Source organism: Artibeus jamaicensis, unplaced genomic scaffold, assembly GCF_021234435.1.
Source record: "Artibeus jamaicensis isolate MK-2021 breed Jamaican fruit bat unplaced genomic scaffold, CSHL_Jam_final contig_470, whole genome shotgun sequence".
NCBI lineage: Eukaryota > Metazoa > Chordata > Mammalia > Chiroptera > Phyllostomidae > Artibeus > Artibeus jamaicensis.
Genome location: NW_026521849.1, coordinates 311,200 through 383,288, shown reverse-complemented (window position 1 = coordinate 383,288; position 72,089 = coordinate 311,200). Strand labels below are relative to the sequence as shown.

The following is a 72,089-nucleotide window of genomic DNA, read 5'->3' as shown; positions in this document are numbered from 1 at the left end:
TACCTGCCAGGGCTGTATTCTTTACTTCTGACTGGATCTTTTTTGTGCTGTTGAGGTCCACACTAAATTCCTTGAGCATCCTTATAACCAGTATTTTGAGCTCTGCATCTGATAGGTTGCTTATCTCCATTTTGTTTAGTTCTTTTTCAGAGTTTTGATCTGTTCTTTCATTTGTGCCATGTTTATCTGCTCATTTTGGCAGCCTCCCTGTGTTTGCTTCTATGTGTTAGATATGGCTGTTATGACTCCCTGTCTTGGTAGCACGGCCTAATGTAGCAGGTATCCAGTAGAGTCCAGTGGCACAGCTTTTTTATCTCCCAATCTGGGTACTCAATGTGCACCCTTTGTTTGGCTGAGTATATAGTCCTCTTGTAGTTGACATGTTTGCTGTTGGCGGATCAATGGGAGAGATTTACCCAGGCCAGTGAGCTGCAAAGATTGGCTCTGACCACTTACTACCAACCTCCACTATCCATGGAGGATCAGCTGTACAGGGGCAGGGTGGTGGTGCTCCATTGTGATCTGTAGCTGTCCACTGGATGTGCAGTATCTGGTATTTCCCAGGTGCTGCAGGCCAAGGTCAGCCTCCACCTGTAGTTTGTCTAAGGCCACCCTGCCAGAGCTATAAAGCAACCTGAGATGGCTGCTACTTGCACTGGACTTGGAGATTCCCAGGTGAAGCCAAACTGTGAATCTAGGCTGGTTGCTGCTAGTACAGGTCTTACAGCTACTTAGCAAAAAGTAGAGGGGCTGGGGGCTCACTAAGGCTGGCTGTTGCTTATTTGAGAGGATTTAAGAAGTTGTGAAGCTTAAGCCAAGACCAGCCATTCATATGGAAAAGCAGCTTAGGTAGGACTATAAGTTGGGTGGGACAGAGTCTCTGAGGATCTCCAGGGCTGGGCAGTTTTAGCCAAGTTGATAGATTCTCAGATATGACACCAGCTTGTTGGTTCTGTGGCTCTGTAGGGTGAAAGCTCAGACAAAAGAAAATGGCCTCTGCCTGCCCCTCTCCCTCCCAGCTCTCACCTTGATGCCAGATGCTTCAGTTTCTCTCTGTGTGCCACTGGTGCCTTTCAAGCTGCTACCCCAGTGCTGGAGCTCAGAGGGAGTGAGTCTAAGTCTATGTGTGGGTTCTTTAAGAGGAACTGCTTAGGACTGCAGAAGTTTCTTCCACTGACTTACTGCTGGTTTTTGCAGCCTGAAGTTATGGGTATTTATCTTCCTGGCACCGGTACCCTGGGTTGGGACCTGGTGTGGGGCTGTGACTCCTTGCTCCTGAGATATCCATCCTGAATTTTTATCCACCACATGCGGATGTGGGACCAGCATGTTCCATGTCTCTGCCCCTCCTACCAGTCTGGATGGATATGGTTTCTTTAATTTGGTAGTTGTCAGACTTCCATTCAACTCAATTTCTGATGGTTGTTCTATATTTTAGTTATAATTTTGATGTGGTTGTGTACGGAGGTGAGCCATGTTTACCTAAGCCACCATCTTTACCAGAATTCCCAAAAGTCATACCTTTTAGAATAGTTTTTTTCCCAATGGCAAATATATTCACATTTTTAAGACATAACAGAGGTAATATGAACCTTTTTGTAAACTCAGGCAAAACAAAGATATTTTATATTAATAACATTCAAAGACATTATTTATTTTTATTTTTTTTTGTGTGTGTTTTTTATTTTATTTTATTATTTTATTTTATTTTATGTACATTTTTTAATCTATTTCTCCCATCCCACCCCCCCCGTCTCCCCCCTCCCTCCAATTTCCCCTCCTTCAGTCCTCATCCCTGTGTCTTTCATACTTGTTCCTCAAAATCCCTCCCCTTTTTTCCCCTTAAATTCCCTTCCCTCTCCCCTCTGGTCGCTGCCCACTTGTTCTCTATTTCAGTGTCTTTGTTTTTATTCTGTTTGCTTGTTTGTTTTATTCTTTAGCTTCCTGTCAAAGGTGAGATCATATGGTATTTGTCTTTCAATGCCTGACCTATTTCACTCAGCATAATGCTTTCCAGTCCCATCCATGTTGTTGCAAAAGGTAGTAGCTCCTTCTTTCTCTCTGCTGCATAGAATTCCATTGTGTATATGTACCAAAATTTTTTTTTAATTTTTTTATTTTTTAATTGATTATGCTGTTACAGTTGTTCTATTCCCCCCTTCATTCCCCTCCACCCTACCCCCCCATCCCCACCATTACCCTCCTTTAGTTTATGACCATATGTCTCAACTCCTTTAGATTCTATATTTCCCATGCTATTCTTGCCCCCCCCCCATCTATTTTCTATCTACTGTCTATGCTACTTATTTTCTGTACCTTCTCCCCCCATCTCCTCCTCCCACTCCCCTGTTGCTAACCCTCCTTGAGATCTTCATTTCTATGTTTCCACTCCTGATCTAGCTGTCCTTTTAGTTTGCTTTCATTTTGGGTGTGGTTGTTAATAACTGTGAGTTTGCTGTCCTTTCACTGTTCATGTTTCTTTAACTTCTTTTTCTTAGATAAGTCCCTTTAACATTTCATATAATAAGGGCTTGGTGATGATGAACTCCTTGAATTTGATCTTATCTGAGAAGCACTTTATCTGTCCTTCCATTCTAAATGAAAGTTTTTCTGGATAGAGCAATCTTGGTTGTAGGTCTTTGGATTTCATGACTTGGAATATCTCTTTCCAGCCCCTTCTTGCCTGTAAGGTCTCTTTTGAGAAATCTGCTGACAGTCTGATGGGGACTCCTGTGTAGGTGACTGTCCCCTTAGCTCTTGCTGCTTCTAGGATTCTCTCCTTCATTTTAATTTTGGCTAATGTAATTATGATGTGCCTTGGTGTGTTCCTTCTTGGGTCCAACTTCTTTGGTACTCTCTGAGCTTCCTGGATTTCCTGGAAGTCTATTTCCTTTGCCAGATTGGGGAAATTCTCCTTTATTATTTGTGCAAATAAGTTTTCCACTGGTGGCTGTGCCTTTCCCCTTTCTGGTACCCCTATAATTCGGATATTGGAGCGTTTAAAGATGTCCTGGAGGTTCCTAAGACTCTCCTCATTTCTTTGAATTCTTGCTTCCTGACTCTTTTCTGTTTGGCCATTATTTGCTTTCTTCTGGTCCACTCCATTGATTTGTGTCCCAGTTTCCTTTTCATCGCTATTGGTTTCCTGTGCAATTCCATTCATTTCAATTAGTTTCGCCTTCATATGTTTCTCTAATTTGTGGCTATAATCAACCAGATCTGTGAGGATCCTGATCACCAGTGTTTTAAACTGTGCGTCTGAGAGTTTTGCTATTTCTTCATCGCTTAGGTCTATGGGCTCAGGGATTTTGAGAATTTGCGACATTTTTGGTCTGTTCTGGCCCTTCAAGTGTGAGAAGTGGCGCCTTGGACTCCCAGGTCGCTGGGTTGTGACGCTGTATGTGGGGGCATGGTCAGAGCGGGAAATGGCGGCGCCCTCTACTGCCGCTCGCCGCAGGGACGCCGGGCCCCGGTCCAACCGCCCACTCCCTCGCCTGTCCGCTCTCGCACAAATAGGCGACCACAGTCAACATGCAGCACCGCTTCCCCGCTGTCTCCTCCACTGTCGCTCGCCTGGTCACTCACTCGGTCGCTCACTAGGTCCAACTCTGCACCTGGATTCCGCATCTGGATTCCGCGCCTGAGCCCGTCTGACCAAGTCCTCCTGTGCAACCCCACTCCACCAGCCACTGGTTTTGTCCCTTACCGGTCAGGCTGAAGAATTTGTTGTTAACGGACTTCCGAAAAGTTCAATTTTCCGTGTTCTGGCTGTGATTTCTGTTGCTAATATTTAGTTGTCCCTAAACTTGGTTGTGTGAGAAGGCACGGCACATCCACCTATACCTCCATCTTGGCAGAAGTCTCTGTACCACAATTTTTTGATCCATTCATTTACTGATGGGCACCTAGGTTGCTTCCAGCTCTTGGCTATTGTAAATTGTGCTGCTATGAACATTGTGGTGCATAGGTTCTTTGAAATTGATGTTTTAGGATTCTTGGGATATAATCCTAGCAGTGGAATTGCTGGGTCAAAAGGCAGGTCGATTTTTATTTTTCTGAGAAAATTCCATACTGTTTTCCATAATGGTTGTACCAGTCTGCAATCCCACCAACAGTGAACTAAGGCCCCCTTTTCCCCACAACCTCTCCAACATTTGTTGTTTGTTGCTTTGTTTATGATAGCCATCCTGACTGGTGTAAAGTGGTATCTCATTGTGGTTTTAATTTGCATCTCTCTGATAGCTAACGATATTGAGCATCTCTTCATGTGTCTCTGGATATTCTGTACGTCCTCTTTAGAGAAGTGTCTGTTCAAGTCCTTTTCCCATTTTTTAATTGGGTTGGGTGTCTTCTTAGAGTGGAGTCATGTAAGTTCTTTGTATATTTTGGAGATTAAACCTTTGTCTGAGGTATCACTGGCAAATATGTTTTCCCATACAGTTGGTTGTCTTTTTAATTTAATACTGTTTTCTTTAGCCCTGCAGGAGCTTTTTATTTTGATGAGATCCCATTTGTTTATTCTTTCCTTTATATTCCTTGCTCTAGGGGACATATCCGTAAAAATGTTGCTGCGTGGAATATCTGAGATTTTCTTGCCAATGTTCTCCTCTAGGACTTTAATGGTGTCATGGCTTATATTTAAGTCTTTTATCCACCTTGAATTTATTTTGGTGTATGGTGTAAGTTGGTGCTCAAGTTTCATTTTTTTGCACGTAGCTGTCCAGTTCTCCCAACACCATTTGCTGAAGAGGCTATCTTTACTCCATTTTATGTTACTACCCCCTTTGTCAAATATTAATTGACTGTAAAGAGTTGGGTTTATTTCTGGGCTCTGTGTTCTGTTCCATTGGTCTATGTGCCTGTTTTTATGCCAGTACCAGGCTGTTTTGATTACAGTGGCCTTGTAATACAGTTTGATATCAGGTATTGTGATCCCTCCTACTTTGTTCTTCTTTCTCAAAAGAGCAGCTGCTATTCGGGCTCGTTTATGATTCCATATAAATTTTTGAAGTGTTTGTTCTATGTCTGTGAAATACACCATTGGTACTTTAATAGGTATTGCATTGAATCTGTATATTGCTTCGGGTAGTATGGACATTTTGATGATGTTAATTCTTCCAATCCATGAACAAGGTATATGTTTCCATTTGTTTGTGTCTTCCCTGATTTCTTTCTTCAGGGCTGTGTAGTTTTCTGCATACAGGTCTTTTACCTCCTTGGTTAGGTTTATTCCCAGATATTTTATTTTATTTTATTTATTTTTTTTAATTAAATAAATTTATTTTTTTTGAATTGTTTATGCTGTTACAGTTGTTCTATTCCCCCCTTCATTCCCCTCCACCCTGCCCCCCAACCCCCCCATTACCCCCCCTTTAGCTTATGTCCATGTGTCTCAAGTCCTTTAGGTTCTGTATTTCCCATACTATTCTTGCCCCCCCATCTATTTTCTATCTACTGTCTATGCTACTTGTTTTCTGTACCTTCTCTCCCCCGTCTTCTCCTCCCACTCCCCTGTTGCTAACCCTCCTTGAGATCTTCATTTCTATGTTTCCACTCCTGATCTAGCTGTCCTTTTAGTTTGCTTTCGTTTTAGGTGTGGTTGTTAATAACTGTGAGCTTGTTGTCCTTTCACTGTTCATGTTTCTTTAACTTCTTTTTCTTAGATAAGTCCCTTTAACATTTCATATAATAAGGGCTTGGTGATGATGAACTCCTTGAATTTGGTCTTATCTGAGAAGCACCTTATCTGTCCTTCCGTTCTAAATGAAAGTTTTGCTGGGTAGAGCAATCTTGGTTGTAGGTCTTTAGTTTTCATGACTTGGAATATTTCTTTCCAGCCCCTTCTTGCCTGTAAGGTCTCTTTTGAGAAATCTGCTGACAGCCTGATGGGGACTCCTTTGTAGGTGATTGTCCCCTTAGCTCTTGCTGCTTCCAGGATTCTCTCCTTCGTTTTAATTTTGGCTAATGTAATTATGATATGCCTTGGTGTGTTTCTTCTTGAGTCCAACTTTTTTGGTACTCTCTGGGCTTCTTGGATTTCTTGGAAGTCTGTTTCCTTTGCCAGATTGGGGAAATTTTCTTTTATTATTTGTTCAAATAGTTTTTCCACTGTTGGTTGTGTCTTTCTTCCTGCTGGTACCCCTATAATTCGGATATTGGAGCGTTTATAGATGTCCTGGAAGTTCCTAAGCTTCTCCTCATTTTTCTGAATTCTTATTTCTTCATTCCTTTCTGATTGATCATTTTTTTCTTCCTTCTGGTTCACTCCATTGAGTTGAGTCCCAGTTTTTTTTTCATCTCTATGGGTTTCCTGTGGAATTCCATTCATTTCCCTTAATTTAGCCTTCATATGTTTCTCTAATTTGTGGCTATAGTCCACCAGATCTGTGAGGAAGCTGACGACCAGTGTTTTAAACTGTGTGTCTGAGAGATTTGCTATTTCTTCGTCACTTAGATTTATCTCCGGGACTTTGAGGTCCCCCTGCGACATTTTTGGTCTGTTCTGGCCCTTTTAGTGAGAGAAGCGGCGCCTTGGAGTCCCAGGTCGCTGGGTTGTGACGCTGTATGTGGGGGCGTGGTCAGAGCGGGGAAAATGGCGCCACCGCCACCGCAGCCGGTCCCACTGCTCACTCCCTCACCCGCGGTAACCGGGCACCCACAGTCAACTCGCTGCCACCGCCTCCCCACTGACTCCTCCGTAGTCGCTCACCCGGTGGGCTGCTCACTAGGTCCAATCCTGGGTTTGGAACCCGTGCGACTGGATTCGCGCGTCTGGATTCCGCGCCCGCGCCCGGGTCGATCGAGTTCTCCTTTGTAACTCCTTATTTTTCTTTTTGCTATATCGAATGAGATTTTTTTCCCTTGATTTCTGCTTCTGCTGATTCATCGTTTGTATACAAAAATGCCTTTGATTTCTGGATATTGACTTTGTATCCTGCTGTTTTGCCAAATTCATTAATTAGTTTGAGCAGTTTTTGGGTAGAGTCTATAGGATTTTCCATGTACACTATCATGTCATCTGCAAACAGTGACAGTTTTGTTTCCTCCTTTCCTATTTGGATGCCTTTTATTTCCTTTTCCTGCCTGATCGCTGTGGCCAAAACTTCCAATACTATATTGAATAGAAGTGGTGAAAGTGGACATCCTTGTCTTGTTCCTGATCTTAGTGGAAAAGCTTTTAGTTTTTTCCCATTGAGTATGATATTGCTGGAGGTCTCTCATAAATGGCCTTTATTATATTGAGGAATGCTCCCTCTATTCCCACTTTGCTGAGTGTTTTTATCATAAATGGGTGTTGTACCTTATCGAAAGCTTTTTCCACATCTATTGATATGATCATGTGGTTTTTGTCTTTGCTTTTGTTTATGGGATGAATTACATTTACTGTTTTGCGAATGTTGAACCATCCTAGCATCCCTGGGATGAATCCCACTTGGTCATGGTGTATAATCTTTTGGATATATTGTTGGATGCGATTTGCCAATGTTTTGTTGAGGATTTTAGCGTCTATGTTCATCAGCGATATTGGCCTGAAGTTTTCTTTGTTTGTTGTATCTCTATCTGGTTTTGGAATTAGGATGATGCTGGCTTCATAAAAGGAGTTTGGGAGTTTTCCTTCCTTTTGGATTTTTTGGAATAGTCTGTGAAGAATGGGGGTTAGCTCTTCCTTAAATGCTTTGTAGAATTCTCCTGTGAACCCATCTGGTCCGGGGCTTTTGTGTGATGGGAGTTTTTTGATTACTGCTTCAATTTCTTTTGCTGTTATTGGTCTATTCAGGTGTTCTACTTCTTTTTCATTGAGTTTTGGGAGATTATATTTTTCTAGAAATGTGTCCATTTCCCCTAGGTTCTCAATCAAAGACATTATTTAAATTACCCATTTGGATTCTTGGTGAATATTACATTCCTTTAGTTTGCTCTTCAATCATCTAGTGTTCTTGACAACTTTTAAAGAGGCTGGAGAAGAGGGGAGCTATCAGGCATTGGCTACTTCAGCTGCTTGAATTTTTAAAATGCTACTGTTTCCCCTTCACATTGTGGTGGCACATCTCCCCTGTTGTTCCCACAGCTTGCACAGGATTTGGGGTAATATTAATTCCCCTATTATTCCTGGGACCACAGTATTTCTCAAGGCCCCAGGAGGAGGATTTAGAGTGTTTAAAATACTCATTTGTTTTTATTTTCCTTCAATTACCTTAGCCATGTTTATATTTCTAATTACCCAGAAGAAAGAGTTGTTGAGACTCAATGAAAGCTTCAAAGGCCATGAATTAGCTGTGGAAACAAAGAAAGTCTTAGCTCCCATTGAAGGAATTACATATGTAGTATTCCAAAGAGCAGTTTAAACAGGAGAAAGGGAAATCCAGTGACAGAAGATAAGATATGGTATGACAAGAATAAAGTTGTTAAAATTGGTCTAATAAATGCTTTAGATAGAGGACCAGGAGTTATAGTATGAGCAGAAAAATGTGCAGAGAGAAAAATACAAAGAAAATCGCATTTGGCTCATGGACATGTTTATGCTGTGCCCTGAGGGTAGTCTTACCAATGACCAGGGCAGTAGCCAGGTGCCCTGGGGATGGATTTATTCCACTTATGGGACTCAACTCTATACTGGCGAAACAAACAGAAGGGAAGAGATTCCTTTGAACATACGGGGTGATCGTGTTCTGACTTACTGAACCCCATCGCCCAAGTGTCACCTGGGGATGGTCTTGTGGGCAGGCAATCCAATGTCCAGAGGCCAGGCTCAGTTCCATTTCAGCCTTCAGGAGGCACTCTTTGACAGAGAATTTACTTGACAGCTCACAGGAAGTTTCCTCCTACACTGATGATAATAAGAGATAGGAAAGATGAATTGGAAAGAGAGTAAAGAAGAGAAAGAAACTTTGTGCCCCATGTTGGGTGCCAAGCTGTCACTGGATGGGGACCAGACCTGAAGCAGGTCTTCCTTGGGCCTGCTGGTAGTGTGTAGGTTCCTGACTTCATGTAGGAAAGATTTCACAACACAAGTCCAGGTGATTTTGAGAGTACACTTATTAAAGCTGGGGACAGTGAAAAAAAGAAAAGGGCTTATGACAGAAGCAACAGGAGAGAGTCTTAGTGGGGCTGCTTTGGCTTTCTGAGAAATACAGTGACAGAAGTGAGCTAACTGGAAAGTCAGAGAAAAATTAGGCCTTAGAGACAGGTTCAGGGGTGTGGGGGTGACTTTCCTGCAAGTCCCCTCAGCCACCATTGATGAGAGTAAATATGACTGAGATATGATGTGATCTGCTTGGGGAGGACAGGTGGCCATTTTCCCAGAGGAAAAAGGCTGTGAGCAGTGGCCAGTTTCTCAGGGGAAAAAGACGTTGAGCTCCCTTTTCCAGGGGCTTTTTATTGAGTTGTATTACACAGGAATACAAGGCTTCAAGGATCAAACAGTAGATAACATTTCAAAGAAACCTGAGGGCTTCAGAGTCTGTCAGGAACAGAGTTTTATACGGTTTCCTGTTTGAACTCTTAATATATGAATGAAAGCACTCTTAGCAGAGCAGATTTCATAGGTTTATCAGGAAGTCTTTGTGGTGCCAGAATTTTCCCCAGGATTGCTCTAGCAAGGCAAGGAGCTGCACCTCTCCCCATCAGCTATTCAGGCTTAAGGGGATTAGAGTCAGGAAGTGCTTCTCCCAGAGAATATGGGGACTCAGGCTTTGTCAAAGCTGGGGGGCAAGAGTCCATTCCTCCCTCTTTGTTGCAGTCCCCCAAGTCCTTCCATGAAGGCCTCCCAACTGATTGAGTCTGGCTTAGGTTGCTCCCTACTGTGAAGGGTCTTACCTGTCATTGACTTCTGACCAAGCTTCGGGGGCAGGGAGAGGAAACTGAGGCAGTGTTTGCTACCAGAGACAAGCTTTGTCTCCTGTGGCTCGAATTCCAAAGGTCCTCCCTGACCCTTAGCCACAAGGAGTCGAGGTACAATTCCTAGAACCAGGCAGAGCAGTCTACAACACAGGGGGTGTGTCTGGGGTAAGATGCCACTGCCCGCTACATGGTGGATCCTGGCCTGCAGGATCCGTGTATGTTGTGGCTACTACAGAACAAATACACACAGAGTACAGAAGTCCTGTGGAGAAAAAGGAATAGCATGGCCACTCTCTGAGAGAAAGAGGGTGAGAAGGCCAGAGAGCCCCAGTCCCTGCCTGAACAGGTTTTTATTGCCTTTCTGGGAACATTACATGGAGGGTGGTCCTTATTTACTATGCACAGGTTCATTGCAGGGGATTACCTTTTACAGATAACAAAGAAAAGAATCTTGCAAATTAGTTGAAACAGAAGGATGTGGCAGACCAAGAGGAAAAGTGGTTGAACTGGTCACACTCCATACTTGGGAGGTTTAGCTCAGATTTTAGGAAGCTGCAGTAAGCCCTTTCTGCCTCAACTCAGGATGAGGGAGTTTTAGCAAAAGCAAGTCTCATAGCAGTCTAGGTACAATGCAGGCCTGATTCCCCACAGGAAAACTTCTCCACGGGCATGGTCCTGCATGCCACTTGCTCCCCACTGGTTTTCCATATGAGTGCTGAGCTGTATTTCCATGCCATTCAAAGTAGTTCCCTGCATGCAGGGAGTACCCCTGTCTGCAAGTCTCATGGGGTGCCTTAGTACCTAGAAGAAAGAGGGCAGAGATGCAAGGTGTGACCATGCTCTAGCAACAGCACACCATGCATCCTTTGTCTTGGGGCTTTTTATCTTCTTTGGCAGGCTGGAATCCTAGGGGAGGTCTCATGGGAGGGTCTTACAGAATACTCATTAGCTGTTCAGGTGTGTCCTTCAATATGTTAATTCATCAAAATGTACATATACAGGGGTGAAGGGTTATTTTCTGCTTAGTTTTGTTTCCAAAGAATGTCATTGAAGCCATGACATGTATGGCTTAGTTGGTTGGGTGTCATCCTGCAAAGTGAAGGGTTTCCAGTTAAATTTCCAGTCAGAACACATGCCTGAGTTGTGGGTTTGGTCCCTGGTCTGGGCGCATGGGAGAAGCAACCAATCAAGTTTTCTCTCTCACATTGATGTTTCTCTCCCTCTCTTTCTCCTTCCCATCCCTTCCCTTCTCTCTAACGGTAAATAAATAAAAATTATAAAAATAAAGACAGTAGCTTTCTTTGAAAAAGAGAATTTCATTGAAGAAGGACAAGGACTGAGGTCATTCTGTCCTAGATGGTCTGGCATATGTAAAGGATTTGCTCCTAAGTGTCCTTGGTTAGGAAAGACAAAACTTTGTGATTCATTAACTGACTGTAAATTACTAATAATTTGTCTGTTTCCCTTATCCACTTGTCAAATAATTTTTATAGCTTCTTACATCCCTGCCTCATTACCACATGATTTATCTTTTAAAACCCCTTTCTGTGTCTAACTTCATAATGCCCGACATAGCATTTTGTTAAGCTCCATAATTCCTTTTAAACTACTGGGCATAATTAATTTATAATTATAATGTTAATATTTCACATTGGTCCAAGGATCTAGCCTTTGAAGTCTGGACTTTCTGACCCCTCCCCCTCATTTTGCCCTCTGACAGCTTTCATAAACTACCCAAGTTTTCCTGAGCCTTCACAGTTCCCCAAGCCCTTGCTAATTCCTATATTCAGGACATGCTCATTTACATTCTTGACTCACATTGGGCTTTAAAAAAAAAGCCAGATAGATGTAGGACACATCTGGGAAGCAAAGTCTTTAATAGTGGATATATACCTCATTATACCTCTCCCTAAACTAAGTCAATATTCTAAAACCTGAGGTATTTATAGTCTCAGAACTATTACTCATGAATTTCTTGACAAGGGCCTTTTTAGCTCCCCATCTTGCCCCCACAATACCTGTTCTACCTAATTGAAAAGGTTACCAAATGGTCCAAAAATTGTGAGCCATAAATACAATTGTAAAATATACATTGTTTTTGTTCCCAATGCCAATATTATCCTTGTGTCTATAATCTCTGACTCTATGAATTTACCATAATTGACTTATGCTCTGCTTTCATCCTAACTCCCAATACCCATTCTTCTTTACATGGTAAAAATACAGTATGCTGGGACAATTATGTTCCAGGGATTTCTGAAGCCCTACTTATTTTGCTCTTACACTAACTCTAAATCTAAAGAATTTGGTCTTCCCTTGTAATTAACCCTTATTCATTAAGTGGATGAACTTCTTTGTTCTACTAGGTTTAGTAACTCAGACAGAAACCCAACACTTATTAGAAGCTCTGACTTACAAGAAACATAAGGTTTCAGGAAAAAAACAAAACTTTGCTGGTGCCATATTTTAGGACATGATTTCTCCCCTGAGGGAAAAACCTTCTCAGAATTATTAACACCATTCTTAATTACCCTCTGCCTGAAACAAAAACACAAGTCTGGGACTTTAGAGGATTAACTGGATATTGCAGGAAGTGGATCCCTAATTTTCTGCTGTATCTTTTTTGTATGTCATAACTTTGAAACTATGCTTGACTACAATGGGACTCACTTTCCATGATGGTATTTGAATCCTTAAAAACCTCCCTGTTCTGTCCCACCTAGGGACTCCCAAACCACTTCTTGCTCTCTTGGCTATATTTTCATGAAAGAAGACACAGTTGAGATGCCCCATTTCAGAAGCATAATGGAAACCAAAGGCCCATTGGGTATTTTAGCCTCACTCTGGACCCAGTAGCTGAAGCCTTTGCTTCTTGTTTTTGAGCAGTTGTGGCAACAGCAAAATTGGTTCAAGCTACAGTGAATCTGTTGTTGTCATACCCAGAAATTTGTGTGCCCCATGCCACCCAAACCCTGTTCTGTTCCTAACTGAAACACTAAATATTTTTGACCTTTTATCTTACCTCTCTGACTTCCTTTTGCTTTTGCCTCCTAACATTACAATCTCCTATGATCAAAATCTTAAGCTTGCTGCTCTTCTTTCTTTCCTAACTGAAAAATAGACACATGACTGCATTGCAGCCACCTACACTTTAATCCTTTCTCATCCTGACCTTTCGGAGGTTCCCCTTAAAGACCCAGACCTCACCCTCTTTGTTGCTAGATCTTATCTCCATAGCTCAGAAGGAGCATTCTAGGCAGCACAGGATATGACATTTCAGATTTTCAAAACCCTGTGGAATATGAATCTTTGTAACAGCAAATCATCTTAGACTGCAGAACTTAATTCTTACAAGGCCTACACTTTCGTGGATAAGAGAATTAATATCTACTTAAATAGCAGATACACCTTTGAGTTAGTACATGACCCATATGTTAGAAAAATCTAGAGCTTTTATAACTATAACTGGAGATTAATTAAAGATGAGTAACAGATGGCTGACTTCCTAGAGGGTTTATTATTACCAAAAGAAGAGGCCATTTAAAAAGGAAGCTCAGGCCCTGGCCAGGTAAGTCAGTTGGTTAGAGCATTGTCTCAGTACACCAAGGTTGTAGATTGAATCTCCAGTCATGGCACATACAAGAATCAACCAATGAATGCATAAATAAGCAGAACAATGAATCTCTATCTCTATCTCTCTCCAATAAATAAACTAAAAAAGAAGCTTGTATGGATATTGAGATCCCAAGGCCAAGGGATTTCATTAGAAACCCATTAACTAAAAATGAGCTAGCCACTTATAAATCTGCTACAGTTCCACTATAATCAGACAGAATGTTAAATCTACTCTTTCTATGATCTGATCCTTTAATAGAGGAAATTAAAATCAGTTTAAAGCCTCTAAGAGTAAAATGCCAATTGGGATTAAGCTAGATGTTTTACTCCATTACATTGTGGGACTGAGCCCTTAACCTGTGGGATATGTAAGGGGGTTCAGAAGGAGCCAACCATGTGCCTCAGGCATCAACCAAAGGGCATCAGCACCAATTTGACACCACCAGAAATTTCAAGTTTGGAATGTAGTTAAGAAGAAAAGGTTATTCATTACAAACAACTCCATAATGACAGAGCACAGTTGTGAAAACAGCACTGTTCTTGGGAGGGCCTGAGGCCACGCATCTCTCTAGCTAGACAGCTCTACTGTGCTCCATGGTCTGCTCTGCTCTTATGAGACATCTTCAGTGTTTCAGCTCCATCTCCAGCCACAGAAACACAGTGTTCAGCCTTTGGTGGAAAGGGAAAGTATGTTCCCAGAGTGTGAGGAGAACTGACTTATATACACAGTAGCCCTGTTCCTGATTAATTTGTCCTCAAGCAAATGAGGAGTCCAAATCCTTGCAGTTTGATTGATCACAAAAGCACTGTGTTATTGCTTAGAATGGAGCCTCTTCAGACCACTGAAGAAGCTGATGGGGCTATGGCTACACATCTCCTATTGGATAGGAAAAGTTTCAGTCCTATTGGTTGAAATAGAATTCCAGAAAGTTGTTATAAAGGATTGGCTCAGACGGAAGAAACACAGTGCAGGAAGGCAGTTCAGTGCAGGAGGAAGGCAGCTTAGTGCAGGCTTCTTCCTGAAGTGCAGTTTGCATGAGAGCCCCCTGTAGAGAAATGACTGCTAGGCTTGATTTTTAAAATTTGAGCCCAGTTAGCCACTGGGAGCCCTTCTTTGAAGGTATCTTCTCTCTCAGGGTCCACAGTGATATGCAGATTATTTTGAGCTAAAGGCAACAGAGAGCTTCTGGGCTCAAGAGAAATTTGAATTATCAGCTTTCCCCATAAAAACAAATTACAGAGATAACCTTTTTTGACCTATCTATATGGTAAGGAAAATACTAACTACTGAACATGTACTGAACAAGACCCTGCAAGGGTCTTCTGAAGCCCCAAGATGCCTTAACTCATGCCTATCTCAGGATGTTATATATGCACATTTTTCCTTTCTGTCTTTAAATCTGTCATTTATGTGGGGTCAATGATTCATGTATGCAGGGTCTAATGCACACCGAGTTAAAATTTATTTTCTCTTGTCAGCCTGTTTCTAGTTGATTTGATTATTTGGCGAGACAAAAGAACCATAAAAGGTAAAGGAAAATTTTCTTCCTTCCCCATAGAGCCGATACTACCTCCAGGTAGATAGTGTCTGTTGAGAACTGGAGAATTGCTTGATGATGTTGGAAAAACATACAGTATTGGAGGTACACACTATCAACTATTTTGGCTTTGTCCAACATCCCTAACTTGTATGACAATAAAATAAATCATGTTAATGCTAAAAAAATTATGAGCAAAATACATATTCTTTTTAAGCTTACATGGAACCAAGGTAGACCACCTCCTAGACCATGAAATATAGCTTAACAATTTTAAAGAATAGAAATCATGCAATATACACCCTCAGACTACAACAGAATTAAACTAGAAGTCAATAACAGAAAGATAGCTGGAAAATTCTCAAATACCTCAAATATTTGTAGATTAAGCAATACACTTTAGATATGTAGATTAAAAAGAAAATCTCAGCTTTCAGTCAAGATGGTGAAGTAGCTAAGCAAGTACTTGCATCCTCCCACAGCCACATCAAAATTACAACCAAACTACCATCATTCAGAACTTCCAGAATCTAGCTGACCAGTCCTATAACTAAGAATATGCAGAAGGCACATCAAGACCAGCAGGAGGGAGACTTCCAGACAAGATAGAGGCATAGGCAGACACACTGTGCCTCCTCACACAACCAAAAGAAAGAAAACAACAAATTTTCAAACAAAAAACAACCAGAACTGACAAAAATCAAACTGTATAGAAGTCCGACAATCAAAGAATTAAAGAAGAAACATTTGTCCAGACTGCTTGAAGGGGTGAAGACAGGCAGCCAAGTAGAGAGGACTCACAACAAGCCAGAGGCTGGAGGACCAGGGCAGAAGAGGCAGAGGCTGGTGGAGTGGGTAGTCCCACATTTAAGTAAAGATAAACAGAATGGGAGGAACAACTGGGGAGTGAGACAGACTGCATGACCCAAGCTTCCAGGGTGGGAAAATAAGGCCTCAAAACCTCTGACTGAAAAAAAAATGTGAGGATTGAGGCAGTAGGAGAAACTCCCAGCCTCACAGAAGAGTTCATTGGAGTGACCCACAAGGTCCTAGAACAAATATTCTTGGACAAAACCACCCACCCAGAAATAAGCACCAGAAGGGGTCAATTTGCTTAGGGGTAGTGGGAGAAGTGACTGAAAGCCAACAAAGAGCTGAAGAAGTGGCATTGTTCCCTCTCAAACCCCTCCCCCACATACAGCAGTGCAACACAGCAACAGGGCTTGCCCCACCCTGGTGAATATCTAAGGCTCCACCCCTTACTACACAACAGGGGCACTGAGACCAAAAAAAAAAAAACAAAAAAGGCCCAAATGAAAGAACAGATCAAAGCTCCAGAAAAAATACAACTAAGCAATGACAAGATAACCAACTTATCAAATGCACAGTTCAAAACACTGGCGATCAGGATGCTCACAGAAATGGTTGAATATGGTTGCAAAATAAAGGAAAAAGTGAAGGCTATAAAAAGTGAAATAAAGGAAAATGTACAGGGAACCAACAGTGATGGAAAGGAAACCAGGACTCAAATCAGTGGTTTGGACAAGAAGGAAGAAATAAACATTCAACCAGAACAGAATGAAGAAACAAGAATTCAAAAAAGTGAGGAGAGGCTTAGGAACCTACAGGACTTTAAACATTCCAACATCTGAATCATAAGGGCTCCAGGAGGAGAAGAGGAAGAGCAAGAAATTGAAAACTTATTTGAACAAATAATGAAGGAGACTTTCCCCAACTTGACAAAGGAAATAGATTTGCAGGAAGTCCAGGAAGCTCAGAGAGTCCCAAAGAAGTTGGACTCAAGAAAGCACACACCAAGGCACATCATAATTACATCAGCCAAGATTAAAAATAAGGAGAGAATCTTAAAAACAGCAAGAGAAAAGGAGACTAATGTGGACCCTGGCCCACAGGGTCTGTGTGCTGTGGATGTGATGAGCAAATTCACATGTACTACAGAAGTCCAGTGGAGAAAATGAGATAGCATGGCAACTCCCTGAATGAGAGAGGGCACCCCAATCCCTGTGTGGACAGGCTTTTATTGCTTTTCTGGGCACATTACATCGAGGATGGTCCTCAATTACTGTGCACAGGTTTGCTTTAGGTGGTTACCTTTTACAGATAACAAAGGAGAGGCAGTTGCTAATTACTACAGAGAAAAAGGATATTTGCAAATGCAAGGGGAAAGATGGTTGAACTGGTTACACTCTATACTTGGGAGGTTTAGCATAAATTTTAGGAGGTTACTTTATAGATATGCAGTAAACATTTTCTGCCTCAATTCAGGGTGAGGGAGTTTTAGCAAAAAGCAAGCCTCAAAACAGCCTAGGTACAATGCAGTCCTGATTCCCCCATGGGAAAAACCGACCCACAGGCCTGAGTCCTGTGTATTGGACTTTGCTCCCCACTGGTTTTCCAAGTCAGGGGCTGGGCTACATTCGCCATGCCACATGGATAGGTTCCCTATAGGAGACACTTACCGATAAGGGAGATCCCATGAGACTATGAGCTGATTTCTCAAAAGAAAACTTATAGGCAAGAAGGAGCTGGAAAGAAATATTCAAAGTCATCAAAGGCAAAAACCTACATCCAAGATTATTCTATCCAGCAAAGCTAACATTTAGAATGGAATGGCAGGTAAAGTGCTTCCCAGATAAGGTCAAGTTAAAGGAGTTGATCATCACCAAGCCCTTATTATATGAAATGTTAAAGGGACTTATCTGAGAAAAAGAAGATAAAAAATATGAACAGTAAAATGACAACAAACTCACAACTATCAACAACTAAACCAAAGAAAAACAACAACAACAAAACAAACTGCACACAACTAATTCAGGAACAGAATCACAAAAATGGAGACCATGGAGGTCATATAGAGGGTTATCAGCAGGGGAGTAGGGCAGGGCGGTGGATTTGGAGGGAAAATTGGGGAAAAGGTACAGGGAATAAGTAGCATAAGTGGTAGGTAGAAAATAGATAGAGGGAGGTTAAGAATAGTATAGGAAATGTAGAAGGCAAAGAACTTATATGAACAACCCGTGGACATGAACTAAAGTGGGAGGGGAATGTGAATGGGGGGGTGTACAGGGTGGAGAAGATTAAAGGGGGGGAAATGGGTCAGCTGTAATAGCATAATCAAAAAATATATTTTTTAATGGAAAAAAAGGCTGGTAGGAGGGGCAGACATGCAGAATGGGATGGTCCCACACCTATAGGTAGCAGTTAAAAACCAGGAGGGACATGTCAGCTACAAAGGTTACCCCTGAAGAGAACCAGGCCCCCCAGCCCATGGTTCCAGTGCTGACAACATTCCTATAACTTTTGGCTGTGAAACCCAGTGGGAATTGTGGCTGAATGAGAGAAGGGCTCCTAAGAATTCCTCTTAAAGGGCCCACACATAGTCTTACTCAGATTCACTCACTCAGAGCTCCAGCACTGGGGCAGCAGCTTGAAAGACACCAGAGACATACAGGAGGCATCAGAGCAAGGAATGGAGGATGAGCTTTATCCAAGACAGAAGTTCTGACAGAGGCCATTGTTTCTTTGCTGAGCCTTCCCTCCACAGAGCCAAAGGCAGGTATCCCACCTGAGTCTCCATCACCCCAGCTAACACTGTTCACCCACCTCAGTGATTCCAATGTTTCAACTCTATTCAACTTTTAGGCCCACACAAGCCTTTTCCAGTGGCTTTTCCAAACAGCCTATCCTGGATCATGCTGGAGACTTTCCTAAAATCTCTAATACAAACAGCATTTGGCTTTGAAGTATCCCATACCTCTTTCTAAGTGGTCCCAAGCTCAGCACAAGCAGCAGCTGGCAGTAGTTTTCAGCTTTCCCTCCTCCAGAAACCTCCAAGCTCAATACAAGTAGCAGCCATCTGCAGATTGCTCTGCAGCCCATGGTGGGTGGCCCTGAGCAGAGCGTAGGCTGACTTTGACCCACACTTTCCAGGAGGCACCAGAGCCAGTGCACCAGTGGACAGCTTCAGACCATGTCAAAGCACCACCCAACCACCTCAATGAGTGATATATGCAAGGAACACACTCAGCAAGCACCAGAGCCATGCTGAAGTGAGTCCTGCTGTGTAGGGTTGGGTTGACCCCCACAGAGCTAATCCTCCATGGTGGCAGAAGCCAGTCCTCAAAGTCAATCAGCCTAGGAATAAATCCCTCTCACTGATGTGCCAAGAGTAATCAAGGCTCAACTACAATAAAAGGGTATACACAGCCCATATAGGGGGCACATCTGGACTGCTGAGTTCAGGTAGCCAGGGGAGATGCACCACTACCTGACATCTACCATACAAGATCACTCTACCAAAACTGGGAAATATTGCAGCTCTACTTTATACATAGAAACAAATACAGGAAGGCATCCAAAATGAGAAAACAAAGAAACATATCTCAAATGGAAGAACAGAACAATTATTCAGAAGAACTAAACAAAATGAAGACAAGAAGTTCACCAGATAAACAGTTCAAAACACTGGTTAAAAGATGCTCAATGAACATAGGGAAAGAGTACATAAATTCATGAGAACTTTAATACATAAAAATAGAGATTAAAAATATAATAAAGAAGCAGTCAGAAATGAAGCATACAATAACTGAAATAAGCAATATATACAGTAAACCAACAGTGGGATAAATTAAGCACAGAATCAAACCAGAAATTTGTGAGATAAAAAAGTGGAAAACACCCAATCAAAACAGCAAGAAGAAAAAGGAATTAAAAAAAAATGAGGGTACTTTAAGGATTTTCTGGGACAACTTCAGGCGTACTAACATTTGTGTCATGGGGTTGTTGGAAGGAAAAGTGAGAGACAAGGAATCGAAAGCATATTTGAAAAGATAACAAGGGAAAACTTTCCTGGTGAAAGAAATAGACATAAAAGTCCTGAAAGCACAGAGGATCCCAAACAATATGAATCCAACTGCACCAATTAAAATGGCAAAGATTAAAGGCAAAGAGAGAATCTTAAAAGCAGCAAGAGCACTGGCTGGTGTGGCTCAGTGGATTGAGTATCAGCCTATGAACTAAAGGGTTGTGGGTTCAATTCCCAGTCAGGGCACATGCCTGGGTTGCTGGCCAGGTCCCCAGTGGGAGGCACATGAGAGGCAGCCACACATAGATGTTCCTCTCCCTCTCTTTCTCCCTCCCCCCCTCTAAAAATAAATAAATAAAAACTTAAAAAAGAAAGCAGCAAGAGAAATATAGTTACCTACAAGGTAGCTACCATAAGACTATGAGCTGGTTTCTCAACAGAAATTGTGCAGGCCAGAAGGGAGTGGCATGAAATATCTAAAGTGACAAAAAGCAAAAACCTACTACCAATATTACTCTACCACAAAGAAAAAGTGAAAGGAGTTCATCACTACCTAAACCGTATCATAAGAGATATTAAAGGCTCTTTAAGAAGAAGAAAGTTTTAAAAAATGAATAATAAAGTGGCAATAAATCCATATGTATCAATATTTCTTTAAATGCAAGTTAATTAAATACTCCGGTCAAAAGACACACAGTAGCTGAGTGGATAACAAAACAGGACCCTGACATAACTTGTCTCACAGGAGACTCACTTCAGATTGAAAGACACCCACAGACTAAAAGTAAAGGAATAAGAATAGATATTTCATAAAAATGTAAACAACAACAAAACTGAGGTAGCAATACCAAACAAAATATGCTTTAAAATAAAGCCTATACACACTGGCTGGTGTAGCTCAGTGGACTAAGTGTTGGCCCTCGAACCAAAGGGTCACTGGTTCAGTTCTCAGTCAGAACACATGTCTGGGTTGTGGGCCAGGTCGGGGGCATGCAAGAGGCAACCACACACTGACGTTTCTCCCTCTCTTCCCTTCTGTCTAAAAATAAATGAATAAAATCTTTTAAAAATAAAAAATATAAAGCCTATAACAAGAAAGAATGAAGGACCCAGCAATTCTACTTCTGAATATTTATCCAAAGAAATCTAAAAAACTAAATCAAAAGGAAGTATGCATTTATGTGTTCATTGCAGCATTATTTACAATAGTTAAGATACGGAAGCAACCTAAGTGTCCATCAGTAGATGAATGGATGAAGAACAAATGGTGTATATATACAATAGAATATGACTCATCCACACACACACAAAAAAGAATAAAATCTTGCCACCTGCAACAACATGGATGAACCTAGAGAGTATTGTGCTGAGTGAAATAAGTTAGAAAAAGAAAGACAAATGCCATATGATTTCCCTTGTATGTTGAATCTAAAAAATAAAATAAATGAACAAGCAGAAGGAAACAGACGTATAGATACAGAAAAGATTTGAACAGTTGCCCAATGGGAGAGGTTTTAAGAGAACTGGTAACAAAAGGTAAAAGGATTAAGGAGTACACATTGGTAGTGAAGTGTAGTCATGGGGATGTAAAGTACAGTATAGAAAATATAGTAAATAATATTGTAATAATTATGTAAGGTGTCATATGGGTACTAGATTTATCAGGGTGATCACTTCATAAGTTGTATAAATGTCTAATCACTGGGTTGTACACTTGAAACTGATATAATATTGTACATCAACTGTAATTGAAAGATAAGAAATTATTTTTTAAAAAAGAAAGGGGAAAATAAGTATTAGGAAGGTAACAAAGTCTCTGTCATGTCCAGAAAGTCAAGTTATGTCAAGGATGTTGTTTATTGATCAAAGAATTGAAGAATGGGGTGAGAGCCTTCTGCATCCATCCCAACAACCAGCCCTGGGACCAGATAACACAAGCGTTAGACAATATTACTCTATGCTCATGGAGAGTACTTGGTGCACACTGTCGGGTCTTTTTACCACTCACTTTTGTGTGTTCTAGCTTCTTCCTTTTCAGTGTAAAGCCAAGAATCCCTGTCCTCCATGTGGGAAATTGGGGCTTGATTTTTTCTGATGAAATGACAAGTATTTTCAACTAGATTATAAGCGCCATGAAGCTAAAGATTATTTCTTATTTACCACTATCTTATATTGATGCCTGGCATATTCAAATTTAATAGATATTTATTAAATTAACAGGTGACCTTTCTCCTTCCCTAATCTCCCACTTTACTGAGGTATAATTATCAAATTAAAATTGTGTATAAAAAGAAATTCTCAAGAGAAACTAAAAAACAATTTGAACTAAATGAAAATAAAAATACAACTCATCAAAATTTATCAGATACAGTGAAAGCAATGTTTGAAGGAAAATTTATAGCATTGAATATATATTATAGAAAAACATTTAAAAGTCAGTAATAGCCCTCACTGGTATAGCTCAGTGGATTGAGCGTGGGCCTGTGAACCACAGGATCATGGTTCGATTCCCAGTCAGGGCACATGCTTAGGTTGCAGGCCAGTTCCCAGCAGAAGACTTAGGAGAGGCAACCATACATTGCTATTTCTCCCCTTCTCTCCTTCCCTTCCTCTCTAAAGATAAATAAATAAAAAAATTAAAAAAGTTAGTAATATAGCCTCTATCTTAGGAAATTAGAAAAAAAAGAGAATGAATTAAACCCAAAGTTAGCAGAAAATAATAAGAATTAGAGCAGAAATCGATGAAATTGAAAACAGAAAATTTTTAGCCAAAATCAACAAAACTGTAAGCTGGTCCTTTGAAGAGATTAATAAAATTGATAAAATTCTAGCCAAGCAAACTATATTAGTCTGCTACAGTTGCCATAACAAAATAACAGACTGAGTGATCTGAACAATAGGAATTTTTTTTCTCACAGTTATGGAGGCTATAAGTCTAAAATCAAGGTGCTGTCAGAGTTGGTTTCTGATGAGGCTTCTCTTGCTGGCTTTTAAATGGCTGCTTTCTTACTGTATCCTCACATGGTCTTTCTTCTGCAAGCCTGTGGAGAGTTCTCTCTGGTATGTCTTCTTTTTTAAAAAAGATTTTATTTATTTATTTTTAGAAAGAGGGGAAGGGAGGGAGAAAGTGTGGGAAAGAAATATTAATGTGTGGTTACATCTCACGTGTCCCCTACTAGGGACCTGGCCTGTAACCCAGGCATGTGCTCCAACTGGGAACTGAACCAGCAACTCTTTGGTTCACAGGCCAGCACTCAATCCAGTGAGGCACACCAGCTGGGACTCTTCTTCTTTTATTAAGGACACAGATCCTATCATGTCAGGGCCCCACCCATATGACTTCCTTTAACCTTAGTTACATCCCTAAAGGCCGCATTTCCAAATACAGTAGCATTTGAGGTTAGAGATCCAACATATGAATTTTGGAGGCTGGGAGACACTATTCAATTCATCATACTAACAAATTTAAAAAGAAGGAAGACACATATTACTAATATTGGAAGTGAAAGATAGATCATTTACTACTAATCCTATGGACATTAAAGGATAATAAATAAATATGATGAACAACTATGTGCTAACAAATTTTATAGCCTAGATAAAGAACCAATTCCATAAAAACATAATCTTTCAAAACACAAAGGACCTTGTAGATTAGATAATCTTTTTAGAGCTACTGTATTCTGCCATGTATAAAGTGCACCTACATTTTCAGCCCAAACTTTCAGGAAAAAAGAAATCTTGCATTTAAATTTTTTAATTAATTAATATTTAGGTACTCATTTTTTATTATAAAGAGATTTTAGCATTTATTTTTGGACATACAGATATTGTTATTGCTTTCTAGGGTTACACTTTTAACACAAAGGCATAAATAAAAGAACTAACATTTATATAGATACAGACTTAGTACTACCCATGTATAATGCACATCTTTATTTTTCCCTCAAAACTCTGGGCAAATTTGTGCACACTCAAAAAAGTGTGCATTATACATGGCAAAATATAGTAAATCTATTAAAGAAATTGAATCAATAATTAATAACATTTTAAAACCTAATAAAAAAGTCCAGGTGGATTTACTTGAACTATAACAAATACTTAAGGAAGACATTTTACTAATTCTCTAAAATTTCTTCCAGAACATAGAGGTAAACAAAAATGCCTACTAACTCATTTTATGAGGTTAGCATTACCTTAACATCAAAACTAGGCAGTCATTACAAGAAAAGATAACTACAGACCTATCAAACATAGATACAAAAATCTTTAACAAAACATCAAATTAACTCAATGATATGTAAAAATGATAGGGGAATCAAGAGCTAAAGACTTGAGCTTCAGTTATAGTTGATAGGGTTAAGTGATTAATGCATGAGGAAATCTATTGCTTTAAGAGCTGGAATACGTGACTTACGTGACTCCAAAAGGTTGACAAGCAAATGAACTTTTGTGCCACAGGGTGTTTGCAAGTGATGGCAATAGTGTCTGAGCCTTTGTGTTCAAGGGAGGGAATATCTATGACACAGATAAAGAATTGTTGATCAGTAACAAAGAAATACTAAGAGAAATCACTGCTGGAACAACTCTTATCTAATCAGATAAAACCTTTTTCTAAAACCTTTACTTACCTTTTTCTTCTTATAAGAAGGTTGGCTTGAGATGAGATGTTAAAATGGAGTACATAACTTGCTGTCTTTTCAGATTGCCAGCATCTGTATAAAGCACCAATAAAGATTCAGTTCTTGTCTCTACTTATTATTTCTCATAGTGACAGGCAGCACAAATGCTGACTTTTCCACTTCATTTTCTGGCAACTCTGGTGGGATACATTAGGAAACCCTGTTGGCTGCCTGGATTGGGGGCCCCAGGATGTAGATTTGGAGACTCCCTAGCAGCTTCCAAGTGACTTCATTTGAGGACTCTCCTCTGATTCTCAGCATTCCCCATCATCTTCACTTTTGATTGAATTTTTGTACCTACTGGTTCAGGATTGCAGTCTTTGTCATGATTCAAAACAGTTGTCATAAATTAAGGTGCCTTCTGGTTTGTATGATAACACAGAGCTCTGTCTGGTAGAGCAGATGCAAGAGCCTGTGAACAGAAAATAGCCCTTGTTAGTGAATTCTGGCTGGCTGCTTGATCTATGCTTATGATCCTGTGACTAAAAAGAAAAGGGGCTTTTTTATTTTTATTTTTTGGCAATACCGCTTGGCTTATGTATAATTTGGACTCAGGAGAGTACTGTCCACTGACCAGGTCTTTAAATTACTCTACTACACTGAAGTTAGAGTTGTTTTGTCAAAGGTCATGGAAATGGGGTGAAATATCTTATGTATAGGCTTTTATGACTTTATATAATAAAGATGCATATGCAGGATTAAAAGGAAATAGATTGATGGCCCAGAGAAGAGGGAACTTACCCGTGGTAATTAGCAGAAGCTCAGAAGAGAGGGACCAGAAATATTAGGATATCATGGCTGTTGCAAGCATGGTCACTAATCACCAAATAATTAGTGACATTCCACAATCCATTGCATACTTGTCAAAGAAACTAGATCACACTGTCCAGATGTGGCCACCCTGCTTGAAAGCTATGGCAGCCACCTGTGAGATTTTATAGGAAGCTGAAAAACTTTCCCTGGGACAGCCTATCACCATTTATGCACCCCAGGTGTTGAGCCTGCTGGATAAAAAGGAAATTTGTGGACCATTGCTGGAAGAACAGGCAAGTACCAAGCAATTTTTCTCAACAATCCCAACATCTCCCTCAAAACTATAATTTAAATCCTGCTTCCCTTCTTCTGGAGCCTGCCTCAACCACACTAATGTATGACTGTGCTGAAATAGTTGATAAAGTTTATTCTAGCAGAATTGATTTGCAGGACCATCCTTTAGAAGAGACAGACTGGACTCGATATGCAGATGGAAACAGTTACATGGACAAAAGAAACAGAAAGGCTGGATATGCAGTTGTGACTCCTGAAGAAATAGAGGTGAAGGCCTTACCACTGGGAACCTCTGCTCAGAAAGCTGAACTGATTGCATTGACAAGGACACTGGAATTGTCACACAAAAAGAAAGTGAACGTGTATACTGATTCAAGGTACAATTCCCTAATTTTGCGTGCTCCTCGTTGTATCCGGAAGAGCACTATTAACCTCCAATAAAAAGATTAGCAAGCAACAGAAATTTTAAAATTATTAGAAGTGGTCCAAGTACCATTTCAGGTTGCAGTTATCCACTACCCTGGGCATCAGACAGAGGACACCGAAGTGGCCAGAAGAAACAGTTGGGCCAATTGAGCAGCAAAGGAGGCTGCTAAAAGAACATTTATAATTACTTTGGTAACGGTTCTAGACTTGTCACAATTCAACCCTGAATATTCAACTGCAGACTTACGAGAAAGCTAAGAACTGGGGTTTTGATGAAGAAGGCCCAGATAGTAAATGGAGAAAGAATAAGAAAGGAGTTATACTGCTTCCTGAACACTTAGTAGAGCTAGTCATGAAGCATTTGCATGAGGCCACTTACTATGAACCACCTCTGTTAAACTATAGCTCACAGGTCCTAGAATTTCTAAAGCCACACAGAAAACAATAGCTAGATGTGTTGTGCCCTGGAAGAACAACCCCAAGACAGATCCCCATCAGAAGAAAAAAGGGATACAATATCCAGAACACTGCCTATTTGAAGACTGGCAAATAGACTTTATCCAGATCTTTAGGGTCTGAAGATGACAATATTTGTACTCTTTATTGATAACTTTCCAGGATGGGTAGAAGCCGATCCTACTAGAAACTGAGAAATCCTCTGAGGTAGTGAAAGTCCTATTGAAGGAAATGATTCCTCACTTTGGCATACCCAGCCACAACCAGACTGGAAAATGGATGTGTTTTTGTTTCAGAATTACACAGAAAGTTAGTAAACTTTTAGGAAACAAGTGGAGACTCCATATCATGTGGAAACTTCAAGCTTCTGGGAAAATAGGTGAATCACACCTTGAAGAAAAATACAGACTGTGTCAAGAAACTCCTTTCCCACACACCCAAGTTGGTCTTTTATAGCCTCACGGGAGTACGGGGCTTGGTCTTAGGCGGTCACAGAAGTCTGGGGACAGCCCCTTAAACAGGAAAGCTCCCAGTGCAGGTCGGCCAGGGCCACGCGGAGGCAGCAAGGTCCGATCTCCTTCCCGCAGGCCGCCTTCCTCCTCCCACTCCCGTCTACCTCCCTACTGCACCCCGCTGCCTAGCCGGATGCAGAACGGAAAGCACACGGCCCAGAAGGCGTAGCCGGCTGGCCCTGGGCCAATGACAACCTAGGAGAGTGGCGGTTCCTCAGCACTAGGAGGAGGCCGGAACTTCCTGGTTTCAGTCCAGCGAATCACTTCCGTAGCAGGTCCCCTCCGGTTTGTGGGCGCTTCCCATGCCACTTTTCGGATGGAGTGGGGGACAGGAAGGTCCGGACACTCCTCCGCGCCTTCCAACGATCCATGATCGCCTCCGTCACTGGGCGTCCGTCAGGGTTCGGATGGGCCATAAAGCTCTCCGTGGCCCTAGAGGGGGCGCTTCGGGACCCGGCAGCCTTATACACCCGAGAGACTGAGGCTAGGAGCGCGACCCGCAGCCCAGGTCACATCTCACCCAAGGCTGAGCCCGTGACACCTGCCTCAGACACCGGCCTTTATGGCGGCGGCAGGGCTGAGAGACCCAGCGCAGGTGAGTGGACGCTCCTCCGGCCCTCAGGCGCTCAAACCCCGTCCACCGGCGGGAGACTGGCGCCTGGATATTAAAAAGTGGGAATGGCCTGTGGTCATTTCTCATTGCTCTGTTTTTGAGTCTGGAGCCATGGAGGTGAGTCACTACCAGTCTAGGGTCCAGAACCCGGGCCAAGAATTGCGAGCAGGTTCCATTTCTGAAATGTAGTGGGATGAGGTGGGAAAGGGTTTACTAGGAACAAGGACCTAGGAAATGCTTGGCACTGAGACTGAGAGCGCAGCTGGGCCCAAGTCAGCTCTGGAATGGAGGGTTGAGCTGGGCTTCTATTCTGAGGGCGTTGGGAACCACGGAAAGCTCAGAGTAGAGGAGGAAGGTGAGCTGACTCAGGTCTTATGCCTAGGAATGCAGAGTGGAAAACTGTGGTGAGGCTACTGCAATGTCCAGTTCAGTAGTGCACGTGGTCAGAGGTAGAAGTGATTGTATTTTGGGTCTTTTAAGTCAGCCCAACAAAATTTTTTGATGTGGAGGGCGAGAGTCAGAAGGGTTAAGGACTCCAGGGTTTTGGGTTTTAGCTGCTGGTAGGATGAATTAGCCGTTAACTGAGATGGGATAGTTGGTCCTAGAAGGAATTTTCAGTGTTAGGTTTTAGGCATGTTGAGTTCCGATGTTCTCAGTGGAGGTGAAGAATGGGCAGCTAGACACACAGTTATGGTAGTCTGGGGAAGTGTGGTTAAAATAATGAGAGACTGAATATACAAAGGGACAATGACCAGACCATATATAAAAATAGAACTTTGACTCATAGCCTGCAGCAACTTGCCTAGGAAATCAACCCCATTATCTACAATAAACAGCCCAGGAAGCCAGCCTGCTGTAGTCAAGACTTGCAAGAAGTCATATAGCAGTATCCCTAGTGATAATCCAAGAAGCTAGATAGTAACCTCCTCTATAACATCTGGCCCCAAGTGGCCAGAGCTCGATTAATAACTGACAGCTTCTATAATTTTTCTTCCCTCTTCCAACTCTGGTCCTACCAGAGAAAGTCACATATGCACACTAACCAATCACATAGGATGCCCTGCTTGTAGTTACCCTGCCCACAGCTCCCCCATACCCATAGGACCCACCTGAAATGCTTTGTCCCTTTTGTCCAATCTAAAGCTTCCTCGCTTCTGTGTTCTCAAGACTGTCAAAATATAAATGACAGTGGTTGTCTCCCTTGCTATAGCAAGCTCGGAATAAATAGTTTTTGCTTTTCTCATTTGCTTGGTCTTCGTTTATTTCCACAGTTAGAAACATCCAAAATGTGGTACCTGGTGTATGGATAAGGGTGTGGCTGTGTGTCTGATCTTGGAGTGTGACATTTCAGGTCCTGGTGGCAATGACAGAGGAAGGTGGGGCTTAAGAACCTAAAGACAGATAAGGAAGAGTAGTGGTGGTGGTGGCTGGGCTATGAAGGAAAGGTTCTGACAGGTGGCCAAATTTCTCTGGAGGTATAGAGATGAGAGGTGCTGAGGCTTAGTTATAATGGCTAATATTACACTGAGGCCTGGGCTGGTGCTTATTCCCACCTCTGCCTTCTCATCAGGCCCTTTGATGACCCTTGGAGAGGCCTGGGAATTTTCAGTCAGTCTGGGAAATGAGCTCAGGGGAAATGAGGTCAGCTGGGAGAGCCACTAGATCTAAAGTAGGTGGAGGTAGGAGGACCAGAGGGGTTGTCTTTGAAATGAGTGTGACTGATGAAGGCATAGACTGTGGAACAGAGAAGAGGAAGAGGGCTATGAGGAACACATATCTGAGTGTTGTTCTGGGTGTCTTAGATTGGAGCCAAGAACTGGGACAGGATGGGATCGTAGTTCTTTTTGCCAAGAACTCTGGATGCTTTGTGCAGAGTGACCTGTGAAAGTTCATGGAGATGGCTGTGATGTGGGCTGTGATGGGGAGAGGGTGCCTTCATAATGGGCTGCATTGGTGAGGTGCAGGGTTTGAAGAAGTTTTGGTAAAAAAAGTGGTATGTGTTAGGGAGTAAATGTGAGCTGGTACTTGGGATAAAGGGAGAACACTAAGCCCATGTTTGTTTGTATCTGGAAGGGATGACATTGGTGACACTAGGGGAGGGGGCCCACAAAAGAGAGTGTTGGGCCCTGCACTTAGTTACTCTCTGCCTATCTGCCTGTCAGTTAGGTGAGGCCTGAGAAAAAGGCACACATCAATGGAACCAGGGCCTGGGATCTCCTCTGAGTTCGAGAGTTGAAAAGGAGGGCTAGTAGGGGACAGACCAGAAGTCCTGAGGAGAGAAGCTGATCATGGAATGAACTGTTTTTATTATGGCAGGACTCTGTGACCTTTGAGGATGTGACCATCTACTTTTCCCAGGAGGAGTGGGGACTTCTTGATGAGGCTCAGAGGCTCCTGTACTGCAATGTGATGCTGGAGAACTTTGCACTTATAGCCTCTCTGGGTAAGGCCTTCTGCACCTGTGTGTCCTGAGCTCATCTCTTCCTGTCCCTTTTTTCCAAGAGGCAGTGTTTTCCTTCTCATGGCTGAACCACGGTGCTGCTCCCTTCCTCAGTTCCCTGGCATATGTGTTATGGGTTCCAGGGGTGAGCTGTGTGTAGAGTCCCATGCTATTCTTGAAGAGCCCCAACACCTGTTTCCCTGAACCTTTGTGTGGAAGGGGCCAGGAATGAGGAGTCTTACAGTCAGCCCAGTGAATCCTGTGTGACTTGGCCACTCTCTGCTTGGGTGACTTCCCACGTCTATGACAGTTCTGTCCTGCTCCTTTCCTTTAGCTAACACTTCCTAAGGCCTGACCACCAGGAACTCTAGACACCGATGTGATTACTACTTTCTGTGGCCATTGGATATTCTTGCAATACCTTCCTTGTAGATTGTTTTTGTAATATTTTGTTTTCTTTCTTGTTGTCTCTGGTAGAGTATTTCACTGGGCAAGTGCTAGCCACTTACCTGTCCTGTCTTTTCCTTAGGACTTACATCTTTCAGGTCCCACATAGTTGCCCAGCTGAAGATGGGGGCAGAGCCCTGGGTGCCTGACAGAGTGGACATGTCTTCAGCCATGGCAAGAGGGGCATATAATGGGTCTGGCTCTGGTAAGTGGAAGATGGGGGAATGCGTGATGTCACTATTGTCTTCAAGCATACCTTCAACTTTTCTCATGCTCATCATTGTTTTGGTGCAAAAGCCAAAGGCCATATCTCTCTTCAGTCTTTCTTTCCCATTCTTGACACATTGCTGACTTGTGATTTCTACTTTGACTTGGGGCCCCTGACTGTATCCCACCTTCTGGCCTCCATGTCTCACTCTTTCCACAGCTCCCTCTGTGGCCCTCTCCAATATGGGCCTGCACTTATTATCCCATGAGATGTGTACATTCCTTTTAACAGTCCTCAAATACTAGGTACCCAGTTGCAATCAGATTTTCCTGAGTCAAGACATACCCTTCTGCAAAGGGCTTATGTGTTCCCAGCAGCCAGGGTTTTGCTGAAAAGTCTTTATAGAGAAGTGAATTGGAGACAATGCCTTTCTGCCCAATGCTATACCCCATCCTTGTGTCTTTAGTCCTAGTAGGGCTTCCCTTGTTTTATAACATTGCCAAGCACCATACTGCAGAGAAGACCATTCCTTACTCTGACTCAGGCCTCTCATCTTGCCAGCAATCCCAAGGACTCATTCCTGGGTTAAACATGCACTTGTAACAGGGCTGTTTCATTCTATCAAAGTTAACATGATTTTTACCAGCTTTTCTCTACTTTCAGATGTTCACCATGGAACAGAGGGTGAGGAGTCACCTTGTGAGCATAGTGTAGTAGGAGTGTCACAGGACAGGAATCCTAAGGCAACTCTATACACCCAGAAGGACTACCTCTCTGATGTGTGTGACCTACACTTGAAAGACATTTTGCACCTGGCTGAACACCAGGCAACACATCCCAGGCAGAAACCATATGTGTGCGATGCAAATGGGAGAAAGTTAGAGTTCATTGCAAACCTTCACCAGCAAAAGATGCAGCAGGACATAGACAAGTCTATCAGAAAGCAGGAGGGTAGGGCCTTGCTTGTGAAGACCTGCAGAGATGACACATCTGAGAAACCTTTCATATTCAGGGAGCATGGGAAGGACTTTGTAGCCAGATTTGGCTTTCTTCAGCATCAGATCACTCACAGTGTGGAGGAGCCACACCAGGGCACCAAATGTGCAGAGGAGTTTCACACTGTTCAAAGCCATAACAGGTGCAGTGAATTTGGGAATGCTTTCAGTGACAAACCCACACTTGCTCAGCAACAGAGAACCCATACTGCAGAAAGACCTTATGAGTGCAGCAAATGTGGGATATTCTTTAGTCACACCACTGGCCTCTTTCAGCACCAGAGAGATCACAGTAGAGGAAAGCCTTATGAGTGCTGTGAATGTGGGAAATTCTTTAGCCAACATTCCAGTCTCATTAAACATCAGAGAGTTCACACTGGTGAAAGCCCTCATGTATGCAGTGAATGTGGGAAATTCTTTAGCAGAAGCTCTAATCTCATTCAACATAAGAGGGTTCACACTGGAGAAAAGCCTTATGAGTGCAAGGAATGTGGGAAATTCTTTAGCCAACGCTCCAACCTAATTCATCATAAGAGGGTTCATACTGGTAAAAGTGCTCATGAATGTAGTGAATGTGGGAAATCTTTCAACTGCAACTCCAGTCTAATTAAACATTGGAGAGTTCACACTGGAGAAAGACCCTATAAATGCAATGAATGTGGGAAATTCTTTAGCCACGTTGCCAATCTCATTCAACATCAAATAGTTCACACTGGTGAACGGCCTTATGTGTGCAGTGAGTGTGGGAAAACCTTCAGTCGAAGCTCTGATCTCATGAAACATCAGAGGGTTCACACTGGTGAGCGGCCTTACCAGTGCCCTGAATGTGGGAAGTCATTTAGCCAGAGCTCCAGCCTTAATAGCCATCGGAGACTTCATACTGGTGAACGGCCTTATCAGTGCCCAGAATGTGGGAAATTCTTTAACCAAAGCTCTAGCCTCGGTAACCATCGGAGACTTCACACCGGTGAGCGGCCTTATGAATGCCTGGAATGTGGGAAAACCTTCAGACAGAGATCTAATCTGAGGCAGCACCAGAAAGTTCACAAACCAGATAGGCCATATAAGTGCAGTGAATGTGAGAAAGCCTTTAGCCAAAGGCGTACCCTCATTCGGCATCAGAAAATTCACACTAGAGAAAGAAGTACAGAGAATGTGCTTTCTCCTTCAGCACAATGCACACTAGAGAAAAGCTCTGGGAGTAGTCTCTATGAGGGAGCTGTCAGCCCAAAGCTGGACCTTGTTCATTCAAATATTCAGTCTAGGGAGATTCCCTATGAATGCTAGATATGTTGGAAGCTTTCTGGAGCTACGTTGTATGTTCTGACTGTGGACTTTGCCAGCGTTTTTGGCAGAAGCCATCTGAGCCTTACCCACTAGCAGGTCTTCAGGGTATGTGCCAACTACTCCCTGTGCTCAGACTTCTCTTTATAAGAGAATTGTGAGTAAGCCTATGGTCATAAGAGTGCCTCAGTTCTTCCCATTGTGACTTGTGTATCTATGCCCCTGACCCGTTTTGGCCATGGAGACCTGAGCTGGGTTCTGCTGGCAGCTTGCTGAGAAGGTTTAATTTCTTCAAGGATATTGTTGAGTTCATGATGCTCATGATGAATTTATCTAGCCTCCACATTGCCCATCCCAACAAGTACCTAATTTATATTTCTCTGGTTTGGGTGATATTAAGGGTCTTATTGACAAAGTCACCTTCAATCTGTGTTCTGATGCACTGATTAATGTGTGGAATGGGTTGAGAAAAGAATTAAGTTCTACCAAATTAAAGGGATCCCTAAATTTATTGTCTTAGAACAGCAGAGAGCAGCTCTCAGTCCAGATATGGCCTCATTTTTATTGGTATTCAAGACTGCCTAGGCAAAATTGTAGGGATTTTGGGAGCCTAACATCTGAATGACATGAATTCTTGTGGACCCAGAGATCACCTCAAAGAAGGGGCATTTGTGACAGACTTTGGTGCATCTGAGAGTAGCATGAATTAGGCCCCACTGTTTCCAGGGGATGTCTCATATTCCCTAGCACTGTTGAACAGACACTATTTACTTTGGCATCTGTCAAGGAGCCATATACCTTGAAGTCTAACATACGGTATTTGATTATAAGTGATTGTAAGACTTACTGGGTCCACTGGGACCATAATTTGTACAGGAACACTGGAAGTTATAATGGAGTAAGTGAGGCTGCAGCAAACTAGAGGGAATGTATTAAAAGATTTTATTTGTTTTTAGAAAGAAGGGAAGGGAGGAAGAATTTAAGGCAGAGAAACATCAATGTGTCATTGCTCCTCATGCACCCCCTACTGGAGACATGATCCACAACCCAGACATCTGGCCTGACTGGAAATTGAACCTGTGACCCTTTGGTTTGTAGGCTGGCACTCAATCCACTGAGCCACATCAGCCAGGGCTGGAATGTACCTGTTTTAAAAGAGCATCTACAAATGTTTTCTTGACTATGACTGCAGGATTCAGACTTTGCAGAAGTTTTCAAGACCACCAGACTTCTGTCACGACTAGGGTTACTGGCAGAGCAAATAATCGAAAAAGTTTTGTAGATTACTGTAGGCTCACTGCATTATCTCAAAGCCACTGTTGCATTGGCAGAAAAATAGGACCTGAGAGGAGGTAGATTCTGTATTCCAGGGGTGTTACATTTGTGACATAGCCAGCCACTTTTGCTGCCAAAGCAATGAGAAAGTAGAATTAATGTGGGGTTACCAAATCTTCCAATTTGCTAAATGAATGGAGATCGGATTCTTATGTGCAACAATTTCTTTTAATACTTTATTGAGATAAAGTGGTCAGGCAATAAATAATTATATGTATTTAGTATGTACAATTTCATATGTTTTTAAGTGTGTGTATACTCAGGGAATCAACACTATAGTCATGATAATAAACCTATCCATTACCCACAAATCTACCTTGTGCCCCTTTATTATTTCTCTTTGTCTTTCCCAGGAAACCATTAGCCTCATCCCAAGGAATCTATTAACCTTTTCTCACATAGATTTGTTTGTGTTCTATAGATTTTATACAATTAAAAAGGAATTATAAAGTACTTATACTCTACTTTTGGTCTATATTCTTTCATACAAGATAATTATCTTGGGAATACCATGCTGTGTGTATGAAAAGTTTATTCCTCTTACTGTTGAATAGTGCTAAGTTGAATGAATCCACCACAGTTCGGTTTATTTTGTAAATTAAAATTCTGGTAAAATACACATAATATCGAGTTTACTATGTTAACCCTCTAAGTGTGCAGTTCAGTGGTATTAAGTATACAAGTATATTGTTCAATCATCTCCACCATTCATCTCTTTTTCATCTTGTAAAACTAAAACTGTATATCATTAGATAGTAACTCCTAATTCCCCCTTTCTAAGCCTCTGAAAACCACCATCCTTTCAATTTCTGTTAATTTGCTCTAGGAACCTCAGTTATGAAATCATACAGGAATTGTCTTATTGAGGCTGGGGTATTTCACTTAGCATAATAACCTCAAGGTTCATTCATGTTGTAGTGTTCATCAAAAATTTTTTTCTGAGGCTGAAAAATATGCCATTTGTGTGTATGTGTATGCCATATTTTGCTTATTCATCTGTCAATGGATATTTGTTTTATTTCCACTTTTTAACTATTGTGAATAATATTGCTAAAAGAGATACAAATATCTCTTTAAGACTCAGCTTTTTATTCTTTGGGGTATATGCATTAAAGTGGAATTACAGGATCATTTGGTAGTTATACTTTTAATTTTTGAGGAACCTCCATACTATTTTTCACAATGGCTGTACCATTTTACATTCCTACAAACAGTATCCAAGAGTCCAATTTTTCATATCTTCACCAACACTTGTTTTTTTTCTGTTGTTTTTTTTAATATAGTTTTTATCCTAATGAGTGTGAAGTGATACGTCATTAATTTGCAGTTCCCTAATGATTCATGATAGTATTGTTTTATGTACTTACTGGTCATTTGTATATCTTCTGTAGATAAATGTCTATTCAAGTGATTTTTCCATTTTTTTATTGTTTAGTTACAGTTGTCCCTGTGTTGCTCTCCCTTGCCCTGTCCAACCCCTGCTCCCAAAGATAATCTCTATCCCATTATCCTTGTCCATGGGTCCTTTGTACATGTTCCTTGACTTGACCTTTCCCGTTCTTTCCCTCATTATACTCTTCCCCAACCCTCTGGTAACTGTCAGTTTGTTCTTTATTTCTATCTCTCTGGTTCTATTTCACTCATGTGTTTGTTTTATTGATTAGGTTTCTCTTACAGGTGAGATCATATGGTATTTGTTTTTCACTGACTGGCTTATGTTACTTAGTCTAATACTCTCTAGTTCCATCCACACTGTCACAAAGGGTAGCAGTTCTTTCTGCTGAGTAATATTCCATTATGTAAATGAACCAGTTTTTTGATCCACTCATTGGCTGATGGGCATTTAGGCTGTTTCCACCACTTGGCTTTGTAAATTGTGCTGCTATGGACATTGGGATGCATAGGCTCTTTTACATTAGTGTTTCAGGATCCTTAGGGTATAATCCCAGCAATGGAATTGCTGAGTCAAAAGCAACTCCATTTTTAGTTTTTTTGAGGAAATTCCATACTGTTTTCCAGAGTGGCTGCACGAGTCTATATTCCTACCAACAATGTACTAGGGTTGTATTTTCTGACAACCTCTCTAGCACTTATTGTTTGTTGATTTGATTATGATGGACATTCTCGCTAGTGTGAAGTTGTATCTCATTGTGGTTTTAATTTTCATCTCCTGATGGCTAGTGATTCTGAGCATCCTTTCGTGTGTCTCTGAGCCCTCTGTGTATATATCCTTGGAGAAGTGTCTGTTCAGGTCGTTGGCCCATTTTTTAATTGAGTTGTCTTCCTGGTGTGGAGTTGTGTGAGTTCTTTATATACTTTAGAGAGCAAAACCTTCTGTGAGATATAATTGGCAAATATATTTTCCCATACAGTTGGTTCCCTTTTCATTTTGCTAATGTTTTCTTTAGCTGTGCAGAAGCTTTTTATTTTGATGAAGTCCCACTTGTTTATTCTTTCCTTTATGTTCCTTGCTCTAGGGGACATATCAGCGAAAATATTACTGTGTGGAATATCTGATATTATCCTGCCTGTGTTCTCCTCTAGGACTTTTATGGTATCATGACTTATATTTCAGTCCTTTATCCACCTTGAATTCATTTTTGTGTATGGTGTTAAGTTGGTGGTTAAGTTTCATTTTTTGCATGTAGTTGTTCAGATCTCCCTATAGCATTTGTTGAAGAGGCTATTTTTACTCCATTTAATACTCTTGCCCCCTTTGTCAAATATTAATTAACCATAGAGACTTGGGTTTGTTTCCAGGCTCTCTGTTCTGTTTCATTAGTGTATGTGTCTGTTCTTATGCCAATACAAGACTGTTTTGATTATCATCACCTTATAATATAGTTTGATGTCAGGTATGGTGATCCCTCCTACTTTGTTCTTCTTTCTCAGTACTGCTGCAGCTATTTGGGGTTATTTGTGGTTCTGTATAAATTTTTGAAATATTCAACTGTATCTGTGAAATATGTCATTGGTACTTTAGGGATTGCATTGGATCTCTAAATCGCTTTGGGTAGTGTGGCCATTTTGATTATGTTAATTCTTCCAATCCATGAGCATGGTACGTGCTTCCATTTGTTTGTGTTTTCCTTGATTTCTTTAGCGTTGTATAGTTTTCAGAGTACAGGTCTTTAACCTTCTTGGTTAGGCTTATTTCTAGCTACTTTATTTTTCTTGTTTCTGTAGCAAATGGGATTTTTTCCTGGATTTCTGTTTCTGACATTTCATTGTTGGTGTACAAAAATGTATTCAAGTCTGAATATTGAGTTTGTATCTTAGTGTTTTGCCAGATTCACTTATTAGGTTGAATAGTGTTTTTGGTGGAGTCTCTACAGTTTTGTGTGTACACTATCATGTCATCTGCAAACAATGACAGTTTTACTTCCTCCTTTCCAATGTAGACGTCTTTTATTTCTTTCTTGTCTGATTGCTGTGGCTAGGATTTCCACTACTATGTTGAATAGGAGTGGTGAAAACAGACATCCTTGTCTAGTTCCTGATCTTAGTGGGAAGGCTTCTAGTTTTTGCCCATTGAGTATGATGTTGGCTGTTTTCATATATGGCCTTTATTATGTAGAGGAATGCTCCCTCTACTCCCACTTTATTCAGTGTTGTTTTTTTAATCATAAATGGGTGTTGTACCTTATCAAATGCTTTTTCTGCATCTGTTAATATTATCACGTGATTTTTGTCTTTTGTTCTGTGTTACATTTATTGATTTGTGAATATTGTACCATCCTTGGATCCCTGGGATGAATCCATTGATCATGGTGTATGATCTTTTAGATGTTTTGCTAGATACAGTTTGTCAGTACTCTGTTGAGGATTTTAGCATTGATGTTCATTAGCCTGTAGATATTGGCCTGTAGTTTTCTTTCTTTTCTGTGTCTTTATCTGGTTTTGAGATTAGGAATGATGCTGGCCTCATACAAAGTATCTGGGAGTCTTCCATCTTCTTGGACTTTTTGGAATAGCCTGTGAAGGACAGGGGTTAGCTCTTCCTTAAATGCTTTGTGAAATTCTCCTGTGAACCATCCAGTTCAGGGCTTTTGTGTGATGGGAATTTTTTTTATTACTGCTTCAATTTTGTCAGCTGTAATTGGTCTGTTCAGGCTTTCTGCTTCTTCTTCATTGAGTTTTTGAAGATTATATTTTCTGAGAAATTTGTCCATTTCACCTAGGTTTTCAAGTTTCTTGGCATATAGTTCTTTGTAGTACTTTCTTACAATTCTCTATTTCTGTGGTATCAGTTGTAATGTCCCTTTTTTCATTTCTGATTTGTTTATTTGGGTCCTCTCTCTTTTTTTACTCATGCATTTGGATAAAGGCTTGTCAATTTCGTTAATTTTTCAAAGAAGTAGCTCCTGGATTTATTGATCCTTAGAAATGTTCCTTTAGTCTCTATGTCATTTAATTCTGCCCTGATCTTCATTATTTCCTTTCATCTACTTGCTATGGGCTTTGTTGTTTTTCCTCTAGTTCTTGTATATGTAGTGTGAGGTTATTTATTTGAAATATTTTTATCTTTTTTTAGGTATGCCTGTATTGCTATGAACTTCCTTCTCAGAACTGCATTTGCTGTGTCCCCTAAGTTTTGGAGTGCTGGGAGTTCATTTCCATTTGTTTCCAGAAACTTTTTGATTTCTTCCCTAATCTCATTCTTAACCCACTCATTGTTTAATAGCATGCTATTTAATCTCCATGAATTTGGGTATTTTTGAGGTTTTTTCCTTGAGTTTGGTGTATAGTTTCAGGCCCTTGTGGTCTGAGAAGATGCTTGATATATTTTCAATTGACTTGAATTTGTTGAGGCTTGTTTTGTGACCTATCATGTGATCTATCTTTGAAAATGACCCATGTGTATTTGAAAAGGATGTGTATTTTGCTATTTTGAGGTGAAAGGCTCGATACATATAAGTTAAGTTCTTTTAATCTAGGGATTGTTCAATGCCACAATATCTTTATTGATACTTTGTTTAGAAGACACATCTATTTTTGACAGTGGGGTGTTAAAAACCCCCTAGTATAAGTATGTTATATTCTATATTTTTCTTTTTTTGGACGTGCCAGACAAGTGTTTAATAAGAATATTACAGTATATTTATGAATATTTTGATACTTATGGTATTAGTCCTTTGTTATATTTGTAATCTGTTATACTTCTTTCAGTCTAGAAAAAAATTCTTTTTTAAATTTAATTATTGTTCAAGTACAGTTTTCTGTCTTTTACTCCCAGCCCAGCCCCCCCCCCCCCCCCCCCCAGTTCATAGCTGCACAATTTACAATAGCCAAGAGTTGGAAACAACCTAGGTGCCCATCAGTAAATGAATGGATGCAAAAACTATGGTACATTTACACAATGGAATTCTATGCAGCAGAAAGAAGGAAGGAGCTTCTACCCTTTGCAACAGCATGGATGGAACTGGTAAGCATTATGCTGAGTGAAATAAGCCAGGCAGTGAAAGACAAATACCATAAAATCTCACTTTTAACAGGAACCTAAAAAACAAAACAAACAAGCAAGCAAAATATAACCAAAGACACTGAAATAAAGAACAGGCTGACAGGGACCAGAGGGGAGAGAATTTCAGGGGAAAAGGGGAATGATTCACAGGAACAAGTATAAAGGACACATGGACAAAAACTAAGGCAGGTGGGTGGGAAATGGGAGGGAGGTAGGGAGCACTGAGGAGGGGGGTGGGCTGTGATGTGAGTCTATATTTTTGTTGAAGTCCTCCAAGATTTTCCTTATATATTTGGATGCTCCTATGTTGGCATCATATATTTTTATGATGTTTATGTTTTCTTTTTTTAAAGATTTTATTTATTTATCCTTAGAGGGGAAGAGAAGGAGAGAAGGAGAGAAATATAAATATGGTTGCCTCCCATACATCCCCTGCTGGGAACTAACCTGCAACTCAGGTATGTGCCCTGACTGGGAATCAAACCGCAATCTTTTGGTTCACAGGCCTGCACTCAATCCACTGAGCTACACCAGCCAGGGCTGTTTATGTTTTCATAATGAGTTTTTCCCTTGGGTATACAAAGTGACCTCTGGGTCTCTTTTTATGACCCTTTCTTTGAAGCCTATTTTGTCAGATACAAGTATTGCTACCCTGGCTTATTTTCCCTATCTGTTTGCTTGGAATATTTTTTTTCCCAATCCTTCACTTTCAGTCTGTGTAGGTCTTTTGTTCTCAGGTGGCACTCTTGGAGGCAGCATATTATAGGGTCATGTTTTCTTATCTATTCAGCTGCCACATGTCTTTTGTTTGGAGCATTTAATCTATTTACATTTAAGGTTATTATTGGTAAGTAGTTACTCATTTCCATTTTCTCCCTTTGTTCCTTTCTCTCTCACCATTTTTTCTTCCTCTTCTTAAAGCAGTCCCTTTAGCATATCTTGAAATGCTGGTTTGGTAGAATATATTCTTTTAGCCTTCTTTTGTCCAAGAAGCTCTTTATTTCACCTTCCATTTTTTAAAATTTACTTAATTTTTGTTCAATTACTGTTGTCTGCATTTTCTCCCCACCACTCCCCCCGCACCCCAGCCATACTCACCTCCCACCCTTGCTTCCACCCTCCTTCTTAGTTTTGTCCATGTGTCTTTTATAGTAGTTCCTGAAAACCCTTCAACCCACTGTCCCCTCCCTGCTCCCCTCTGGCTATTGTTAGACTGTTCTTAATTTCAGTTTCTTTGGTTATACTTTGTTTGCCTTTTTCTTTTGTTGATTATGAACAGTTAAAGATGAGATCATATGGTATTTGTCCCTCACTGCCTGGCTTATTTCATTTAGCATAATGCTCTCCAATTCCATCCATGCTGTCTCAAAGGATCGGAGCTCCTTTCTCTCTGCTGCATAGAATTCTATTGTGCAAATGTACCATAGTTTTTGACCTACCCATTTATTGATGGGTGCTTAGGTTGCATCCAGCACTTGGCTATTGTAAAATGTGCTACTGTGAACATTGGGGTGCATAGGTTCTTTTGGATTGGTGTTTTAGAGTTCTTAGGATATAATCCCAGCAGTGAAATTGCTAGATCAAAAGGCACGTCCATTTTTTGTTTTTTTTTTTAAGAAAATTCCATACTGTTTTACAGTGGTTGTACCAGTCTGCAATCCCACCAACAATGGTTTAGGGTCCCCTCTTCTCCACAGCCTCTCCAACACTTGTTGTTTGTTGCTTTGTTTATGATTGCCATTCTCAATGGTGTGAGGTGGTATATCATTGTGGTTTTAATTTGCATCTCTCTGATAGCTAGTGATATTGAACATTTTTTCATGTGTCTGCGGGCCCACTGTACGTCCTCCTTGGAGAAGTGTCTGTTCAGGTCTTTTGCCCATTTTTTAATTGGGTTGTTTGTCTTCCCGAAGTGGAGTTGTGTGAGCTCTTTATTTTGGAGATCAAACACTTGTCCGAGGTATCATTGGCAATTGTGTTTTCCCATATAATTGGTTCTCTTTTCATTTTAATGCTGTTTTCTGTAGCCATGCAGAACCTTTTTAATTTGGTAAGGTCCCGTTTGTTTTTTCCTTTATGCCCCTGCTTTAGGGGACATATCAGTGAAAATGTTGCTGCATGGAATGTCTGAGATTTTCCTGCTGATGTTCTCCTCTAGGACTTTTATGGTGTCATGGCTTATATTTAAGTCTTTTATCCACCTCCAATTTATTTTGGTGTATGGTGTAAATTGGTAATGGAGTTTCATTTTTTTTTGCATGTAGCTGTCCAGATCTACCAACACCATTTGTTGAACAGGCTGTCTTTACTACATTTTATGTTACTGCCCCCTTTGTTGAATACTATTTGACTGTAGAAAGTTTGGTTTATTTCTGGGCTCTCTGTTCTTTTCCATTGGTCTATGTGTCTGTTTTTATGCCAGTACCAGGCTGTTTTGATTACAGTGGCCTTATAATACAGCTTGATATCAGATATTGTGATCCCTCCTGCTTTGTTCTTCTTTCTCAAAATTGCAGCTGCTATTTGGGGTCGTTTATGGTTCCATATAAATTTTTGAAGTGTTTGTTCTATGTCTGTGAAATATGCCATTGGTACTTTAATAGGAATTGCATTGAGTCTGTAAATTGCTTTGGGTATATGGACATTTTGATGATGTTAATTCACCTAATCCATGAGCACAGTACATTCTTCCATTTGTGTCTTCTTTAATTTCTTTCTTCAGTGTTGTATAGGTTTATGAGTTCAGGTCTTTTACCTCCTTGGTTATATTTATTCCTAGGTACTTTATTTTTCTTGTTGCTATAGCAAGTCGGATTTTTTTCCTGATTTCTGTTTCTGATACTTCATTATTATTGTACAAAAACACCTTTGATTTCTCAGTGTTGACTTTGTATCTGGCTGTTTTGCCAAATTTGTTTATTAGGTTGAATAGTTTTTTGGTGGAGTCCATAGGATTTTTTATGTATATTATCATGTCATCTGCAAGCAGTGACAGTTTTACTTCCTCCTTTCCAATTTGGATGTCTTTTATTTCTTTTTCTTGCCTGATTGCTTTGGCTAAGACCTCTAGTACTATGTTGAGTAGGAGTGGTGAAAGCAGGCATCGTTGTCTTGTTTCTAATGTTAGTGGGAAAGCTCTAAGTTTTTGTCCATTGAATATGATGTTGGTTATAGGTCTCTAATATATGGCATTAATTATGTTTAGTCACATTCAATTTTAATTGAGAGCCTTGCTGGATAGAGTAGTCTCAGTTGCTGGCCTTTGCTTTTTACTGCTTGGAATATTTATGGCCATTCTCTTCTAGCTTGTAATGTTTCTGTTGAGAAGCTAGCTACTAGCCTTATCAGGTCTCCCTTGTATGTTACTTTCTGTTTCTCTCTTGCTGCCTTCAAGATTTTTTTTTTCTCTTCAAATTTTTCCCTTTTAATTATGATGTGTCTTGTAGTGGGCCTCTTTGAGTTCCTTGTGATCAGAACCCTCTTTGGTTCCTGGACTTGTGTGGCTTTTTCTCTTATCAAAATGTGGGAGTTTACCATCATTACTTTTTCAAACAGGTTTTTTATTTCTTTCTCTTCTTCTCCTTCTGGTATCCCTACTATATGGATGTTATTATGTTTCATATTATCCTGTAGATCTCTTAACCCTCTTCATTGTTTTTGACACTTTTTTCCTGTTCTTTAATTTTTTAAAATATATTTTATCGATTATTCCATTACAGTTGTCCCATTTTTCCCCCTTCATTCCCCTCCACCCTTCACACCCCTCCCCCCATACCCCCCTTTAGTTCATGTCCATGTGTCACAAGTTCTTTAGCTTCTACATTTCCCATACTATTCTTGCCCTCCCCCTGCCTATTTTCTACCTACCGTTTATGCTACTTATTCTCTGTACCTTCTCCCCCTTTCTCCTTCTCCCACTCCCCTGTTGCTAATCCTCCATGTGATTTCCATTTCTATGGTTCCGCTCCTGATCTAGCTGTCCTCTTAGTTTGCTTTTGTTTTAGCTGTGGTTGTTAGTAACTGAGTTTGCTGTCCTTCCACTGTTCATATTTTTTATCTTCTTTTTCTTAGGTAAGTCCCTTTAACATTTCATAAAATAAGGGCTTGGTGATAATGAACTCCTTGAACTTGACCTTATCTGAGAAACACTTTATCTGCCTTTCCATTCTAAATGTAAGCTTTCCTGGATAGAGCAATCTTGGATAGGTCTTTGGATTTCATGACTGGGAATCCTTCTTTCCAGTCCCTTCTTGCCTGTAAGGTCTCTTTTGAGAAATCAGCTGACAGTCTGATGGGAACTCCTTTGTAGGTGACTGTCCCCTTAGCTCTTGCTGCTTCTAGGATTCTCTCCTTCATTTTAATTTTGGCTAATGTAATGATGATGTGCCTTGGTGTGTTCCTCCTTGGGTCCAACTTCTTTGGGACCCTCTGAGCTTCCTGGACTTCCTGGAAGTCTATTTCCTTTGCCAGATTGGGAAAGTTCTCCCTTATTATTTGTTCAAATAGGTTTTGCACTTGTTTTTCTTCCTCTTCCCCTTCTGGTACCCCTATAATTCAGATGTTAGAATGTTTAAAGATGTTCTGGAGGTTCCTAAGCCTCTCCTCATTTTTTTTGAATTCTTGTTTCTTCATTCTTTTCTGTTTGGTCATTTCTTTTATCCTTCTAGTCCACTTTGTTGATTTTAGTCCCAGATTTGTTTCCATCACTATTGGTTCCCTGTGCATTTTCCTTAATTTCACTTAGCATAGCCTTCATTTTTTCATCTAATTTGTGACTAAAATCAACTAGTTCTGTGAGCATCCTGATCACCAGTGTTTTGAACTGTGCATCTGATAGGTTGGCTATCTCTTGGTTACTTAGAAGTATTGGCTCTGGGGCTTTGAGTTGTTCTTCTGCTTGAGCCATAATGTTTTGGTCTGTTTGTGCCTGTTATGTATGAGGGGCAAAAGCTTATGTGTTCACCAGGGTGGGTCAACCCAGTCACTGGGTTTTGACTGGGAGTGGGGTCAGAGAGTTAGCAATGGCTTTTGGTTTTCTCTCTCTCGTATTTAGGTCCCCTCTGGCACATCCCACAAGCAAATTAGGCCCTTCTGGTGCTGGTTCCTGGGTAGGTGGGCTTGGGTACATTCTAGGACCCCGTGGGTCTCTCCAAGGAACTCTCCTGTGAGGCTGGGAGCCTCTCCTGGCACCTCACCCCCCACAAGTGTTTTCAGTCGGTGCTTTTAGGGTTTATTTCCCAGTGCTCAGGCCCTGCATTGCACAGTCTGTCTCACTGTTCGTTTTTGCACCTGGTTTATCTGTACGTGAATGTGTGACTGTGGTCAGCCAGCCGCCCCGTGCCCTCACTGGGTCTGCCCATTGCCACCTCATGCCTTGGATGTGCCAACCACTGCCTGCATGCCTGGGTTGGCCCAGCAGCCACCACTTTTCCCTGCCTCAACCCCTCTCTGCTGGCTGCTGACTCTGCCCCTCTTATCAGTCTGGATGAATGGTTCGTTGTTGTTGGACTTCTGTACAGTTCAATTTTCTGTCTGTTTTGGTTATGATTTTTTCTAAATCTTTGTTGTTCTTAAATTTGGTTGTGTGAAGAGGTACAGTATTTTCACCTACGCCTCCATCTTGGCCAGAAGTCCAGTTTCTTGTTTTGGGGGGAAGTTTTTTCTCCTTTTTCCTCTAGCTCACTGATTCAATATTCTGCTTTACTTAGTTTGCTGTTGAGTCCTACTGTGTTCTTTAATTCAGAAACTGTATTCTGCATTTTCTCTTGGCCCTTGTTGATTTTTTCTATGTTCCTTTTTATGCTGATATAGTTTGCAGTAAGTTACTCATAATCTCCCTGTAGTTTTTGGTAATTCTCACTAAGCTCATTGAGCTTTCTTATAACCATTTGTTTGAACTCAATATCTGATAGTTGACTTGTCTCTACTTCATTTAGCATTCTTTCTGAGGATTCCTTTTCTCTTTGATTAGGGTTTTTTTTTTTTTCCCATTATTTGTGGGACTCTTGTGTGTTTTTACTTCTTTTTTTTTTAACATTTTTTATTGATTATGCCATTACATTTGTTCTATTCCCCCCCTCTTTTCCCCTCCACCCTGCACACCCCTCTCCCACCATTCCCCCCCCTTTAGTTCATGAACACGTGTCTCAAGTTCTTTAGATTCTGTATTTCCCCTACTATTCTTACCCTCCCCCCTATCTACTTTCTATCTACTGTCTGTGCTACTTATTTTCTGTACCTTCTCCTCCCTTCTCCTTCTCCCATTCCCCTGTTGCTAATCCTACTTCTTAAATTAATCTGTTTTTACTTTCTGTGTTGTGTCAACTTTTGTGGTAGAAGGCCTGTGAGATTCAGTGGTGCAGTCTCCTTGATCTCCTGAACTTGATCCTGTTAGGATGTCCTTTATGCCTTTAATGCTGGTTCTTGGGGTGCAATTGGATTTTGGTTATTGTTGGGTCTTACTTTGGTGGGTTCTTCCCTCCAGGTGGTTGACCCAGGGTCACTCCAGCTACCACATATTGTGTGCTGTTGTGCAGGTTCTGCCAGAACAAAACCACAAAGCCCAGGAAACAAACCCACATCCTCAAATATAACTCCCCCCCAACAATTCCACTATCAATGGCAAATGAACCAGTATTAATAAGGGTATAAGGAAATTAAGAGTATTATAAGAAAGGAGAGCAGATGTGAGAAGATCTACTGAAAAAAAATAGTTTTGAGAGGGTACAGGGAGGGGCAATAATAAGAGTTGCGAGTTGAAATAATGGAAAGAGAGATGGTAAAATTTACCTCGTTGGATAAAAAAGGAAATGAAGGATGTGGAATGGAGTATGAGAAAGGAAGCATACAGTATTATGTTTAAACAGAAATTAAAATAACATAAAATAAAATATAGAGAGAAAGGGAAAGGAAAGAAAAATAGTAAATAACTAATAAAAATATAGGAGCCAAATTAAAGAGAAAGATCCACCACAGTACTCACAACAACAAAAGAGCTAAAATTAATGTAGGTGGTATGGGAATAAGAGGGGGAAAAGAAACAAAGATAAGTCTATAATGTTTAGAGGCGTGGGGAGTGATTTGGAAATGAAAGAGCAAGAGGGAATACTAACGGTAAGGAACAAAAAACAGACAAAGACAGGGAAAAAATAAAATTTGGGATGTAAGGAAAAAGAAAAAAGAATAGAGAAAAATACGAGGGCAGGATAAAAGAGAAATAGAAGAAAGACAAAAAACCAAGCTAAGACAGCAAAATTAAAATTTTAGACAAAAAGATTAGGAGAGGGTACCAGTAAAATTTGATATTTGAAATACAGAATTAGTGTTCTACATATAAAATTGAAAAAACAATGCAACAACAACTAGCCTACCCACAACCAACTAGCAAAGATTATTAAAGTTGGATCCAGAATGCAGGTATTTTAAGAGCAGAGAAAAAGAATGTGAGATGACCATTGACAAGAAAACTGAGGCTTCTGGGAAGATGGCGACAGAGTAGGATCAAGTGGATTCCAGCTCCTGTATACATGGGAGAAAATTTTGGAAGATCTCCAGAGGAAAAGTGCAATCAACCAACAGATCCCCAGCATTTATGAAATTAAGAGACTAGAGATAGTGATGGACGCTGAAGGACCAGACAGTGGCAGGTCAGTGGGATCTCAGGGACCTGAATAAAGACAACAGTGGCGGTGGCAGCAAGGGCCAGCGCCCTTGGCCAGACAGCCCTGGTGCGGCAGCTACGGTCGCGGTCCAGCGGCCTCGGTAGGCGACCAGCGCTGGGGGGCATTGGCCATGGAGGACCATTCGGGAGCCTGGCACCCAGCAGGGCTATGGCAGACTCTTTGGGAGCCTTGGGCCTGCTGCAGGGTCCTTGGGAAGAGAGCTGGGACATCAGTTTCCTCCTTCCCCGTCTAAGCAAGGCTGGGCGACACCGGGCAGAGACCTGTCTGCTTGAGTTTACAGAAAGAATAACAAGGACAATGGGCTGTGTTCAGCTGCGGACTCTGTGGTCACCAGCCCAGGATAATCGAGAGGCGCATTGTCGTTACTGGTCTGGCTGGGGATTGGGCTGAGCTGAGAGGCAGGCTCTCTGGAGAAGATTTTTTTGGAAAGTGGACTGAGGTGCTCTCCTGCGATGGCAGCTTGGCTTGCTTCCCACCCAGCCTGGCAGCGATCCAGAGGATGGGAGGAAGCATTTGAGTCCCGCCACAGAACTGGGAAGGACCATGCCAGACCCTGTGGGACCCAGGCCGCCTGGCAGGTGCATGGGCGCCTGCACCCCAATCTGGCAGCCTGACTGGTGCACGTGTGCATGCCTGCACCCCAGCCCACAGAGAGGTCTTGATGCAACCAGAAACACCGGTTTGGACAGTTTGAAACCAAGAAGGGAAGGTTTTTTTTTCTTTTTTTTAAGTAATCTTATATATTTTAAATTTTATTATTGCTTTATCTTTCAATACTTTGTTCCTCTCCTTTTTTTCCTGTTTTAGTCCTTCTTCCTTTCTTCCCAAACTTATTGCTTTTTCCTCCCTTCTCCTGCCTTTTTTCTTTCTTTGTTTGTTGCTTTGTTTTCTTTTACCCACAAGAGACACAAACAACTGGGAACTGCAGAGTGGGACCCAAATAGTGAGCATCCCAACAGTAGAGACAGAGAGACAAATTTCACTTTGCTACAGCAGAGAAGCCACAAGTTGCTGCATATTTGTATTATTTTTTCATTATTCTCACTTATTTTATATTTTAATAGTACCTTTGTATACTTCCTCTTTCTGTATAGGCTTCTTAGTCTTGGCTGGTTATATTGTATTATTTGTAGGTTTCCCCTGTTCTCTCCTCAACAGTGTATTGCTAATTTTCTTTACTTCACACCACTTGTTTTCTTTTAGCACACTACCCAAAGCTCTATACCCCTATTCAGCCAGCTCACATAGAGTCTGTCATATGATTGTTGCTCTAATATTATTGCAAATAATAGGTGTTCTATACAACTGTAAATACTTCACAACATATCTACTGAATCTTAGCCCACTTTAAAGGTTCCTGAATTCTATTACTGTAATGATTAACTCTATTTGCTCACATGCTACACCTATTTACTATTCTTTATTCTCACTTTACCTCAAAGTCTGACCGCCGGCAAACTCACTGCTTTCTAGATCCAACTCACAAGCCTTCCCTCCCCAACAAGAGACTTATCTTTTGCCCATCCTTTCTTAAAAGTAGCAAGTTGGGTGAAGATTTTGGTTAACCCTATATATAGCCTAAAGATCTTCTATCTCTTCTCTATGACTGTAAATATCATAAAATATCTTTCTGCTGTCATAAACCATTATGCCTCCCCCGCCAACTAATCACACACACACACACACACACACACACACACACACACACACACACACACAAAAGGGAGTAGGTGGAAGTAGAGAACATCAAGATACCTGAAGGAGACTGCACCACTGAATTTCACAGGTATTCTACCACAGAAGTTCACACCATAAACCCAGGGAGTCAAAACAGATCAATTTAAGAAGCTAAGGCTAACAAGAAGAGTCTCACAAACAATGGGAAAACAAAGAAACAATCCCCAAATGAAAGAAAAGGAGGAAGCCTCAGAAAGAATGTTAGATGAAATAGAGGCAAGTCAACTATCAGATACTGAATTCAAAGCACTGGTTATCAGGAAATTCAAAGAGCTCACAATGAGCTACCAGAAACCACAGGGGAGCTACAATGAACTCACCAAACACTATATCAACATGAAAAAGGAAATAGAAACTATCAGGAAAGGCCAAGAGGAAATGAAGAATACAATTTCTGAACTGAAGAACACAGTAGAAGGAATCAAAAGTACAATCAAGAAGGAGAATATCCGATCAGTGAGTAGAAGAACAAATTTTAAAAAAACTCCCAGAATGAGCAAGAAAAGAAAAAGAGGCTCAGAAAGAATGAATAGAAATTAAGAGAAATGCAAGACAATATGAAACATAATAATATCCAAACAATAGGAATGCCACAGGAGAAGAAGAAAAACAAGGGATAGAAACCTGTTTGAAAAAGTAATGATGGAAAATTTCCCTAATTTGATGAGAGAAAAGGTCACACAAATCCAGGAATCACAGAGAGTCCCAATCAAGAGGAACCCAAAGAGGCCCACTTCAAGACACATCATCGTCAAAATAGCAAAATTCCAAGACAAAGACAGAATCTTAAAGGCAGCAAGGGAGAAGAAGGAAGTGACATACAAGGCAGCCCCAATAAGGTTAGCTACTGACTTCTCAATGTAAACACTACAAGCAAAAAGAGAATGGCAAGAAATATTCCAAGTAATGAGAGCCAGAGGCCTACCACCAAGGCTACTTTACCCAGCAAGGCTCTCACAAGATAGAAGGCCAAATAAAGAGCTTCTAAGACAAAAGATGTCTAAAAGAATATGCCTCCACCAAACTAGCACTACAAGAAATACTATAAGGACTGCTTTAAGGAAGGGAAAGAAAACAAAGAGACAGAGAAGAACACAGGTACAAAAATGGCAATGAATAAGTACCTATCAATAATAACCTTAAACGTAAATGGATTAAATGTTCCAATCAAAAGACATAGAATAGCTGAATGGATAAGAAAGCATGACCCACACATATGCTGCCTACAAGAGACCCACCTCAGGACAAAACACCATCACAGACTAAAAGTGAAAGGTTGGAAACACATTTTTCAAGGAAACGAACAAGAAAAAAAAGCTGGGGTAGCAATTTTCATATCAGACAAAATAGACTTCAAAAAGAGGACCATAAAGAGAGACCCAGAAGGTCACTTCATAATACTCAAGGGAAGAAGCCACCAAGAAGACATTAACATTGTAAATATATATGCACCTAACATAGGAGCACCCAAATATATAAAGAAAATCTTAGAGGACTTCAAGAAAGATATCGACAGCAACATAATTATAGTAGGGGATTTTAACACCCCACTGTCAAAAATGGACAGATCTTCCAAACAAAATATCAACAAAGATATTGTGGCATTAAACAACACCCTAGAAGAAATGGACTTAACTGATATATATAGAACCCTTCATCCCAAAGAAGCTAAATGCACATTCTTTTCAAAGGCACATGGAACATTTTCAAAAATTGACCACATGATAGGACACAAAACGAACCTCAACCAATTCAAGACAACTGAAATCATACAAAGCATTTGCTCTGACCACAAGGGACTGAAATTGGAAACCAACCCCAGAGGAAAAACCCCAAAACACCCAACATCACAGAGACTGAATGGAATGCTATTGAACAATGAATGGGTCAAGAATGAAATCAGGGAAGAAATCAAAAAGTTTCTGGAAATAAGTGAAAATGATCTCACAACAACCCAAAACTTATGGGACACAGCAAAGGCAATCCTGAGAGGGAAGTTCACAGCAAAACAGGCTTACCTAAAGAAGATAGAAACATTTCAAACAAACAACCTAACTGTGCACCTGCAAGAACTCGAGGAACAACAACAAAGACAGCCCAGAGCAAGTAGAAGGAAGAAAATAACCAAGATCAGAGCAGAACTAAATAACATAGAGACTAAAAGCACAATTCTAAGGATCAATGAATCCAGGAGCTGGTTTTTTTACAAAGATAATCAAAATACACAAGCCTTTAAGTAGGCTCATCAAGAAATGAAGAGAGAGGACACAGATAAAAACAATCAGAAATGAAAGAGGAGAGATTACAACTAATATCACAGAAATAGAAGGGATTGTAAGAAATTACTATGAAGAACTGTATGCCAAGAAATTTGAAAACCTAGGTGAAGTGGACAAATTTCTAGAAAAATATAATCTTTGAATTCTCAATGAAAGAGAGCAGAAAACCTGAACAGACCAATAACAGCAGATGAAATTGAAGTAGTAATCACAAAACTCCCATCACACAAAACCCTGGACTAGATGGTTACACAGGAGAATTCTACAAAGCATTTAAGGAAGAGCTAACCCCTATTCTTCACAGACTATTCCAAAAAATCCAGAAGGATGGAAAACTCCCAAACTATTTTTATGAAGCCAGCACCATCCTAATTCCAAAAGCAGATAAAAACAAAACAAAGAAAGAAAACTTCAGGCCAATATGGCTGATGAACATAGACACTAAAATCCTCAACAAATATTGGCAAATCGCATCCAACAATATACCCAAAAGATCATACACCATGACCAAGTGGGATTCTTCCCAGGGATGCAAGTATGGTTCAATATTCGCAAATCAGTAAATGTAATACATCACATAAACAAAAGTAAAGACAAAAACCAAAGGATCATATCAATAGATGGGGGAAAAGCTTTTGATAAGGTACAACACCCATTTATGATAAAGGCACTCAGCAAAGTGGTAATAGGGGGAGCATTCCTCAATATAATAAAGGCCATATATGAGAGACCTACAGCCAACATCATCCTCAATGGGCAAAAACTAAAATCTTTTTCACTAAGTTCAGGAACAAGACAAGGATGTCAACTTTCAACACTTCTATTCGAGATAGTATTGGAAGTTTTAGCCAGAGCTATATCAGACAAGAAAAGGAAATAAAAGGCATCCAAATCAGAAAGGAGGAAACGAAACCGTCACTGTTTGCAGATAACATGATAGTGTACATGGAAAATCATATAGACTCTATCAAAAAACTGCTCGAACTAATAAACGAATGTGGCAAAACAGTGGGTTACAAAGTCAATATCCAGAAATCAAAGGCATTTTTGTATACTAACAATGAATCAGTGGAAGCAGAAATCAAGAAAAAATCCCATTCGATATAGCAAAAAGAAAAATAAAATATCTGGGAATAAACCTAACTAAGGAGGTAAAAAACCTGTATGCAGAAAACTACACAGCCCTGAAGAAAGAAATCAGGGAAGACACAAACAAATGGAAACATATACCTTGTTCATGGATTGGAATAATTAACATCATCAAAATGTCCACACTACCCAAAGCAATATACACATTCAATGCCCAATACCTATTAAAGTCCCAATGGCATATTTCACAGACATAGAACAAACACTTCAAAAATATATATGGAACCATAAATGACCCCAAATAGCAGCTGCAATTTTGAGAAAGAAGAACAAAGCAGGAGGGATCACAATACCTGATATCAAACTGTATTACAAGGTCACTGTAATCAAAACAACCTGGTACTGGCATAAAAATAGGCACATAGACCAATGGAACAGAACAGAGAGCCCAGAAATAAACCCAACTTTCTACAGTCAAATAGTATTCAACAAAGGGGGCAATAACAAAATGGAGTAAAGATACTCCATTTTGATAGTCTGAAAGATAGTCTGTTCAACAAATGGTGTTTGGAGAACTGGACAGCTACATGCAAAAAAATGAAACTTGAGCACCAACTTACACCATACATCAAAATAAATTCAAGGTGGATAAAAGACTTAAATGTAAGCTGTGACACCATTAAAGTTCTAGAGGAGAACATTGGCAAGAAAATCTCAAATATTTCACGCAGCAACTTTTTTACTGATATGTCCCATAGAGCAAGGAATATAAAGGAAAGAATAAACAAATGGGATCTCATCAAAATTAAAAGCTTCTGTGTGGCTAAAGAAAACAGTATTAAAATAAAAAGACAAGTGTACGGGAAAACATATTTGCCAATGATACCTCAGACAAAGGTTTAATCTGCAAAATATATAAATAACTCACATGACTTCACTCTGACAACTAACCCAATTAAAAAATGGGAAAAGGACTTGAACAGGCACTTCTTTAAAGAGGGCATACAGAAGATTCAGAGACATATGAAAAGGTGCTTAATATCACTAGCTATCACAGAGATGCAAATTAAAACCACAATGAGATACCATTTTACATCAGTAAGAATGGCTATCATAAACTAAGCAATAAACAACAAATGTTGGAGCGGTTATGGAGAAAAGGCGACCTAGTTCGCTGTTGGTGGGATTGCAGACTGGTACAACTATTATGGAAAACAGTATGGAATTTTCTCAGAAAAATAAAAATGGACCTGCCTTTTGATCTAGCAATTCCACTGCTGGGATTATATCTTAAGAATCCTAAAACACTAATCCCAAAGAATCTATGCATCCCAATGTTCATAGCAGTAAAATTTACAATAGCTAAGTGTTGGAAGTAACCTAGGTGCCCATCAGTAAATGAATGGATCAAAAAACTGTGGTACATATACACAATGGAATTCTATGCAGCAGAAAGGAGCTCCTACCCTTTGCAATGGCATGGATGGAACTGGAAAGCATTATGCTGAGTGAAATAGGCCAGGTGCTGAAAGACAAATACCATATGATCTCACCTTTAACAGGAAGCTAAACAACAAAACAAACAAGCAAGCAAAATATAACCAAAGACACTGAAATACAGAACAGGCTGACAGGGACCAGAGGGGAGAGGGCAGGGAATTTCAGGGGAAAAGGGGAAGAATTCACAGGAACAGGTATAAATGAGACATGGACAAACATTAACCCATGTGAATAGGGGATGGATCTGGGAAGCATGGTGGGGGTGGGCTGGGATGGGAGTAAAAGAAGAGTGTACTTGAAAAATAATTTAATAAAATAAAACTGATTATGAGAGGCTGTTTGGAGAGAAATAGTGAATGCAAAATGGAAACCAAGTGGTAGCATCAGAGAAAACAAACTTTAAAACAAAAATAATAGGAGGAAAGAGGAAGGGAAAATGGGGTAACAGAAGGGAAAAGCAAAATATGAGAACTGAAATAAAGTATAATATAAAATCCAGTGACAATATGCACAAACTTGAAAGATAAGAAGTAAATGTTAAAACTGTGCAGGAAATAAAATATTGCAAATCATGGAGAAGACCACAGTGGATTTCATCTCAGTACCCTCTTCTATTTACCACTGTATATTTTTTCTGGATCTACCTCTGGTGATTTCAGATGATGATCCTGTCTGACCTTAGGTAGCCTTTTCGAGACTTCCAGGAATCTACTATCTGTGACTGTCTCCTTCAGTTGTTAATCTAGTAGTCAGTGTGCACTCAGCAGTGAGGCTTAAGCCACACAGGGCAGTGCAATAGGCCCACCCCAATCTTTCCTGGAGGTGGGGCTATTTCTTCCCCTCATGCTGCTGCTACTCAGAGGAGAGTGGTCTGCCTGAGTAAGATGACTACTGAAGGATGGGGGATGACTCAACACCAGGACCCCAGCAGCTGTTCTCTCAGCTCTCTCCCAGCCATCATCCTCAGTCCCTCCTCAATTATCTCTACTCCCCTCTGCTACCCCTTTGCTGGAGCCCAGGGTTAATCACTTCATATGAAAAAATTATGTGTTGGTCCTTTAAAATGTCTCTGAGTCTCAAGCCGTCTGTCTTTGGCAGAGAAAAAATCCCTGGCACTTTTTTTGCCACTGGATGTTATCTCTACTTTTTGGGCTCTGGTACTGTACACTGGAGAGCCCAGCTTGAGGTTTAGACCTGACACTTCTCAGGGATTCCACCTGGCCTCCGAGATATCCCTCTAGCACATCAGCTGCCACCTGTGGGAGCCCAGCCAGCCCTCTTGCATCTCCTCTGCACTCCCTACCAGTTACATTGTGTTGAAGCTGTTTCTTCTGTTTGTCCATGGTTATAAGGCATTTTCCCACTATTGTTCTTTGTTCTGCACGATTTCTCCATCATTTCATTGTAATTCCAGATTGGTCCTGGGAGGAGATTAGTGTAACTTCCGCTCCCACCTCCATCATCTTGGATCTCCCAGAAGCTTTTAAATTTGATCTAGTCCCATATGTTTATTTTTTCCTTTGTTTCCCTTGCCCTAGGAGATATATTGGCAAAATATTGCTACACAAGATATCTGACATTTTACTGCTTATGTTTTCTTCTAGGATTTTTATGGTTTCACAACGTACATTTAAGGTGTTTTTTTTTTCCATTTTGAGTTTCTTGTGTGGTGTAAGTTAGTGGTGTAGATTCATTGTTTTGCATGTGCCAGTTCAGTTTTCCCAACACCATTAATTGAAGAGTCTGTCTAGTCCTTCGTATGCTTTTGCCTCCTTTTTCAAATATTAATTGGCCATAAAAGCATGGGTTTATTTCTGGGATCTCTGTTTTCTTGCATTGAGCTATGTATCCCTGTTCTTATGCTAGTACCAGGCTCTTTTGATTCCAGTGGACTTATAGTATAGTTTGTTATCAGGTGTTGTGATACCTCCAATTTTGTTCTTATTACTCAAGATTGCTGAGGCTATTCAGGATCTTTTCTGTTCCATAAAAATTTTTGGAATATTTGTTTTAGAACTGTTAAATATACCATTCAGATTTTAATAAAAATTGTGTTGCATCTATAGATTGCTTTGGGTACCAGGAACATTTTAATTATGTGAATTCTTCCAATCCATGGACACAGTATATGCTTCTACTTATTTCTGTCTTCCTCAATTTCTTTCTTCAGTCTTATAGTTTTCCAAGTACAGGTCTCTTTTTAAAATATTTTATTTATTTATTTTTAGAGGGAAGAGAAAGGAGGGAGAGAGGGAGAAAAACATCAATGTGTGGTTGCCCCTTGCACACCCCCTACTGGGAACCTGGCCTGTAACACAGGCATGTGCCCTGAATGGGAATGGAACCAGTGACCCTTTGATTTGCAGCCACTGCTCAATCCACTGAGCCACACCAGCTAGGGCCAAGTACAGATCCTTAACTTCCTTGGTTTAATTTTTTTCTAGTTATCTTATTTTTTGTTGTTGTTGCAATAGTAAATGGGATTATTTTCTTAGTTACCTTTTCTGAAAGTTCATTATTTGTGGATAAAAATGCCATAAATTTCTGATTATTGATTTTTGTACTCTACTACTTTGCTGAATTCATTTATTAGGTGAAGTAGTTTTTCAGTGGAGTCTATAGGGTTTTCTATGTACAATATCATGTCACCTGCAAATTATGACAGTTTTACGTCCTCCTTTCCAATTTGTATGCCTTTTATTATTTTTTTCTTATCCAATAACCATGGACGAATTTCCAGTACTACATCGAATAAGAGTGGTGAAAACTGACATCCTTGTCTTGTTCCTGACCTTAAGGGAAACACTTTTTAGTTTTGCCCATTGATTATGATGTTAGCTGTCAGCTTTTACATATTTGTATACACACTAGAATGCTACTCAGCCATAAGAAAAGACAAAATACTGCCATTTGCAACAGTATAAATATTATGCTAAGTGAAAAAAGTCAGTCAAAAAAGCCTAAGAACCATATGATTTCACCCTGTATGGAATATAAGATGAAACCCATGGACATAGACAGCAATATGGTGGTTGCCAGCGGAAAGGGGGTCAGAGGGCATAGTGTAGAGGGGGACCTAATATATAGTGACAGGTGATGGTTTGACTTAAATAGTGGGCACACAGTGCAATATATAGATCTAGTATTGTTACAGAACAGAGGTCCAAGGGGGGCATTATTTGGCCCACCCAAGGATGCCAAAAACTGTTACAGAACAACAGGGCCACCTCCCAAGGACAGTATACTAATATGGTCTGGACCATGTACTGGCCTCATCTGTCTGCTGCCAGAGGAAAGAGGTCTCTCAATGCCAGAGATTTGTGAAAAGAAAAGGAAAGGTGTGGGGGCGACTTTTCCCGCAAGTCTCCCCATCTGCCACGGATGAAAGAAAACACTACTAAGACATGATCTGCTTGGGGAGGAGAGGTGGCCAGTTTCTCTGAGGAAAAAGGGGCCTTGAGCCCCTTCCTCCAGGGGCTTTTATTGGGTTGTAATACACAGTAATACAGAGCAGCAAGGATCAAACAGTAGATAACATTTCAAAATCTGAGGGCTTAGTCTGAGTCAGAGTCTGTCAGGAAGGGGGTTTTGCAGAAAATTTAGGGTTTCCTGCTTGGACCCTTAACATATGAATGAAAACACTCTTAGCAAAGCAGGATTTTTAGGAATTCTTCGTGATGCCAGATTTTCCTCCAGATCCACTCTAGCAAGGCAAGGAACTGTACCCCTCCCCATCAGGTTTTCAGGCTTAAATGGATTAGAGCCAGGAAGGGCTTCTCCCAGAGGACATGGGGACTTGGGCTATGTCACATAGCTGGGGACAAGGGTCCATTGCTTGCTCTTTGTTTCAGCCCCCCAAGTCCTTCCCTGATGGCCTCCCAAGTGATCTTAGGTAGCCCCTCGCTGTGAGGAGACTTACCCATCATGGACTTCCGACCATGCTTTGGGAGCAGGGAGGAAACTGAGGCAGCATTCACTACCAGGACAAGCTTTGTCTCCTGTGGCTTGCATTCCAGAGGTCGCTACTCATCCTTAGGCATGGGGGGTAGTTACAATTCCTGAAACCAGGCAAAGTGGTCCACCACAGAAAGGTTTATTTAAAGCTATACAGACTTAAAATAGTGACCCAATGACCCCATTAATATATGAAAGTCCTTTAGGATAACCACAGATGCCCACAGCGCTTCCTTTTCTACCTGCCCTAATTCAGGGTACTGTAACTCTGGAAAAGAAGCACATGTCGTGTTTCAGGCTGCTGGCACCATCAGTTGTGTCGCCGTTCAGGCAGGATCTCCAATTAATCCAAAGCCATGTGGCACCTTCCCATGGCACCTTCTCACTGGCAAAGAGTTCTTTCACCCTTTTTCTAGGCAAAGTCTCTCCTGTTTCCCAGGCCACATGGCCAAAGGGAGCACCCCAAAGCCACGTGGTCCTCTTCTACCAGAGCTGCAGGGGTCTGCCGTCTGGCCAAAACCATATGGTACTCCTCCTCCTTCTTACATGGCTGTGGGGGTCCCCACCCTGGCAAAGCCCTGTGGTACTCCCCTTCACATGGCCAATAGGGGGTCCTTACTCTGCCAAAACTGTGTGTCTCGTTCTCTGCACTGCCACAGCTGCGTGGTTTCCTCTCCTTCTCACATGGATGCAGGGGTCCCCACTCTGGCAAAACCACGTGGTACTTGTTGCTAAAGCTACATGGTGATTCTCTATCACATGGCTGCAGGAGTCCCTATTCTGGCCAAAAGCATGTGGTTCTCCTCTTCACATGGCTGCAGGGGTCCCCACTCTGGCAAAGTCACGTGGTTCTCCTCCAATGGCTGCTGTGTCTGGGTTTTAAATTCCTGTGCCAGTCCTCCTTTGCAGCTCCATTTCTGACTCCTTCTACAATTGGCTATACTTGCCAGTATTCCTGTATTATTCCAAGTTTACTGGGCTGCCATCATGAGTCTGGGCAGGTGTGGCCCCATATTATGGAGCCAATCTTCTCCAAGCTCTCATGCCAGGTGCTGTTGATATGGGAAACTTTGAAAAACCTTTGTTTAACCTTTATTTGCCCAGGAGCCAGGCACCCTAGAGAGAATGATGGGGCCATCTGGGAGGGCGGGTGGCTGGATAGTGAGGACTGGAACTAGCACCCCCGCTGATAGAACAATTATCACATTCTGTTTCTGTATCCCACGTTTGTCACGTAGACAGGAAGACCCCTAATCTATATATTCCTCAAGAATCCTTTGTTCGGGGCTCAGAATTTGGAGACTTACTCCTCTGGGCCCGTGCACGTTAAATAATAAACCTCGTACTCCAGAATCCCTCGGTGTCTGGTCGCTTCATTTTCCTATAACACTAACTCAGGGGACCTGCCCCTAGTTATATTATAGGAAAACGAAGCAACCAGACACTGAGGGATTCTGGAGTACGAGGTTTATTGTTTAACGTGCACGGGCTCAGAGGAGTCATTTCCAAATTCTGAGCCCCGAACAAAAGATTCTTGGGGAATATATAGATTAGGGGTCTTCCTATCTAAGTGGCGAAGCAGGATACAGAAGCAGAATGCGGTAATTAGTTCTGTCTTCGGGGCAGAAGCAGAGTTCAAAGGCTAAATGTGAAAATTGGTTCTATCTGCGGGGGTGCTAGCCCTAGTCCTAGTGACTACCCGGCTATCTGCTCTATCTGCTCTTCCTAGACGGCCTTATTGTTCTCCTATGGCGCCTGGGGTCTTGGGTGAGCAAAGGTCTCCTGGGACCTCTCCCTTCATTTCCAGTCCTCACTATCCGGCCACCTGCCCTCCCAGACGGCCCCATCATTCTCTCTAGGGCGCCTGGGGCCTGGGCAAATAAAGGTTAAACAGAGGTTTTTCAAAGTTTCCCATATCAGTTACGTCTTTGGTGGAAGTCACTTCAATCTCCCTGGCTCAGAGCATGGCCACAGCTATTTAACATATCTATGCAACCAGTTAAAGGTTATAGACATGTTAAATGACCATTCTAGAGGTTAGCTGCACAGCCTTTGCTGTACAAAACAGCTCTCAATGGCCCTGCTCCATTTGTCCCTTCCCCAACTCACGCGGGGGGAGGGGGAGTAAGGAAATTTTATGTCTTTCTAATATTTCCTGGACACTGTGAGTTCTGGACCCCATTCCAAATCCCTTTTTGCACCCCCCAACTTGGCTGTGCCCTGTTACAGTATCATAGAAATGTATACTTGAAACCTGTATAATCTTATTTTTAAAAGTCACCCCAATAAATTTAATTAATAAATTTAGAATATGAGAGTAACCAGCATTTGATAGATGTAAAAATCAAGATTAAGAATGAGCAAACAAATGGAGCATAATGCCCAATTGCCCAAAAGTTCTGAGAAGGGTCAGAACTCAAACCTCAGGCTGCTGACCTCTAAGGCTCAAGTCCAACTCTCTGTATTTGACCTTACTGCACTGGCTGGGGAAGAAAAATAGATATTAAAGTCATTTATAATTTTTTTGTGGACCATTCTCACTGGAGCCAGCACTGCTCTCATTGGTAGTATAGGAGGGTGCAGCCAGGGGGCCCCCAAAAAAATTTGCAATGGGGTCCAGAACTCAGGGTATCCAGGAAATATTAAAAATATGGGATGTCCTCATCCCCACAAGTCTGAACTGGGGGATGGGACACATGGAGCAGGGCTATTCAGTTGTTTTGCATAGCAACAGTTTTGCAACTAACCTTTAGAATGGTCATTTAACATATCTATAACCTTTAACTGGTTTTGATATAGGGTGCAGCCAGGGGGGCCCCCAAAAAAAGATTTGGAAAGGTGTCCAGAATTCAAAGTGTATAGAAATATTGGAGAGACATATAAGATGTCCTCACTGCACCCCCCCCCCCCAGGGGGAAGGGATGAATGGAGCCAGGCCATTGAGAGCTATTTTGCATAGCAACAGTTTTGGAGCTAACCTCTGGAGAAATGGTTATTTAACATATCTATAACCTTTAACTGGTTTCATAGATATGTTAAATAGGAGTGACCAAGTTTGGAGCCAAGGAGAAGGTAGTGGATGGGGACTGAAGAAGGAAGCAGAGGGGACTCAAGATGGAACTAGCAGGGACTGAGGATAGAACTTGGGGGACTCAAGATGGAAACTAGGGGCTGCTCTTCGTAGTGAGAAGGACTTGGACTCAGGATGTAACTAGGGGCTGCGCTCCTGAGCGAGAAGGCCTGTGTGGGAGCTTGGAAAAGACTGGCTCCAGGACACAAAGGGTCCCCGCTTGGCCAGATGAGAGAGAGCCACGCGGTTTCAGCAGAGTGAGGACCCCCTCTAGGTGAGGTGAAAGAGGGAGCCACGTGGTTTTGGCAGGGTGCAGACCCCCTCTTTCCCAGGTGAAAGGGAAAAACCACGCAGCTTTGCCAGAATGGAGATCCCTGCAGCCAGGTGAAGAAGAAAGCCACGTGCTTTTGGTGAAGTGCGGACTCCTGCAGCTTTGGTAGAAGAGGCCCACGCGGCTTTGGGATGCCCCCTTTGGCTGCGGGGCCTGAAAAAGCAAGAGAGACTTTGACTGGAACTGGGTACAAAGGACTCTTGCCAGTGGACCATGAGAGGGTAGCACAGTACTTTGGATTAACTAGAGAGATCCTGCCTCCACGGTGACACAGCTGACGGTGCCAGTGGCCTGCAACACAGACGTGTGCTCTTTTCCTGATTTACGGTACCCGGAGTTGGGACAGTGGGAGAAGGGAGCGCTGTGTGGGTGTAGGTGTATACCCTAAAGGACTTTGATATTTTAGTGGTGGCATTATGCCTGAATAGCATTAAATAAACATTTTGTTTCCTTTTCACAAATCTCTGGCATTAAGAGATGTCTTTCCAATTGGCGGCGGACAGAAGGGCCCAGTAGATTTTAGTATTTTGTTTTTGGGAGGGGCCCCTGTTGTATAGCAGTTTTGGGCATCCCTAGGTGGGCCAAATATTGTATTGCCCCTCCCTCGGACCTCTTGTTGTTCGGTAACAGTTTCAAAGATATGTTAAATAGCTGTGGCCCTGCTTTGAGCTAGGGAGAAGGGATTGACTTCCACCCAAGATGTAACTAGGAGGCAACTCCCAGCCCCCCTTACAGCACCTGCGTGAGAGCTTGGAGATGATTGCCCAGACTCACTATGGCAGCCCAGTAAAACTGGGAGGATATGAGAGGCCTGGCAGGTGTAGCTGATTGTGGGAGGAGTCAGAAATGGGGCTGCAGAGGAAGATTGGCGCAGGAATTTAAAGACAGACACAGCAGCCATTGGGGAGAAAACCACATGTTTTTGGCCAGAATGGGAAATCATGCATCTATGTGATAGAGAATCACTATGTAGCTTTAGCAGAGACAACCACATGGCTTTGGCCAGAGTGGACCCCTCCCACCCTGCAGCCACCATGCGGATTCCTATTTCTTTTCCCAAGATACGGTACCTTGGATTGGGCAAAGGGGGAAAGAAGGACTGTGTGTGTTCGTGGTATTTTAAGGGACTTTGGGATTTTGATAAAGACATTAAGTCATTACTCTTAAGTCTGTATAACTTGAATAAATAATTTTCACCAATCTCTAACATGGAGAGCTATAATTCTCTGGCAAAGGGAAAGGTGAACCTAGTACAGGGGGACCCCAGGAGAAGGGGGGTCAAATAGGTAACATTGTGGGACCCCCTTCCCTGGAGGCCAATCTGGGAAAACCATGGGAGACCATATGTGCAGTAGCTTTACTACTACTTGTCACATAAATGCCTGCCAAAACTAGCCAGGAAGGATCTACCCTATAAGAATAGAGTCCTTCTAGCCTGTGAGGTCAGTCTCTGCTTGGAGTTGGTCTGCTGCCATGTTCTCTGCTATAAATTCTCAGTGTTCGGTTCAAATCTTTGTCCTGATCGCCAAGAATCTGGTTACCTGTGCCCACCTGTGACAGTAGAAAAGGGGAGCTAAAACTTAGTTGTCTCATTTTGCTTATAGTTAGCCTAAACCAGTCTCTGCTTTAGGCTAACTGTAGGCTTTAGGCTTTACAGATCACCTAATCAAATTTCTGCCTTTTAGCTGTACAACTATCCTACTGGCAGAAACAGTGACCCAGTTTGAAGTTTTTAGAATTAGGCTCCAAAGGGCCAGGTAACTTGTCTCAAGTGGCCCAGCTGCCAGCAAGAATTGAAGGCCTGAGGGCTCTCCCTGGCACCAGCATTCCCTCAGAGTAAACTTCATCTATTCACTCCCTTCCTCCTGGGGGAAGACTATGGGAGAGACCTGCTCCCAAGTCCAGAACACAAGAGCAGCAGTGGAACTGAGTTTTTGCACAGAAAGGTGAGCCTCCTTGGCAGAGTGCAGAAAATAGCAAATGCCACTGGCAGGCTAACCAGGATTGTAATAAGCCTGCTTAGGTTATCTACAGAGACTTGCTGTCCCTAATCACTGGAGTGGTCATTTTGGAGAATGGAAACCCAGAAACTCTAACCAAGGCTAGAGCCAGCAAAAAGCTGTCGGTGGTTCTTGACACTATATATGTTTAACTTCCAGTGCTAGTGAAGCCTGAGGTGACATATATGTTGTTTAATTTTATCTGGATACAAGCCCATTATGCAGATAAGCAAACCACCTCATCTTTTTGTATGTGTGTGAAACATGGTAGCAGTGAAGGAGCAAGTTGAGGCAGGATGACACATGAAGGGGTAAATGACTGGCTGGTGAATTATGGAACTAGAGTAGTGGTAATGGGAAGGGAAAGGGAATATAAAGGACTAGACACCAGGAAACTACTTGGGCTGAGACAAATAAAGGATGACTGTCAGCTTTCCTACTAGGGGTCTAGGAAAATGTCAATGCAATTAAAACAAATAGAGACATCAGAAGATGCTGGCTCCCTTGGTCATTTAAGTATCAGATATAATGAGTTCAGGGTGTCCGCTAGCATTCCAGGTGGAGATACCCAGCAAGGAGTTGGAAATGTGTATCTTTCTAAAGCTTTCTTAGGTGGATGGTCAAAGGTTAGGCCTCTAGGTTGAACTATTTTTCATATAGATATGTGGATTGAATTGTATAGAAAAGGCTGTTTTAAAAGTGTAAAAAGGCCCTGGCTGAGCCTGGCTGAGTGCATTGAGTATGGGCCTGGAAACCAAAGGATCACAGTTTGATTCCCAGTCAGGGCAAATGCCTGAGTTGCAGGCCAGTTCCCAGCAGGGGATGCACAAGAGGCAAACATACATTGATATTTCTCCCCCTCTCTCCTTCCCTTCCCCTCTAAAGATAAATAAATAAAATCTTTATTAAAAAGTGTAAAAAGGATTCCTGGCTGGTGTGGCTCAGTGGATTGGATTCCAGCCTGTGAAGCAAAGGATCATCAGTTTGATTCCCAGTCAGGGCACATGCCTCGGTTGTGGGCCAGGTCCCCAGTAGGGGGCATGTGAGGGGCAACCACACACTGATGTTTCTTTCCCTCTCTTTTTTCCTCCCACTCCTCTCTAAAAATAAAAAAAATAAAATCTTTGAAAAAAAAAGTGTGAAAAGGCAGTGAGAGACAGGTAAGCAGCAGGTGAAAAGCCTCATGCACCCATGGCTCCCAGGCCCTCCTGTGCAAGGTGAACTCCTAGAGCCTGTTACAAGTAGAAGTGCAAGTTCACACCTCCTAACCCCGGGGTTAGAAGGCCACTGTGATAGCTCTGTGGTGGGAGGGCTTTAAAAAATAAGAAAAAAAGCATGAAAATGAAAGTAAATAGGTAGTTTACAAGCAAATTAAAGAGGCAAAATATTTTTGTGTCCTTGAACTGTCAGAAACTGTGAAGGAGTTGGGAGAGAAGTATGCAGTCTCAGGAGTGGGATGGCTGTGTCACTCACTATCCTGTCTAACTTTCTGAGATCCCAGTAGTGGGGGTAGCCCTGGAAATTGCTGTGAATGTGTCTGTTACTGCCTCATATTTCTGCAAAAGTTAAAATGATCCTGTGAGAAATAGTGAAGGCAGATCACTACAGATAGAGCCCATATTTTAGAAATTGGTACATTTACCCAATGGAATACTATTCAGAAGAAAGAAAGAAGAAACTCCTACTCTTGGAGACAGCATGAGCAGAACTGGAGATCATTATGCTAAGTGAAATAATCCAGGTGATAAAAGACAAATATCACATGATCACACCTATAAGTAGAACCTAATCGACAAAGCAAACAAGTGGGCAATATAATCAGAGACATTAAAATAGAGAAAAAACTGACAGTGACGTGGTGGGGAGAGAGGAGGGGGATAAAGGGAAAGAAGGGACAGGAGCAAGTCAAGGAACATGTATGAAGGACCTATGGGCATGGACAATGTGGTGGAGATTGACTATGGGAGTAAAGAGTGGGGGAAATGAGGGTGGGAGAATGGGGGGTGGGCAGGGCAGGGGAGAGCAACAGGGTGGGGAGTGGGACGACTATAATTGAACAACAATAAAAAATAGCAAAAGAGAATTTTCAATGGGAGATTGCAATATTGAAATAACCACAGAAATATCCTGTTTAAAAGCCACCATAAGGAACCAGAAATGACAGAGACAGAAGCTGTGTTTTTTTCAGCTGAGTTGAGGGGTCAGGGATGGTCATGAGGCCTCTAGTAGCAGAGAGAGGCTGAAAGTTTGATAGGCAACCCTGGACAAGCTCTGGGACACATGAAGGCATGGCTGTGGAAAAGACAGGACAGCAGAACCTCTCTGTCCCCACAGCCGGTGGCAGGCCTCAGCTAGCCCCCAAGGGGATTTAATTTGCATCAGAGATAATTTTCTGAATTGCTGTTAGGTAAAAATTGTTAGTAGTGACACAGAAAAAAACATACAACTTAGAACTGGAGTCCAAAAGTTGGAAAGGGTTCCTACATTTATAAAAAACTTTACTAACAACAAATGAGAAATAAAGATTGGTAATGGGTGACTTCTCTCTCATATGTGAGAGGAAATAAGTAAAGGCAAGAAAACACAGAATTTCAGGCCCTTGCTGAAGGGCAGCAAAATCATTAGGAACTTATTATCATCTAGAAAATATATCAGTTTATAAGGAACTGGTAAGTTTTTATAAGTTAATAAATTGATAAAGGTAGGGTGAGGAAGAGTGTGGGGGTAATCTGCTTTGGCACTGGTAGACAGATGACAATGCTTTGGGGTGAGAAAGCCACATGTCAAGAAAGAGGACCTGGATTTGGCATTCGGGTCTTCTACCTGGCTGCACACTGAAAGGACTTTTTAATCCTTACAGCTTGTTTTCAACTTCTAAAAAGAGAAAATGACTTGGCCTAAAGCTGAAGACCTCTGTGCATTTGCTTGGCCAAGAGCTCAGATAGGTGCTTGTGGGCCTGTGTCACATGAGGCAGGACCCCATGTGTCTGGGGGCCTCCTTCCTTGTCCTGGAAGAGGACTCATCTCTGATCCTTTGTTTGTCAGGGTAGGCTGAGACACCTCTCCATCCTGAAGGGTATTAAGAGCACACAGTGAGAAGCTAAGGGTGGTTGGCAACTCTGGGAATCTGTGCCTGAACCAAGGAATCAGGCTGGCCTGACTGTGAGTGTGTTTGTGTGGTGGTATGAGAGGGGACAGCGCTAGGACTCAACCAGATCGGAAAAAGGAAGCAAAGTTATATACATCTTTCTGATAAAAATTGTTTTAATGAAGGATGGCATGCCAGGAGGAAGATTCAGTTGTGCTGATCATGGTCCCCCTGTGAGTTATTCTTGGATTCTTTGCCCATCAGTTTGACCCTCTTGGATTCTTTTTCAAGACATTCACTCTAAACCTCTTTATAGAGCTTGGCAAGTCTCCTACCTGGTATTTCATGCTGTAGGTCCATAACTGCTCACTCCACATATACTCAGGGGAGAGGACCTTGGAGGGTTTGTGGTGAAGCAGGTATTTGTTCAGGTGGCTCTCATCGTGCCACACAGCTTCGATATGATTGGCTTGGTCAACCATCATTGCCTGGTGGCAGGTCTTGGTGAGTCTGTAAACCTCCATCACCGACCCCCCAAATAGGGCCCCTGTGTAATAAAAGTCTCCCTCATCTTCAGGAATATGGGCTTGTGAATGAGGCCTGCGTTCTAGGGGAAGTTTTCCCGACTGAGGAAAAAGAAGCTAAGATGCAGGGTGCCAAACAAGGAGGACAGGATCTCCACACCCACATGGTCACTGAACTTCAAATCCACATCTGCACACACAAGGTAATCTACCTCCCGGTGGAATTGCTGCTTGGCGAAATTGCTGATCATTTCCATTCGGTGCATGGAGATGTCTTCCCAGCGAGCATAGCTCCAGACCTTGAGGATGATGATTTGCCTTCCTTTTTGGAGGTGGAGATGAGGCACATAGTCTGGCCTGTCAGTGAATATGTAGTAGTTCACCCTGTGTCCCACCATGAAGTACATCTCCGCAGTCTCCAGGAACAGCTTCAGGAAGACAATGTATGATTTTATGGCAAACATAGTCAATCCAATGGTGGTGTTCTGGAGGTGGAACTGCTCATTCAGGATGTCAATGTTGAAGGTTCCGTCCCACATGATGGGAGCCAGCCAAGGAGTCATGACAAGAACATCTTTCCTAGAGGGTGTTAGCACATCTGGCTGGGCTAACACCATCCTTGGTAATTCTACACCTTGCAGGTCATGGAGTTTTCTAACAGCGATGCTGGCCCCAGACTGAATGATTTCCACCCTCTGTTTTCTTGGGTTCATGTAACAATAGCCAAAGAAGGCCATGATGAGAGCTATTAGAAGAATAAAGGTCATTCGATGAAGCAAGTAACATTTTGGGTTTTGTGACAAAGTCCTTACCAGCTTGGCCATGGCTCCACTTCTGACTGTTCCAGCCTGGATCTCCTAGGGGTGCTAAGGATCTGCCCCTCCTTGACCTTTCACTCACAGCATCCTCTCCTGTGCAGAGTGAGTTAGAACACATGTACGATGAGGTGCTCACATCCCCTGTTCCTCTTAAGATCCTACCTCCATTCAGTGGGTGTCTGGACCACTGAGCTGATTAAGACTCCTGTACTGGAAGAAACTTGATAAATTCACTTCTGAATTGAGGTCATGTCAAAGTAACAGGGTGGTAGGGCTTAGTCACCTGGCTGCCTGGACTTCTTGGCCAGCATGTAGAAGAGAAGTCAAGGCTCCTGAAACAGTCTCAGGGGACTGGCTCAAGGGAGGCCACTGAGCAGGTCAAGGACAGAGATTGTGATGAAAGCAGAGCAAAGCTATAGCTAACAGACCTGACCAGAGAAAGCGTCAGAGGGCTTGTGCTCTGGCCTTCCCCTGATGCTTACTAACTGTGAGCTAAAAATTAAGCTTTCTAGAAAATCAGTAAAATCAAGTCAGACTGTCTTCAAGGTTATATCTATACTGGCTAACATGGGCGGTCCTTCAGGAGTCATGATTTGGTAACCAAGATGGAAGAGTCAAACTATCTAGAGATTAAGGATTGTTTTCCTTTGTTCCTCTAATAATCACATATAGTTTCACTGAGCATTTACTTTGCAGGTACCAGACTTTATAGTGTATGTAGTTAAGATTAGGCCACTAAACTTCATGTGCATTACATTGCTGACTCCTCACAACAAGCCTGGGGATGATGCTACATGATCCTCATGGTCAAGATGGGAAACAAGCTCAGAGAGGTATATGACTGCCTCATGACCCCACAGCTAACTGGTGAGTACTTAAGCCAACTAAGCAGCCAGACTCCAGAATATCCTGTCTCACATGCACCCTCTTCTAGGTTTCTGTTATTGGTTTCTTTTTTGAGTCAGATTCTTTTGGTTTTCTCCCTTAGTTTTCACACATCAGCTATCCGTCAGAGGCCTCAAGATAGTGAAGAGAGTTTGAGCCAGTGCCCTTTTATGACTCAGGGCTTATCACATTGCTGTTTCATACCACACTTTCCTATCCTGTCCTAGGCAGTTCCAAAGAAGAAAGATGAAGTTTCAGACACAGACCCCTCCTGCTACACTATGAGACAAACAGTAGTTGTTAAAAAAGAGTACTTGGTAGTTAAAGAGCACCTGCCACCTGTGCCATGAAGTGGTACTCGCATACTGCTCTGTGACACTTTGCTCCTGCCATCATGCAGAAGTGTGTAGCTGGAGACATGTCTTGTCCAGGGCTTACAAAGTCTTCTCAGTCGGGACCATTCTGAGCATGTTGGGAGTGGGAAAGGAAGAATGTTCTGATGAGTGTCTTTTAATGGAGTCATCTTTTCTGTGTGGTTTGAATTGTGACATTTGCCTAGGTGTGCACAAAGGTGTTAGCATAATCTTGATTGTCATCCCTGATCAATAATACTAATTTTGTGGCAAAAAATCAAGACAACTATGTGATATTGTAAATGCCAGAAAGCTGAAGAACTGTTTTAATGGTAAAATGACACTAGAGGATAAGGAGCATGCACTCAATGTGCTTGTGGTCTAGCTGTGTGTGTCTGTGGCCCTGGTGCCTGTCTGAGGAATCTGCTCATCCCAGGGCAGTGGAAGAGGAAATCCATTGCCCTGCCTGCCATGGCACTTCCCTGGATATCTATCAGGTTAAAGAACCTTACAGAATGAAAAGGTAGAGAGAATAGGGCAGACACCAGTGGTGTGGGGAAGGACTAGGAACAGAAGCTCAGTGTAGTCTTTGATCAGTTGAGAAGGCCCTGACTCCTCAGCTCTGCCAGGCCACTAGCCTGAGAGCCTCTGGACTCTCCTGCGAGACTCCATGGCACTACCTGGCCTGTGTGTCAGGACCTAGGCTCTTGCTTCACTGACTCCAGCCTTTCCAATACCAGTGCCTGAGTCCCCTTTAAACTGTTAATACTAGCCACTTCCATTGTACAAACACCTGTTTCTTTTTCTTTTTTAATTACTTTATTGTTGTTCAATTACAGTTGTCTGCATTTTCTCCCCACCATTCCCCCCACACCCCAGCCAAACCCACCTCCCTCCCTTGCTTCCACCCTCCTCCTTGGTTTTGCCCATGTGTCCTTTATAGTAGTTCCTGAAAACCCTTTTACCCTCTGTTCCCTCCCTGCTCCCCTCTGGCTATTGTTAGATTGTTCTTAATTTCAATGTCTCTGGTTATACTTTGTTTGCCTTTCTCTTTTGTTGCTTATGTTCCAGTTAAAGATAAGGTCTTATGGTATTTGTCCCTCACCGCCTGGCTTATTTCACTTAGCATAATGCTCTCCAATTCTATCCATGCTGTCCCAAAGGGTAGGAGAGCTCCTTTCTCTCTGCTGTGTAGAATTCTACTGTGCAAATGTACTATAGTTTTTTGATCCACCGGTTTACTGATGGGTGCTTAGGTTGCATCCAGCACTCGGCTATTGTAAATTGTGCTGCTGTGAACATCGGTGTGCGTAGGTTCTTTTGGATTGGTTTCAGGGCTCTTAGGGTTTAATCCCAGCAGTGGAATTGCTGGGTCGAAAGGCAATTTCACTTTTAGTTTTCTGAGGAAATTCCATACTGTTTTCCACAGTAGCTATAACAGTCTGCATTCTCATCAACAGTGCACTAGGGTTCTCTTTTCTATGCATCCTTTCCAACACTTGTTTGTTGGTTTGTTTATGATGACCATTCTCAATGGTGTGAGGTGGTATCTCATTAGGGTTTTAATTTGCATCTCTCTAGCTAGTGATGCTGAGCATCTTTTCATATGCCTCTGGGCCCACTGTATATCCTCCTTGAAGTGTCTGTTCAGGTCTTTTGCCCATTTTTTAATTGGGTTGTTTGTCTTCCCGAAGTGAAGTTGTGTGAGCTCTTTATATATTTTGGATATATATATATCAAACCCTTGTCTGAGGTATCATTGGCAATTGTGTTTTCCCATATAATTGGTTCTCTTTCATTTTAATGCTATTTTCTTTAGCCATGCAGAACCGTTTTAATTTGATGAGGTCCCATTTGTTTATTCTTTCCTTTATGCCCCTTGCTTTAGGGGACATATCAGTGAAGATGTTGCTGCATGGAATGTCTGAGATTTTCCTGATGATGTTTTCCTTTAGGACTTTTATGGTGTCTCGATTTATATTTAAGTCTTTTATCCACCTTGAATTTATTTTTGTGTATGGAGTAAGTTGGTAATGGAGTTTCATTTTTTTTTTTTGCATGTAGCTGTCCAGATCTCCCAACATCATTTTTTGAAGAAACTATTTTTACTCCAATTTATGTTTCTTCTCCCTTTGTCAAATATTAATTGACTGTAGAGTCTTGGGCTTTTTTTCTGGGTTCTTTGTTCTGTTCCAATGGTCTATGTGTCTTTTTTTTATGCCAGTACCAGGCTGTTTTGATTACAGTGGCCTCGTAATACAGTTTATTATTTATTTTTTAAAATCTTTTTCTAAATTAATATTTTATTGATTATGCCACTACAGTTGTTCTATTCCCCCCTTCATTCCCCTCCACCCTACCCCCCCATCCCCACCATTACCCCCCTTTATTTTATGACCATGTGTCTCAAATTCTTTAGATTCTATATTTCCCCTACTATTCTTGCCCCCCCCATCTATTTTCTATCTACTGTCTATGCTACTTATTTTCTGTACCTTCCCCCCCTTCTCCTCCTCCCACTCCCCTGTTGCTAACCCTCCATGTGATCTTCATTTCTATGGTTCTGCTCCTGATCTAGCTGTCCTCTTAGTTTGCTTTTGTTTTAGGTGTGGTTGTTACTAACTGTGAGTTTTCTGTCCTTTCACTGTTCATCTTTTTTATCTTCTTTTTCTTAGGTAAGTCCCTTTAACATTTCACATAATAAGGGCTTGGTGATGATGAACTCCTTGAATTTGGTCTTATCTGAGAAGCACTTTATCTGTCCTTCCATTCTAAATGAAAGCTTTGCTGGATAGAGCAATCTTGGTTGTAGGTCTTTGGTTTTCAGGACTTGGAATACCTCTTTCCAGCCCCTTCTTGCCTGTAAGGTCTCTTTTGAGAAATCAGCTGACAGTCTGATGGGAACTCCTTTGTAGGTGACTGTCCCCTTAGCTCTTGCTGCTTCTAGGATTCTCTCCTTCATTTTAATCTTGGCTAATGTAATGATGATGTGCCTTGGTGTGTTCCTTCTTGGGTCCAACTTCTTTGGGACTCTCTGAGCTTCCTGGATTTC

General features: G+C 41.6%; 2 protein-coding genes and 1 long non-coding RNA gene across 3 annotated transcripts; 2 read left to right on the top strand and 1 right to left on the bottom strand.

Annotated features, from left to right (window-relative positions):
* The first annotated feature begins 27,207 nt into the window (after positions 1–27,207).
* Positions 27,208–34,732, top strand: ZNF792 (zinc finger protein 792). The gene is made up of 4 exons (XM_037129518.2): positions 27,208–27,536; positions 29,871–29,997; positions 30,524–30,646; positions 31,313–34,732. Exons 1-4 carry the CDS (start codon positions 27,504–27,506, stop codon positions 32,929–32,931), a joined length of 1,902 nt encoding a protein of 633 aa, XP_036985413.2. The 5' UTR covers positions 27,208–27,503; the 3' UTR covers positions 32,932–34,732.
* A 4,831-nt stretch (positions 34,733–39,563) lies between these two features.
* LOC128627808 (uncharacterized) lies at positions 39,564–40,185 on the top strand. Its single transcript, XR_008392098.1, has 2 exons — positions 39,564–39,688; positions 40,102–40,185. It is a non-coding gene; the product is annotated as an uncharacterized LOC128627808 (long non-coding RNA).
* A 26,532-nt stretch (positions 40,186–66,717) lies between these two features.
* On the bottom strand, positions 66,718–67,805 carry ABO (ABO, alpha 1-3-N-acetylgalactosaminyltransferase and alpha 1-3-galactosyltransferase). Its single transcript, XM_037129502.2, is given in 2 exon segments — positions 66,718–67,070; positions 67,073–67,805. Coding segments are annotated over 2 exon segments (1,086 nt in total).
* Between the last annotated feature and the right edge of the window lie 4,284 nt (positions 67,806–72,089).

What these genes read in the sequence shown, in the direction of transcription:
- ZNF792 (XM_037129518.2), top strand. Translation starts at nt 27,504, where the DNA reads ATGGCGGCGGCAGGGCTGAGAGACCCAGCGCAG. An exon ending in GGCTGAGAGACCCAGCGCAG is followed by an intron (nt 27,537 to 29,870) that starts GTGAGTGGACGC and finishes TTATTATGGCAG; the next exon opens with GACTCTGTGACCTTTGAGGA. An exon ending in ATATAATGGGTCTGGCTCTG is followed by an intron (nt 30,647 to 31,312) that starts GTAAGTGGAAGA and finishes CTCTACTTTCAG; the next exon opens with ATGTTCACCATGGAACAGAG.